The sequence below is a fragment of the Nycticebus coucang genome, chromosome X (assembly GCF_027406575.1).
Source record: "Nycticebus coucang isolate mNycCou1 chromosome X, mNycCou1.pri, whole genome shotgun sequence".
NCBI lineage: Eukaryota > Metazoa > Chordata > Mammalia > Primates > Lorisidae > Nycticebus > Nycticebus coucang.
The window spans coordinates 2,301,145-2,373,233 of NC_069804.1; the positions used below are offsets into that span (position 1 = coordinate 2,301,145).

The 72,089-nt window shown below is 43.4% G+C and overlaps 1 protein-coding gene across 1 annotated transcript; it reads left to right on the forward strand.

The window, feature by feature from the left end:
- Nucleotides 1-5,857: 5,857 nt before the first annotated feature.
- Nucleotides 5,858-31,484, forward strand: ARSF (arylsulfatase F). The gene is made up of 9 exons (XM_053580337.1): nt 5,858-5,988; nt 9,230-9,351; nt 11,426-11,548; nt 12,529-12,952; nt 17,764-17,900; nt 21,760-21,894; nt 24,427-24,589; nt 25,897-26,021; nt 31,047-31,484. Exons 1-9 carry the CDS (start codon nt 5,858-5,860, stop codon nt 31,409-31,411), a joined length of 1,725 nt encoding a protein of 574 aa, XP_053436312.1. The 3' UTR covers nt 31,412-31,484.
- The last annotated feature ends 40,605 nt before the right edge of the window (nt 31,485-72,089 follow it).

The window sequence follows — 72,089 nt, forward strand, 5'->3', positions numbered from 1 at the left end:
AACTTTGTGTGAGTGACAGGTGCGATGGCTCAGCCTCAGCAAGGAAGGTGCAGGTGTTTTCTTGTTTTGCTATTGTTGTTGCTGCCGGACTTCAAATAATGAATGCAAAGCCACAGCAAAGATTGCCTCATTTGTACATTATTAACAAGAGCCGTCCAGGTGACCAAGACACGGACCCGCTGCCCCACCTCACACAGACGAGGGCGCACACGGGCAGCTGAATGTTTTGGCAGTGATTCCGGAATAGCCAAAAGTGTTTCCAAACTCCCTTTGTTTCTGCCTTTGATACGAGAGAAATTATATAACTGACAGGTGAGTTGGAGAAGGCTCATTACTGACGACTCCTTTAGCTTGTTTTTCTTGCCCTGTCTGATGGCGCTGGGCACAGCTGATGTGTCGCTGGAATATTGAAAGCTCTTTTGTCTGGCAACATTTTACAACTCAACGGGTTGACGACGTGCACATTGAGAAATTGATTCCAAACTGATTTTGATTTGGGTGAGTCTCTCTTCTTTCTATTTCTTTCTCTCCCTTCTTTCTTTTTTTACTTTCTCCCTCCCTCTGTCTTCTTTTGACTGAGAACTCTGGCAGGTGAATCGCCAGAGCTCAGGAGTTGGAGACCAGCCTGTGTGTGTGTGTGTGTGTGTGTGTGGTGTCCATGGTCTGCCGGCTTTGGAGCAGAATGGATTTAAGGATAAATGCCTTGGTATTTGGTTCTTGGTATTATAATTACTGTTATTTTTGTCAGGATTGGGGTTAGAGTGAGGGTGAGGATGAGGGTCTTGGGGAGGCTTAGGGTTAAGGTTAGAGCGAAGGATTGGGCTTGGAGTCCCTCTTAGGGTGTTAGGGTCAGGGAGGATGTTAGGGTTAAGGTCAGGGATTAGTTTTATTCTTGTTATTATCGTAAGATGAAAAGAGGGGTGCTAGCTGCAGGAATGAAGATGGACTTTTCTTTGATTTCATTACAATGAGTTTTCTTGTCATATCACTCTATCCTCCCACCCTCTGTTGATTACACAGGGTGGGTGTAAAGTCTGTGTCTTATTTACTCTGTTAAATGATTTTTAATTGCACAGGAAACTTAGGACCTGTATACCACCTTTATGAGTCCAAAATCATCTTTGAGTGGTTGGTCAGAGGTCAAAAAATGCATAGATCAGTTCAAGTAATTGCCTCTTTAGAGGTGATTCAAATTCACGGATCACAGAATTGTTCAGGGTAGTTTTTGCCAGAAGGCATAATATCACAGTAGTTCCCTAAAAAATAAAAAGGAGACTGGGTGCCCATAGCACAGTAGTTATGGCACCAGCCACATACACTGAGGCTGGCGGGTTGGAGGCCAGGCCGGGCCAGCTAAACAAAAATGACAACTATAACAAGAAAACAGCCAGGCATTGTGGTGGGCACCTGTAGTCCCAGCTCCTTGGGAGGCTGAGGCAAGAGAATTGCTTAAGCCTAAGAGTTTGAGGTTACTGTGAGCTGTGATGCCATGGCACTCTGCCCAGGGCGACATAATGAGACTCTGTCTCAAAAAAAAAAAAAAAAGAAAAAATGAACTCATTCAGCCAACAAAATGAACGCATTAAGATTTCAGAATTTTGTGCACTGACGGCATTGGGAAATACGTTTTCAAATGGTAGTCGAGATATGATTCCCAAATCCCGTGGGAATTTCACGATGGTAAACTAATTCAAAAAAATACCAAGATAACATTGAGATAACACTTTTTTTTTTTTGTCTTTTCAAACCTGTGTGTGTCTTTTGCCAAAGGAAAAAAGGAAGCTACTCGGAGCTGCATGATGAATCCCAGGTAAGGGAGTTCACACACTCTATTGTGAGAACATTGCATGGAATATATAATTTAGTGCCAATTGTGAATTCAGTCTTAGAGATAGAGGTGTTTCATGTCCATTTTTTTTAAATAAATTTTTTTTATTGTTAAATCATAGCTGTGTACATTAGTGCAATCAAGGGGTACAATGTGCTGGTTTCATATACAATCTGAGATAGTTTCATCAAACTGTTCAACGTAGCCTTCACAGCATTTTCTTAGTTATCATATGTAGACATTTGCATTCTGCATTTAGTAAGTTTCACCTGTACCCATTCTAAGATGCACCGTGGGTGTGGCCCCACCTATTACCCTCCCTCCACCCTAACCTCCCCCCTCCCTTCCCCTTCCTTGGCCCTTTCCCCATAGTCATGTCCATTGTTTTTATATGGCTGGTCTTCAGACATCTAAATTGTTAATCTGGACTCAGTACATGTATGTTTTTTTTTTCCCCCCCCGAGACAGAGTCACTCTCTGTCTCCCTGCGTAGAGCAATGTGGCATCATCACAGCTCACAGCAACCTCAGACTCCTGGGCACTAGGGATTCTCTTGCCTCAGCCTCCTAAGTAGCTGGGACTACAGGTGCACACCGCCAGGCCGGGCTAGTTTTTCTATTTTTAGTAGAGACCCCATCTCACTCTTGCTTAGACTGGTCTCCAACTCCTGAGCTCAGGCAATCCCCCTCCCAGAGTGCTAGAATGACAGGTGTAAGCTGCCCACCCAGCTAGTACATGTATGGTTAAAAAAAAAAAAATGTGGAGGAGATTTAGGCAACAAATACAAAGAAAAAATGCACATTTCCAACATATACAGAGCATGCGAAAAAATGTATACACGTTTTAAGAAAGGAAAAGAAAACTGTATTAAAATTGTAGTACTCGGGCAGTGCCTGTGGCTCAAAGGAGTAGGGCGCCAGCCCCATATGCCGGAGGTGGCAGGTTCAACCCAACCCCGGCCAAAAACTGCAATAAATAAATAAATAAATAAAATTGTAATACTCAATGTATACCAATAACATTCGTTATCTTTTATATTGTATATAGTATCTGTTGTGATTGCAAAAGTCAAATATGACTTGAGTATTACAATTTTAATACAGCTTTTTTTTTTTTTTTGCTTTCTTAAAGCAGGTGTACATTTTGGGGACACCCTGCATGTGTACATTATTTTACAGTATTATGAAATCAGGGGAACGATGAAAGAAATTCTACTGAGTTTGGGCAGATAAAAAGCGTCTCTGTGGGCGGTGCCTGTGGCTCAGTCGGTAAGGCACCGGCCCCATATACCAAGGGTGGCGGGTTCAAACCCGGCCCTGGCCAAAATGCAAAACAACCAGAAAATAGCCGGGCGTTGTGGTGGGCGCCTGTAGTCCCAGCTACTCGGGAGGCTGAGGCAAGAGAATCGCTTAAGCCCATGAGTTGGAGGTTACTGTGAGCTGTGGGAGGCTGAGGCAAGAGAATCGCTTAAGCCCAGGAGTTGGAGGTTGCTGTGAGCTGTGTGAGGCCACGGCACTCTACCGAGGGTCATAAAGTAAGACTCTGTCTCTACAAAAAAAAAAAAAAAAAAAAAAAGCGTCTCTGCAACCACTGTGATTTGGCAGGTGGGAAAGTCCCAAGTGTATAGCGCTTGGTTGTGAGATGTTTGCAGGAAATAACAGAGCAGAAAACGGTTAACAGAGCAAAAAAACTGCAGTGTCATGTGGCTAGCGATGTTTTGACACATTTTAGAAAACACTCTGGCGGCAGATGGGGGTGAGCAGCTATTCTGTTCTTCCCAGGGGAAATATTTGAGGTGGGTTTTGAAATATGAACAAGGATGAGGTGGAGAAGGAATCGGTAATTGAAATGTCCAACATCCATTACCTGATGTTGAAGCAGAATTGTGACCTTATGTCCACAAACAAGGGAGAGGAAGGTCATGTATTTCTCGGAGGCAATGGGACCTTATCTGAGACTGAGCAAAATTAGGACATCTTTGGTGTTCAGACTCCAGGCTGCCACTGTTCCCGAATTCATTTATGTCCCCCAATCAGTTATCCGTGATGTGACGAACGGTCCCTTCGGCTCTCGGGAGTGTGGGCAAAGTGGATACCATGTCCCTGAGATTTATTAGGAAGCCCTCCCCATCTGATGATTTCCGAAGAACCAGGATGATAGCACCGATTTAGAGAGGGCTCGGTTGTCTTTACGGCAAAATTATGTGTTGATTAAACACCAGCTATCCTCTCCACCACGAGGAAATGAATTCGGAGAGTTGAAGGCGCACATCTGTAAAAAGCAGAGCATTAGTTATGATCTCATCTTTCATATCTGAAGACGAGGAACACCCCATTTCTTTTTTTTTTTTTTTTTTTTTTTGTAGAGACAGAGTCTCACTTTATGGCCCTCGGTAGAGTGCCGTGGTGTCACACAGCTCACAGCAACCTCCAACTCCTGGGCTTAAGCGATTCTCTTGCCTCAGCCTTCCGAGTAGCTGGGACTACAGGCTCCCGCCACAACACCCGGCTATTTTTTGGTTGCAGTTTGGCCGGGGCTGGGTTTGAACCCACCACCCTCGGCATATGGGGCCGGCGCCTTACCAACTGAGCCACAGGTGCCGCCCAAGGAACACCCCATTTCATACAAAGAGACAACATTAGCAAAGAAATGTGATAATTTGATACAGTAGGCCCTCCTGCCAAGGGATGCACAGAGCTTTATCTCGTCCAAGTGCAACATCCCCACAGAAGTTTGTGTGTAATCACAGCCCTACGAAGACTTTGGTCTCCAGATTCCAGGCTGCGGCTCTTCCCAAATCCATTGATGTCCTCCCAATGCTCCTTTCCTCAACTTGGCAATTCCCTGCCCGTTTTTCTTCTCCCTAACCAAATCTTCCTTTAGCAAAATTGCTATCCGTACACATTTTCCTTGAGTAATTACAAATCGTGTGATTGTAATTTAAGATTGCTGTGTCAGAGTTGTATATATTGATGGTGACCATCAAGTCTTGAAAGAATGCAGCCATCCAGAGATGGTTCAGCTGAGCTAGTTCACAGATGGATCGCCTCATACCCTTATTTCATTTTTTGAGGTTAGAATATTTAAAATGTAGTCTCTTGGCATTTTTTTTCCTTCCATCCTCCCTCCCACCTTCCCTTCCTTCCTTCCTTCCTTCCCTCTTTCCCTCCTTCCTTCCTTTTTTTGTGACAGAGTCTCTTGCTCTGCAGCCACAGCTGGAGTGCCATGGTGCAATCACAGCTCACTGCAGCCTGAAACTCCTGGGCTTAAGGGGTCCTTCTGCCTCAACCTCCCAAGCAGCTGAGACTACAGGTGCCCACCACCATGCCCACTATTTTTATTTTTTCTATTTTGTTCTGTAGACATGGGGTCTGGCTTTTGTGGAGGCTGGACTTGAACTCCTGGCCTCAAGCAATCCTTCCACCTCGGCCAGCATTCTCCTTTGTGTGTCTGGCATTGGCCCTGTGAAGTCTTATGCTTACATGAGCTGCGGCTGAGACCTTTGTCTTTCTGAGACTGCCCTGACATCCTCCAGGCTGACCACTGTTGTCCTAAACCACAGGATTTTGGATTTTATTCTTTTTTTTAAAGGCTGAGTAATAGTCTCCCACTGTGTGCAGGCCTCGAGTTTTCTTAGCCACTGATGGGCATGTCCGTTGGTTGATTCCCTGTCCTGGGTGACGCCTGTAAAAAACACACATTCAGATGCAAATCACACTCAAGGCTATGAACTCTCTGTCTTCTGGTGACTATCTCAGGAGCTGATTGCTTCCCACTTGTGCAATGATTGGCCTCTGAGTGTGTGTTTTAATTCCTGGAGAAGCACGCGTTTTTTTGGTGAGCTGAGATTCAGTGGAGCATTAGCAGCCCCAGACACTTGGGAAGGGGATGTCATGGGCTTTGCCTGGTGCTCGGGGGTTCTCTTGGTCTCCACCGACCCTGTTGGGAAGTAGGTCCTGAATGCATTTGTGGTGACAGGAGTGATTCCTTCCCAGTAAAACCCTTATTTTCTTTCTCTAAAGCAGCTTTATGTTCCTGTGCTTACTCCTGACCACGTGCTGGTCACACGGGGCGAATGAACACAAGCCGAACATCGTCCTCATAATGGTTGACGATTTGGGGATTGGAGATCTGGGCTGCTATGGCAACGACACCATCCAGTAAGGCTTCTCCGGGGGTTCACCATTTCCAGGCTCGGGAGGCTGGCGAATCTTATGATTGCATCTCCATGTAAAACGAAACTTATTTATAGGGATTTTTTTGTTTTTTAGATTTAAAAATGTACATAATAGGTTTTCTTTTTCACTTTTTTAATTGACAGATAATAACTGCGTTGGCATTGCTGCACAGCTTCCCCAGGGGAGCCCCTACCAAACTGACCATGGTGATATCCAGCAGGGAGGCCTGGAATACCTTTTCTAGGATGAGCCAGTGAAGTTAACTGTCTAATCTTACATACAAATACAAATACACACACACACACACACACATATTTACTCACCAGAATTAATCATTTTTTGCTTCCTAATTTGGGCATCCAGCAGATTCTTTAAGGTGGAGACCAAATTCTTAAGGTGATATGCTTCTATTTTTGCCAACGGACATTGTGAAAAAAAAAAAAAAAAGAAAAACAAATATGAAACAGAAACTCAGAGGCCCCTGGATTATGAAATCTGTGTATTTGAGCCAGCCCTCAATGAAGCTTGAAGTTCATGTTATGCACTTTTAGAATCATTTTCTTGTGTTATTTTTAATAGATGCTAAGGCTAGCATCGTGTATATGTGTGTGTGTGTTTTCTTTTTCTTTAGATGGAGTCTCGTTTTGTCAACCTTGGTAGAGTACCATAGCGTAATCACAGCTCACAGCAACCTCAAACTCTTGGGCTTAAGCCATCCTCCTGCCTCAGCCTCCCAGGTAGCTGGGACTACAGGTGCCCGCCACAACGCCTGACTAGTTCTCTATTTTTAGTAGAGACGGGGGTCTCACTCTTGCTTGGGCAGGTCTCGAACTCCTCACTTCAAGCAATCCACCCTCCTTAGCCTCCCAGAGTGCTAGGATTACAAGTATGAACAACCACACCCAGCCATAACTTTTAATTTTTTTTTTTTTTAAGAAAGAGTGTCAGTAGGCGATTTCCATATTTAAAACAGGGTTGTTGGTATCTAGGTGAGATTGTTGTGGAATCATACCTCACAGCAACCTCCAACTCCTGGCTCAAGCCATCCTCCTGCCTCAGCCTCCCAAGTAGCTGGGAAAAGAAGCACCTGCTACAATACTGGTTCATTTTTAGTAGAAATGGGGCCTCTCTTGCTCAGGCTGGTCCTGAACTCCTGCACTTCAGCGATCCTCCCACCTCAGCCTCCCACCGTGCTGGGATTATAGGTATGAACTACCACTGCTGGCCTGCAATTGTTGTTTTTGATAAAAGTATTAGGAATCGTGCAAAAGTAGTAACCCCTACAATCAAGTGTGGCTTACGGTAAAAGAAGATAGACTCAAACAAAATAACAGAGACACACACCAGCAAATAGCAGACATTTCCAGAGAGTGTATCACGGCGGGCTGTCAATGTTGGAGAAACGTGATGGTAACATGAAATCTGTAAGCAGGTGCATGTTTCCCAGAAGTGCAGTTCATAAACCATGCCTTTTCTTTGCAAAATAAAGCTTATTTTGAAAGACGGTAGGTAATTTCCACATTTAAACAAAGAATGAGATAAATGCCTTGGTAATGCTGGAAATTCTTCATGCGCCTGGGTATTCTTCACAAGTCCTCTCAAGAGGACTCACTAAATTTTATTCTCATTAAAGAGGTATTTGATTCTAGACGGGCATAGTGGCTCACGCCTGTAATCCCACAACTCTGGGAGGCCAAGGCAGATGGATCCGTTCAGCTCAGGAATTTGAGAACAGCCTGAGCAACAGTGAGACCTCCATCTCTAAAAACTAGCTGGGTGTTGTGGCAGGTGTCTGTGGTCTCAGCTACTTGGGAGGTTGAGGCAGGAGAATCGTCAAACTCAGGAGTTTGCCGTTGCTGTGAGCTGTGACATCACAGCACTCTAGCCTGGGTGACAGAGTCTGAGTCTGTCTCAAAAAAAAAAAAAAAAAGGGTTCAGCACCTGTGGCTCAAGTGGCTAAGGTGCCAGCCACATACATCTGAACTGGCGGGTTCAAATCCAGCCCAGGCCGGCCAAACAACAATGATGGCTGCAACCAAAAAAATAAATAAATAGCCAGGTGTTGTGGCGGGCATCTGTAGTCCCAGCTACTTGGGAGGTGGAGGCAGGAGACTCATTTAAGCCCAGGAGTTGGGAGGTTGCTGTGATGCTACGGCACTCTACCCAGGCCCACAGCTTGAGGCTCTGTCACAAAACAAACAAACAAAAAAAGGCAACCTGTTCCATTCCCTAGAAGTCTCCCTTTGATTCTCCTTGAGCTCCAGATACCTCGTTTTAAATAGTTTTTTAATAGACACACAAAAATTACACGTGTTTCTGATCTATGCACCCATTGTGGAAAGGTCGAATGAAGGAGATTCATCTATGCATGGCCTTCTGTATTTATTATTTATTGGTGGTGAGAAGACTTAAAACCTACTCCTGGCAATTTCAAGAACACAACACGCTGTGATTAACCGTTGCTCATTTGCTGTGCAGCCGATCCCTTGAGATTACGTCTGTTTGACGTTTGATGTTCCTGAACTGATCTCTGTCCGGTCCCTTGCTAACCTCCGTTCCGCTCTCTGCTTCTGCAATTTCCACCTGTTTAGATTCTACACGCAAGTGAGATCACTGGTATTTGTTCGCACTTGCTTTATTTCATGTAGAGTAGCAGGTTCACCTGTGTCGTCAAAAGTGCCAGAATTTTCTTTTTTGTATGTAATCAGGTGACAGTTTTGGGGCCGGCCTAAAGTGCACAGACGTTTATCTGTGAAAGGGGAAGATGATCTCACGCCCGGTTGTGTCCGGTGTTGGGCATGAGTGCTGTCTGTGTGCGATAGCGTTTAGTGAATCAGGCTTGGGACCCTTCAATATTTTATTTCATTTTACCGTGTTTCGTTTCATGTTTGCGAGGTAGCAGTCCGCTCGGTGGATACCATGAAGTCCTGCCCAGTTACGTCTGAGTGTCATAAACAGCAGCTGTGTGACATCTCTGCTGCAGGTCACCTTGACAGGGGGAAAGAAATGTCTCTGTCTGCAGGCACCTGCTCTGGACACCTCGGAACTCTAATAAACTGATGCTCTTTTCCTTCACCTCTCTCTCTCTCCAACTCTTTTATTTCTCCATCTCTCCCTGTCTCTCTGCCTCTGTCTCCATCTCTGCTCTGTCTCTCTGACTCTGACCCTGTCTCCATCCCTTTCTCCCTCTCCCACCTCCAGCACACACTGTCTGTCTTTGCAGGACCCCAAACATCGACCGCTTAGCCCGGGATGGCGTCCGTCTCACCCAGCACATCTCTGCTGCACCCTTGTGCAGCCCCAGCCGAGCTGCTTTCCTGACGGGGAGGTACCCCATCCGTTCAGGTGCGTAGATGGCTGTCTCTGCTACGCCCTGCGAGCAACACGCAAGAGATCACTGCGTTCCACATAGAGAGAGGTTAAATCAGTCTGACGACACAGAAGTGGCAGAACCACACTTATCAAAACACGTCTGTCCGCACCCAGGCTGCCCTGGGAAGCATCTGTCAGAACTCTGAAAACTTGGATCAAAACATTTTAGCAGGAGGGGCAAGGGCATTGTCCTTTGGGTCAATTCAGTTCAATTTTAAAGAAAATAACAGAAGAGAAGAAAAATATTACCATACACTCGAGTTGTATGTTGGTCATTTATTTATTTATTTGTGGCCGGGGCCGGGCTTGAACCCACTACCTCTGATGTATGGGGCTGGTGCCCTACTCCTTTGAGCCACAGGTGCCGCCCAGTTATTATTATTTTTTTAAATTAAGGTAGAATTCACAGGTCCTAAAATTAACCATTTTAAGGTATGTGATTCAGTGGCGTTTAACAAATTCACTCTGTTGTATAAACATTTCCTTTACTTAATTCCGGAATATTCTCATCACCTCCCCCCAAAGGACTCCATTCCCTCTCTCTCCCTGAGCCCCTGCAAAGCACAAATCTGCCTTTCTATTTTTATGGACTATGTCTATTTTGCACTTTTTTTTTTTTTAAATAAATGGTATCATAAAATATGTGACCTTTCATGACCAACTTGGTTCACTGACAGTAATGTTTTACATGTCCATGTTCTGGCATGTATCACTGCTTTATTCCTTTTTTTATGCTTGTACAATACTAGAACATACAGATATATTACATTTAATTTATCCATTCATCCATGGATGGAAGGTTGAGTTGTGTATACCCTGTAGCTATCATGAATGATATAGCTATGAACATGTGTGTATTAATACAAGTTTTTCTCCAAATACTTCTTTTCAGCTCTTTGGGGTGTATTCCAAAGAAGGGAACTCACTGGTTATAGGGTTATATTTTTTAAAAGTGAGCAGAGTGAGCCTGAGCAAGAGCCAGATTCTGTCTCTAAAAAATAGCCAGCTGATGTGACAGACGCCTGTAGTCCCAGCTAGCAGGGAGGCTAAGGCAGGAGGATGGCTTGAACCCAGGAGTTTGAGGTTGCTGTGAGCTATGACGCCACAGCACTCTACCCAGGACATTAGAGTGAGACTCTGTCTCAAAATAAAATAAAGTAAAATAACCTGTATGAAACAGTGAGCGGAGTGGTTTTTGATTTGTGGGCAGATTCTGCAGTGTAACCATAAACAGTGCCTACAATATGGACGAGTATTCAAGTTTTGTTTGCAGTCAATAGTGGGGAATACCTTGGGCCCCTAAGGGTCTCCTGTAAACTTTTCTGCTTCGTGTGGTTTGTAATATCTGGCGTACCTTAGGTGAAGGGAAATAAGGTCCAGAAGATGCTAAATTATATGCATTCTAGATGTTGGTTCTGGAAAGCAAGCCTTGGAGCAACGAATCTCATGATGCTGACTTAGAGGAAAGAAAAGGTCTTACCTTAATCCATTCAGGGGCTGCTGTAACAAAAATACCGCAGACTGTGTAGCTTAAACAAGAGACATTCAATGCTCACAGTTCTAGAGAAGGGACGTTCGAGATCCTGGCGTGGCAGGTGCTGTGAGTGGTGGGGACTCAGCTCCTGGTTCATAGATGGAGCCTTCCCACTGTGTCCTCACATGGTGGAAGGGGCGAGGGAGCTCTCTGGGGTCCCTTTATAAGGACATGGAGGCTTACAAATAACAGCCATTACTTGGTCACAGGTATGGAGGCTGCAGATCCCAGCGTGGCAGATGCTGTTAGTCGTGGGGACTCAGCTCCTGATTCACAGATGGCGCCTTCCCACTGTGTCCTCACGTGGTGGAAGGGGTGAGGGGGCTCTCTGGGGTCCCTTTTATAAGGACACTGATCCTACCCCTGAGGCTGCACCCTCATGACCTCATCACCTCCCAAAGGACCCACCCCCTAACACCGTCACCTCGGAGGTGAATTTTAGAGGGACATAAACCTTCTTCTATGTACGGCAGCGCCCATTCACTATGTTTCTTTGTTTCCCGTGACATTTAGGTATGGTTTCTAATAACAGTGACCGGGTCATCCAAACCCTTGGGGTCCCCGGCGGACTCCCTCTTAATGAAACAACATTTGCAGCCTTACTCAAGAGACAAGGCTACAGCACAGCAGTCATAGGTAAGAGACTACCACTTAGTTATAATTATGAGTCATCCATGGTAAGGGAATAATATCCTTTGCTCTAGTTTTGCCTTATCATTTTCTTGGAAACGCTTTATTTTGAAAGGTTGTGTTGTCTTTCCCAAGGACAGGCAAGACTCTGAAAGATCTGGGCTCCACAAATGTCCCTTCAGTTGTCACCTGCCACCTTATCCCTTCACTCTCCAAGGTTATGTAGATTGTACATATGGTTTCTGTATTGCAAAAGTGTGCACCTGTCCTCTCCAGATCTTGTCCTCACTGCAGTTTTTGCCTCACTTGGGAGTCTCTTCTGAACTTACTCACACACACAAACACATGCACACGCACAGAGAGTCCTTCCTAAAGTGCATTTGTTCATTTTTTCCAGAGATAATTCAGACACCACTGAAGAGCTCCATTCATCTTATTTTCACCTGCCCAGGTGTTCCTATCAGGCACACCCATATCACTCTGGGCTTCTCATGTTTCCACAGATCCCCCTGTGCTATGACAATTCACTTCTATCTATATCAATACACGGGTCATTATGAAAATTTGGGGGTACACAACAATCAAGAAAAGTAAAATCCATGAGGGCAGAAGCAAATGAAGCCCTTTTCTAGTGTCCCCGATAAGCCAAACAAGTTGGAATGTGCGTGGGTGAATCCGATAGGACGTTGCCAGCTGTGTTCCTTGGACGTGAAATAAAGTTCCCGAATGCAGTCCGATCACAACCAGTTCTGAACGCAAACGTCTTCTCTGACTTCTGCGACAAAATGTGGCGCTGCTGAACTTGAATTTTTTAAGCAAAGGAAATGAATATTTGCTACTTTATTATTATTATTGTTGTTGTTGTTATTTAGATGAGATGATAGTTTCGTGTGAAGAATGAACGGCCGCACATTCCTTGTTAACAGTCAAGCAGATTAGACGGATCGGTGTATGAATCGTATCTGTGCTTTTCTGTTGAACTCCAGGCAAATGGCATCAAGGTCTCAACTGCCAATCTCGAGGTGACCACTGCCACCATCCGTACAACTATGGGTTTGATTACTTCTACGGCATGCCGTTCACTCTTACTAACCCTTGCTGGCCGGACCCCTCCCGTGACACAGAATTAGCCATTGGGCACTGGGTGTGGCTCTGTGTGCAGCTGGTCATCATCACCATGCTCACTCTCACCCTGGGGAAGCTGACCGGCTGGGTCTCCGTTCCCTGGTCCCTCATCATCGCCCTAATGCTGTTTGTGCTGCTGCTGGCGTGGGGGTGGCTCTCCAGCTACCAATCTGCTTTGTACTGGGACTGCCTTCTCATGAGGGAACATGACATCACGGAGCAGCCCATGGAGGCAGTGAGAGCTGGATCCATCATGGTAAAGGAGGCCATCTCATTTTTAGAAAGGTAAAGGTTAGTAACTAAAAATACATGCAATCATAGCAAGGTCAGTTTTTCTGGCCAGGGCTGGGTTTGCACCCGTCACCTCCGGCATATGGGTTGTTTTTTAATTCCTCCATCCCCCATTTATTTGACTTTTTTTTTGTTTTTTTTGCAGTTTTTTGGCCAGGGCTGGGTTTGAACCTGCCACCTCCGGCATGTGGGGCTGGCGCCTTACTCCTTTGAGCCACAGGCACCACCCATTTGACTTTTAAGTTCTGTAGAGTTTTGCATTTCCCTCCATTAAGTATCGCCCACATTTTATTAGATTTCCTTCTGGGGACATTTTTGTTTGTTTTTAAAGTTTTGTATTTAATGGGAGTAAGCATCTTATTTTCAGAATAATTCAACATTTGCAGGAAAAACTGCAAAAACAATACTGGGCGTTCCTGCATGCGTTATTATTCAGGTTCTCCTTTTGTTGTTGTTTTTTAATTCCTCCATCGCCCCCCCCACCCACCCATTTATTTGACTTTTTTTTTTTTGCAGTTTTTGGCCGGGGCTGGGTTTGAACCTGCCACCTTTGGCATATGGGGTCAGCGCCCTACTCCTTTGAGCCACAGGTTTATTTTTTTGAGACAGAGTCTTACTCCGTCACCCAGGGTAGAGTGCCGTGACATTGTCTCAGCTCACAGTTCCTTCCTCTTCTTGCGGTCAAGTAATCCTCTTACCTCAGCCTCCCAAGTACCTGGGACTACTGGTGTTCACCTTGAGGCCCAGCCTGTTTTTCTGTTTTTTAGTAGATGTGGGGTCTTGCTCTTGCTCAGGCTGGTCTCCAACTACTGACCTCAAGCAACCCACCCGCCTTGATCTTCCAGAGTGCTGGGATTATAGGTGTGAGCCACCGTGCCCGGCCAAGACAATTTTTAAAACAGGGGATGACGATATTTAAAAATATTGAGTTAAAAAATGAAATATCATCCTAGCACTCTGGAAGGCCAAGGCAGAGGGATTGCCTGAGCTCAAAGGTTTGAGACCAGCCGGAGCAAGAGCGGGGCCCCGTCTCTAAAACTAGCCGGGCGTTGTGGCAGGCAGCTGTAGTCCCAGCCACTTGGGGAGCTGAGGCCAGAGAATCACTTGAGTCCAAGAGCGTGAGGTTGCTGTGAGCCTATGACACCACAGCACTCTACCCAGGGTGACATAGTGAGACTCTGTCTCAAAATAAATAAATAAACAAACAAAACAAAAAAATTATCGGCAGTGTAATAGGTTTTGATAAATCTTTGATGTGTATTTTACTGCAATTGGGCTCTTTCCAGGGGTGTCAAACATGTTTTTCTTTTCTACCATGTGTTGGAAGAATAACAATTATTTCGAGTCACACAGCAAATACACAAACAATAGAAAGCTGATTAGCAAAAAGAAAAAAAAAAGAAACATGCACACTTTTTGTGACAACTGACACCACAGATAAGCAAAAAGAGTCCTCACAAAAACAGCATGTTCTACCCTGCTAAAAAGGCAGTATGTTTTTTGAGTTTCGGTTATTCAAATCAAGGTCTCTCTGTTAGCTCCGAAATTTATATTTTCTTAGACCAAGGAGGCAGGCACACAATAGACTCAAAATCACAAATCTGGTGGGTTAATTTATGTTACATATTGTCCGCGTACTAGTTTACAAAGGAAAATATATTTCTCTGGGAATGAGACAATAGCATAAACCAAGGATTCTTTCTGTTAGGAAGAGAGACACCTGGGAAATTAAAATCAGAAAGTTTCTGTTTGAGCAGGTGGCATAAAAGAATATAAATTAAGTGACATTAGTGCTTGAGGGTGATTATTATAAGGCTTGATGCTACCAGAAGCCAGTGGCTGACAGCTCTCCCAGGGAACCACATTTATAATCTCCCTGTTGGACCTTTGAGGAAAAGGCTGTGAACACATTTCTCCCTTTCTCTTTCAACACAGATTAAAGCTTCATCTTTACTGATGGCCATGCTGGGATCTGGGATTCCGAGAATGAGTTCACATTTACTGCTAGAAAAAAGATACACAGGCACAGAATTCATTCAGAAATAGTCCAACATCCTTGGTGGTGTGTGCCACACCTTTTGGGGGCAAGACATGATTGCAAGAGGGACTTTGCCTAACAAATGCAATCAGTGTAACCTGGTTTCTTGTACCCTCAATGAATCCCCAACAATAAAAAGAAAGAAAGAAAGAAAAAGAAAGAAAGAAAGAAAGAAAGAAAGAAAGAAAGAAAGAAAGAAAGAAAGAAAGAAAGAAAGAAAGAAAGAAAGAAAGAAAGAAAGAAAGAAAGAAAGAAAGAAAGAAAGAAAGTCAAATAGATATAAGTCCAGGATAAAAGAGTTCAGTAGGGAAGGACCCTGCCAAGATGTCAGGAATACCACACTTGAGTGTGTAATATCTAAAGTGAGTCTTCAAAGTTGAGTAAGATGGCCAAAGAATTCTCAGGTATTATAGTCATAGGTGCAAGTGTGTGGAAAATGGGGTTTCCAAGGAACGTGAGCAGTTTGTTCTTGTTGACTTGGAAAGACCCAAGCCAGTGAGGGTCAGAGGAAAAGTTGACACGGTATGGAGTGATATACAATCACTTGAGGTTGGAAGGCATCTTTGTCCTGCTATAGGCCAAGCAAAGACAATACAAATATAAAAATGCAGTAAAGGAGTGATAAAAAAAATCATATTTGCCTTGTAGATGCTAACTGAACACCTTGTCTCATTTTTAGGGCACATCCTTTTGTGCCCTGGTACCTTTCCAAATGTGCAGAGTGCTGTGAGGTTTTACAAAGATAACATCGGCACGTGGAGAGTTAGCATCAATCACTCTGAAATTGCAAGCTAAACAAATAATCCTGATCCGTTCTGTCAGCCAGTGCAAATCTTCAAACATCCCACGCGCATTGTTCCTTAAAAGATTACATTAGTCCCACAGAGATAAACCCGGATAATCTCAGGTCAAGAGCCTTACTGATTCTCATCTGCAAAGCACCATCTAAAGTCACGTATCTACAGGTTGTGGGAATTACAACAAGGCCATCTCTGGGGTGGGGTGTCATTCAACTGACCACATTGAAAATCATTCTTTGTTTTGGCAGTTTAGTTTGGAATGCTAAGTGAGTTTAAATTTTTAAAGGGCCAGGCTCTTTATGGAGGCCCCAGGGGAGGCTCCTTCCTGCCTCTCCCAGCTCCTGGGGGCTCCAGGCATCCCTGGGCTTGTGGCCACATCACTCCAGTCTCTGCCTCCGTCTCCACGTGGCTTCTCCTCTGTGTCTGTGTCTCCTCTGCTGCCTCTTAGGAGGACACTTGTCATCAGATTTAGACCCCTCCCTAATCCAGGATGGTCTCATCTCAAGATAGCTCGCTACATCTGCAGAGACCCTATTTCCAATTACATTCTATTCATAGGTAATGGATGAAAGCTTATGGACATATATTTTGGGGTCCCCATTCAACTCATTAACTTATAGTATCCAGTTCCCTCTGAAGGCCCCAGGGGAGGCTCCTTCCTGCCTCTTCCAGCTCCCAAGGGCTCCAGGCATCGCTGAGCTTGTGGCCACATCACTCCAGTCTCTGCCTCCATCTCCACATGGCTTCTCCTCTGTGTCTGTGTCTCCCCTGCTGTCTCTTAGGACACCTGCCATTGGATTTTGGTCCCTTCCTAATCCAGGATGGTCTCATCTCAAGATCCCTCACTTACCACATCTGCAGAGACCCTATTGCCAAATTATGTTCTAGTCATACATTCTGGGTGATAAGACTTTCACATATATTTTGGGGTCGCCATTCAACCCATTGTATCCAGTTCCTTCTGGAGGCCCCAGGGGAGGCTCCTTCCTGCCTCTCCCAGCTCCTGGGGGCTCCAGGCGTCCCTGGGCTTGTGGCCACATCACTCCAGTCTCTGCCTCCGTCTTCACGTGGCTTCTCATTTGTGTATCTCTCCTCTTCTTTGTCTTATAAGGACACCAGCCCTTGGATTTAGGGTTCACCATATGAAGAATGACCTCAGTGTAATAATTAAAGACACCAATTCCAAATAAGGTTATATTTTCAGGTTTCAAACCAATATGAATTTTGTGGGGACATGATTCTACCTGGTAAAGTATGACAAAACTCTCATTCTTATAACTCTTTTCTTCTCCTCTTTCTTCTTCTTTTTCTTCTTTTCATTTTTTACACATTGATGTCTCACCACAGCAGAAATGTCATAAAGAGTGGCATTTGAGCTATGTACTGCCATGGTTAGCTGGGGACTTATTCTCTTGCATATAATTGTTAGAATTCAAGGTAGGTCAGCTTTCTTCCACATATCCTCCTGGGAGAACCAGTGGCGTGCCAGTGGCTTGCCATGGGACTTCTGTCCCTTCTGGCACACCAGTTGAGGATGTGTAGAGATTGCTAAAAACCCACTTCTCTGCCACCAGACTTTCATGTCCCTTGGGGTGCAGCTGTAGTTTGTGATGTCATGAGCCATGAAGAATATACACCACGCAGAATTGGATTTTGTTTGTATCATGCTTATGATAGGAGGTCTATGTTAGCTTGCAGTCTCACCCTCCAGGGGTCCTGGTATCTGAGAATAAACAGAACAATGGTTGCCTTCACCCCAAAGGGTTGACAGATTTGTTAAGATGCTGGGGGATCCTGGAATCCCCTCCAGCCTGGGTGGGCCTCTTGTGTGAACCCCATCTATTCATGAGGGCATGGAGGAGAAAGAAGGTGATTATGTCCATTTGGGAGCTAGGAGCCAAAGAACAATGCTATTCACCTTCAAACACTTTGCAAACTTGAGAGTCATGTCATTTTTGTCTTCTCAGGAACAAGGAAGGCCCTTTCCTGCTTTTCTTCTCTTTTCTTCACGTGCATGTACCGCTTCCCACCACAGATGAGTTCATTGGCACCAGCAAGCATGGCTTGTATGGAGACAATGTGCAGGAGATGGACTCCATGGTGGGTAAGTCAAAGAGATGGAGTCCATGGTGAGTGAGTCACAGAGATATGGATTCCATAGTGTGTGAGCCTTACCCATGGTGGGTAACTCACAGAGATGGACTCCATGGTGGGTGAGTCACAGAGAGATGAACTCCATGATGGGTGAGCCATACCCATGGTAGTAACTCACAGAGATGGACTCCATGGTGGGTGAGTCACAGAGAGATGGATTCCATGGTGGATGAGTCTTACCCATGGTGGGTAACTCACAGTAGATGGACTCCATGGTGGGTAAGTCACAGTAATGGACTTCATTGTGGATGAGTCACAGAGAGAAGAATTCCATGGTGGATGAGTCTTACCCATGGTGGTTCACTCACAGAGATGGACTCCATGGTGGTTAAGTCACAGAGAGATGAACTCCATGGTAGGTGAGTCACAGAGTGATGAACTCCATAGTGAGTAAATCAGAGAGATGGACTCCATGGTGGGTAACTCACAGAGATGGACTCCATAGTGGGTGAGTCACAGAGAGATGGACTCCATGGTGGGTGAGTCACAAAGAGATGGACCTCATGGTGGTTGAGTCTTACCCATGGTGGGTGAGTCACAGAGAGATGGACCCCATGGTGGATAAACCACAGAGAGATGAAATCCTTGGTGGGTGAGTCACATAGAGGTGGATTCCATGGTGGATGAGTCACAGAGAGATAAACCCCATGGTGGGTAAACCACAGAGAGATGGATTCCATGGTGGGTGAGTTACAGAGAGATGGACTCTGTGGTGGGTGGGTGAGTCTTATCCATGGTGGGTGAGTCACAGAAAGATGGACCCCATGGTGGGAGAGTCACGGGACCTAAGTAGAGGGAAGTAAACATGTTTGAATGGTATGTAACACCCAGAAATGGCCCTTGGCCAATATATAGAGTGAAGAGAATTATCTCCAAGAGTCAAAGTTGCTCTGAGACATAAATGGAGTAATAGATGAAAGTGATTGATAAAGTCAGCACAAAACCATACTCAATTCCTGTTCCTTTTTTTTTTTTTTTAATTTTATTTCAGGTTAATTTGAGAGTACATAGAATTAGGTTACAATGTTTGCATTTGTTAGGTATAGTCCCTGTTGTAGTTGTGTCCCAACCACAGGAGGTGTGCCATATAACCCCACATTGTTTTCATTAAGTGGGAGCACACCAATCCCCCTCCCTCTTCCCCTCTCCTCAGCTCCCACCTTCCACCTTCATCACACTACTATTTAACATAGTGCTGGAAGTTGTCACCAACGCAATTAGACAAGAAAAGGATATAAACGGTCATCCAAATGAGGGCAGAGGGGTCCAAGTTCTTGCTCTTTGTTGATGATATAATCTTCTATAAAGAAAACCCATGAAACTCAACCATAAGACTCCCTGAAGTGATAAAAAAAAAAACACAGTAATGTCTCAGGGTATAAAATCAATGTCCACATATTTGTACACACCAGTAACAGCCAAGTTGAGAAGCAAATCAAGGACACATCTCTCCTCATAGTCAGTTATTTTTCTTTCTTTGCATGTTACCCACTTCTCACCTGGGATGTCCTGTCTCTTTAGTTGTGTCTCCTGTCCTGGACAGACCCACAAATCAGATCTTGATGCTGTTTGATTAAACTTCAAACCTTCACATCAAAGTCTGTTGTGTACAAAGATCTCTGGTTGAAATTGTGGATTCGGGAATGCGTTAGGGTCCAAATCTGTGATGAACTCATACTGCAGAGAGACAAAACGATACAAATGTGCATTCCTAGGATTCGCACAGTAAATAAATCAATCTGCAATGTGGATTCAGTTCTCCACATTAATGATAGGAAGGCATGATAATATCATTAATGATATTAATGATAGGAAGGCATGAATGAAATGCACATATTTGAAGGACACGGAAGTACAGAGATGTCATGATATATGTGTCACTATGCCAAAAAAAAAACCTTGGAAATTAAGCTAACAGAATTGAAGCCAATAAGAAGATTTTTTTTTTGCAGTCATAAAATGTGGTTTGATGTTTCCTTTGACAGAATAGGATATGATGACGTCTCCTCACTTGGGTAGCCCACAAGTTCAATTGGCACCAGCAATGGCAGTGAAAATTTTTGTCACTTGGTTAAGTGGTATCTTCCAGTTATTTCCATTGTAAAGTCATGTGCTTTGTCACAATTCAAAATTAATACGTATTTCATGGAAGATACTTTTAGATTAATCCAGTATCTTGGCCCCTCATGCCAGTTTTAGTATCCATTGATCACTTTCTCTTGAATCAATTTTCATTGTGATGTTTGCTAAGAGTTGCACTGTGTTAAATTTTCTTTTTTAGGACTTTAAAAGATAAATTACTTTCTTAGACTTGACCTTACCTGTATGCTTTGTGTGTAGAATGAAATTTCTAGCAAACTTAAAGAATTTTAATTTAACGTTGTTCAAGATGAACAACAGTAGAATGTATAGAATCAACACAATTGTGAAAATGTTTGATGAATAATGAATTTAATAATTATTCATACCGGACACAGTGGCTTACACTCTGTAATCCTTGCACTCTGAGAGGCCAAGGTGAGTAAATTGCCTGAGCTCAGGAGTTCAAGACTAGCTGGAACTAGAACAAGACCCCATCTGTAAAAATAGATGGATGTTGTGGCAGATGTCTGTAGTCCCAGCTACTTGGGATGCTGAGGCAAGAGAATCATTTGAGCCCGAGGGTTTGAGGTTGCTGTGAGCTATGAAAGCATGGCACTCTACCAAGGGTGGCAAGGTGAGACTCTGTCTCAAAAAACAAACAAACAAACAAAAAAATAAAAAACTATTCATGATACTAATCATGGATTTTGGACTTGAAGAAATTTGATTGTTTGCTTTTCTTTCTTTCTTTCTTTCTTTCTTTCTTTCTTTCTTTCTTTCTTTCTTTCTTTCTTTCTTTCTTTCTTTCTTTCTTTCTTTCTTTCTTTCTTTTTCTTTCGTGAGAGAGTCTCACTCTGTCACCCTGGCTTCAGTGCTGTGGGATCATAGCTCACAGCAACGTGAAACTCTTGGGCTGAAGTAATCCTCTTACCTCAGCCTGAGCTCAGGCAATCCATCTGCCTTGGCCTCACAGACAGCTGTGATAATAGGTGTGAGCCACCATACTTGGCCTGGTTGCTTTCTTATAAAGAATGACAGGGAATGTATTATTTTGAAAGCGTCTTTCCTGTTTTAACCTGCTCATTGAATCTAACTTTTTCCCCTTTTAAATTTCTCACTCTCTATTTTAAATGCCAAATAAGAAAGGAATAGGAAATGGTTAGAAAAATAATTGCTTACCTAAACCACCATCAAGAATATATCAAATGGATTGTGTTAACCCAATGATAAGAGTATCTTAATCCTACCTCTGTTCCCTGAAATTCTATGATAATGTACTGCTTCTGTGAGAAAAGTTGTTTTATTCTGTAAATTGTTACTACCGTTCCATGAGACATTAAAGTCAGAGAAGAAACAACATTCTTCCTTTCGTATCTAAAGGGAAAAACTAGGTTTTGTCAGTTTTATTCTGGAAAAAGGAAATGATAAAGGAGAGTTTGCATTTTGAATGGTAGTAGTACCAATCCAATTCAATTCATGTGAATTGTCATAATAAGTTTTCTGAAAGTATGTCATCTTTTTTGTTTCTTAAATGTTAGGCTCTAAATTCACTTCTTTTCCCAGCGTTTGGCAATTTAAACCATTAACATGTATTTCTTCTGTAGCTTTTGAAATAGTGAGGGTCACACCATCCTTGCCTTCCTTATGTATCTCATACCCAGTTGATGTAAGGGTATGAGAGCTCACGATGTCATTATTTTTACTTATGCCTTTGATTATTATTTCAGGCAAGATCCTTGGTGCTATTGATGATTTTGGTCTGAGGAACCACACTCTTGTTTACTTTACATCAGACCATGGTGGCCATCTGGAGGCTAGGCGAGGTCACGCCCAATTTGGAGGATGGAATGGAATTTACAAAGGTGAGGAGAGGTGATCTTTCATGGAGTGGGGTGGTGAGTAATCTCTTTTATGGTCATGATAATTAATTAGTATACAAAACTACACAAGTTTGGGCTGGATGTGGTGGCTCATACCTGTAGTCCTAGCACTCTGGCTAGGAGACCCCTGACTAGGGCGCCTGCAGCTCAGAAGCTAGGGCGCCAGCCATATACACCAGAACTGAGCGGGTTCAAATGCAGCCCGGGCCTGCCAAATAACAATGACAACTATAAAACAACAACAACAACAACAACAAAAAATAGCCAGGTGGTATGATGAGCACCTGTAGTCCCAGCTACTTAGGAGGCTGAGGCAAGAGAATTGCTTAAGCCCAAGTGTTTGAAGTTGCTATGAGCTGTGACACCATGGCACTCTACCAAGGGTGACATAGTGAGATTGTGTCTCAATTAAAAAAAAAAAAAAAGCATGACCCCGTTGCTACTAAAAATAGAAAAACTGAGGCAAGAGGATTGCTTGAGCCTAAGGGTTGGAGGTTGCTGTGAGTGATGATGCCATAGCACTCTAGCCAGTGTGACAGCTTGAGACTGTGTCTCAAAAACAAAACAAAACAAAACAAATAAAAAACTGCACAAGTTTGTTTCATTTGGCTCCTGGGAGAAGGAAGTGCAGGAGCAAAATCAAAGAAATTGGTCTTGGAGTTGGAAAAATTTCCATGGACCGGGTATCTAGAAATGTGGTCTCTATCTAGTCAGTACCAGGAGATTATGACATGCTGGCAAGCAGATGACGTCTAAAGAAATCTTCTAAGAGATTTATAAATGAGCTGAATATCCATTCATTGATAACATTTGCAAGATGCTTGAGAGAAGATTAAGGAGAAATCTGCTTGCCAGGCAGCAGAGGTCAGAACCAGGGATACCCGGGCATGAATTTAATTTAACTAAATTTTACAATTAAATTCATGTGTACTGATTCTATACCTCGACGCAACATTTAGCCCACAAAAACATGCCCATTAGTTGCCACGTTGGCGTGATCTGGAACACGTCATCCTGATGTTACGAGAAAATTATCTCGAAAATGTTAAGTACATTTTATCATATGTCTTGAGAGAGATTTGTGCAAGGTCAGATAGTTAAGTTTGTGAACTCACGCTAGAAAAAGTATTACATATCTCATTTCTGAGTATCAGTACGGTCACCTTCAAGGTACTCCCTTTGGGAAGCTGTACACTGATGCCAGTGCCTAGTGCAGACTTCAAAACAATTTTGGAACTCTTTTTCTGGAATGGCCATCAGAGCTGTTATCCTATAAGGTTGACAATTATGTTCTTGAACCTGTGCTATAAAAAGTGCTACGTACCTCATGGATGAATATCATTATGGCCATTTTTGAGGTGCTCCCCTCGGGAAGCCATACCCTGAGGCCAGCACCTAGTCCACCCTTCAAAGCAATTTTTCTAGGATGAGTTCACTTAATTGTTTGACTTCATACTTGAGATGAGAGCATTCTAGATAGGGAGAAAAGCTATGTATGTAGGATGAACATGCCCCATAGTAAATATAATTAGTGTGCTCCACGCCCGTTGCACACTAGTTATGGCGTCGGCCACATGCACCGAGGCTGGCGGGTTTGAACCTGACCCAGGCCAGCAAAACAACGATGACAACTGCAACAACGACAAAAATAGCTGGGCGTGTGGCGGGCGCCTGTAGTCCCAGCTACTTGGGAGGCTGAGGCAAGAGAATCACTTAAGCCCAAGAATTTGAGGTTGCTGTGAGCTGTGACATCACAGCATTCTACTGAGGGTGACATAGTGAGACTCTGTCTAAAATAAATAAATATAATTTGTGATTTAGTAAAAAACTCTTCAGCAACAGAAGTAAATATAATTCTGTGGGCGTGTTCTACTGATGCCATTAGAGCTCTACACATTATAGGCACTAAACAAATGTCTCTGTTGGTGTTAATTTACATTTTATTTTTTCTTTATTAAGTCATAAACATGTAGATCATGTATACATTAATGCATTTATGGGGTACAATGTGCTGATTTTATATACAATTAGGAGCGCTTACATCAAACTGGTTAACATAGCCTTCACCTCATTTACTTAATTATTGTGTTAAGACATTTATACGCTACTCTTAATAGATTTGACATGTACCCTTGCAATATGCTCCATAGGTGAGGTCCCAGCTTTTATCCTCCTTCCATCAAACCCCCGCTCCCCTCCCATCCCCCTCCTCGTCCCTTCTTCATCCTGGGCTATAGTTGTGATTTATCTTTCATATGAAAGTGTGAGTGATTATAAATTGGTTTTATATTAGTACTGAGTACATTGGATACTTTTACTTCCATTCTTGAGATACTTTACTAAGTAGAATATGTTCTAGCTCCATCCATGTAAACACAAAAAAGGTAAAGTCTCCATCTTTTTTAAGGCTGCATAATATTCAGTGGTATACATATACCACAATTTATTTTAATTTACAATTTAAACACACTGTAACTGGGCACAATAATGGAACTGGATTTCCTTACCTTCTAGGTGGAAAAGGCATGGGGGGCTGGGAAGGTGGAATCCGAGTCCCAGGAATTATTCGATGGCCGGAAAAGATACCAGGTGGACGTTCCATTGACGAACCCACAAGTCTGATGGACATTTTCCCAACACTAGCCTCGGTGTCTGGAGGAACACTTCCCCAGGACAGGTGACGTAGTTATTAACTCTCAACAAAGCTTCTTCTCACTCTTTTTTCCTGATTCTGGAGAATCCCTTGAGCTTGACACCAGCCTGAACAAGAGCAAGACCCCATCTCTACAAAAAATAGAAATATTAGCTAGGCATGGTGACAGGTGCTTGAGAGGCTGAGGCAAGAGGACTGCCAAGCACAGGAGTTTGAGGTTGCTGTGAGCTATGATGACACCACTGCACTCTAGCCTGGGGCCAGAGTGAGATTCTATCTCAAAATTAATAAAAAGTATCTCTCAAGAAATGAAAATAACAGTAGGTGAAATGTTGTCCAGAGCAACCAGATTCCAGAAAACAACAGGAAGTGGAGGGTCAAACCCTGGGAGGGTTTGATCGGCCAAGGTGGGAGGTTCCCTTGAGCTTAGGAGTTTGAGACCAGCCTGAGCAAGGGCGAGACCCCATCTCTACTGAAAATAGAAAAACTAGCAGGTATTGTGGCAGGTGCCTGTAATCCTAGCTACTTAGGAGGCTGAGGCAGGAGGATAGTTTGAGCTCAGGAGTTCGAGACCAATTTGAGCAGGAGTGAGACTTCCATCTCTACTGAAAATACAAAAAGTAGCCCAGCATTGTGGCAGGTGCTTATAATCCAAGCTACTTGGGGTGGGCTACTTGGGCTGAGGCGGGAGGATTGATTGAGTTCAGGAGTTCAAGACCAGCCTGAGCAAGCGTGAGACCCTGTCTCTTCTAAAAACAGAAAAATTACCTGAGCATTGTGGTGGGCACCTGTAGTCCTACCTACTTGGGAGGCTGAGGCAGGATCACTTGAGCCCAGGAGTGTGAGGTTGCTGTGAGCTATGACACCACAGCACTCTACCCAGAGTGATGTGTGTCTCAAAAAAAAAAAATAATAATTGCATTTTGATTACTTTCCCCCTCCTTATCTCCCGAAATCACCTTTTCCTCAGAACATCTCGTGGTTGAGTTATAGTGAGATATGAAAGATAAAAAGAGCCATGATTATACATTTTTATGGTGGCCATTGTGGGTCATCGGAAGCTTCGATGTATTTATTGAGAAATAATTCACATGCTGGCCATGTCCACAACTGGGGCGTGTCCTTGGCACACACAGTGACACATGCTTCTGTCTGTCTGTCTGCTAATTTCTGCGTAAAAGCTGAGGTTTCTTCTCTCTCCCCCTGGAGCATCATCTCTGTGACAGTGTGCCCAAGTTTCCCCAACTTCTGAGCACGCTGCCCCACGGCTGGAAATGCACTTGGCGCCAGCCTGGTGTGTGACCTCTCTCCTTATTTTCACGTGTCCACAGAGTGATTGATGGCCGAGACCTCATGCCCTTGCTGCAGGGAGACGTCCAGCACTCAGAGCATGAGTTCCTGTTTCACTACTGTGGCTCATATCTGCATGCTGTGAGGTGGCACCCAAGGGATAATGGTGAGTGTGCACCCAGCCCTTCTCCCCACGGCCCGCAGGGAACGGCAGCTCTCAGGTCTGCTCCGAAGTCTCCCTTCCTCCCCCCCCCAGACCATTCTAGGGATGTCAGTGAAAATATCTTTCTGGAAAAAGTTCCTGAGAATTGCTCTTTTGTAGAAAAGCAGGCAGAGGTGATTGCAGATGCTAATTCTCTCAACTGAATTTATTCACAAGGTATTTATGTATTGTGCCTGTGCAGACATCATGTTGTGTACCATGTACGGACGAACTGCCCTAGCTGACCCCCTCCCTACACTGACCACCTCCCTGCACTGACCACTCCTTACTTTGACCTGATTTTCATAGATTGGACATGTACCACCTGTGCGTACCAGTACAGTGGGGCTCATTCCTTATGGTGACCAGTTTGTTGCAATCCTGTGGGTGGTCAACTTAACAGAGGTTCTGCTGTATTTAATTTTTACTTGCCAATGTTTGTTTGTTTTCTTTCTTCCTTCCTTCCTTCCTTCCTTCCTTCCTTCCTTCCTTCCTTCCTTCCTTCCTTCCTTCCTCCCTCCCTCCCTCCCTTCCTCCCCATTTCTTTCTTTTTTCTTATTTCATGTTAATGTGAGGGTACAAGCAACCTGATCACAATATTTGCATTTGTTACACAAAGTCCCTCTTGTAGATGTGTCCTGTACCCCAAACGTGTCTGATACGCCCCCACATTGTGCCCATTCAGTGAATCACCCCCAACCCCCCGCATGCCCTGTTCCTTATACCCGGTTCCCCCATCTTGAATTGAATTGAGTTTTTCTCTTATGTTGTCTTGAGTTAGATCATCTGCTGGCTTCATATCAGTATTAAGTACGTTGCATTCCTGTTTTTCCATTCTTGGGATACTTTACTGGGAAGAATATGGTTTCAACTCCATCAGGTTAATACAAAAGATGTAAAGTTGCCATCTTTGCAGTTTAATAAATAAAACAGATATATAGAATAAAAAAAGACACAAAACTTACTCAAAAAGTCTGGGTGGGATCACTTTTTAGAAATAAGCATTTTTAGAAACACATATGATGGCTGCTGTGATGATGTGTAACACGATATGTGGAGATTCTGACGTACTCATCCCGACACGTGGAGATTCTGACTACTCATCCCAACACGTGGAGATTCTGACATACTCATCCTGACACGTGGAGATTCTGACATACTCATCCTGACATGTGGAGATTCTGACGTACTCATCCCGACACATGGACATTCTGACTACTCATCCCAACACGTGGAGATTCTGACGTACTCATCCTGACACGTGGACATTCTGACTACTCATCCTGACACATGGAGATTCTAACATACTCATCCTGACATGTGGACATTCTGACGTACTCATCCCGACACATGGACATTCTGACTACTCATCCCAACACATGGAGATTCTGACATACTCATCCTGACAAGTGGAGATTCTGACGTACTCATCCCGACACATGGACATTCTGACTACTCATCCCAACACGTGGAGATTCTGACATACTCATCCTGACATGTGGAGATTCTGACGTACTCATCCCGACACATGGACATTCTGACTACTCATCCCAACACGTGGAGATTCTGACATACTCATCCTGACACTTGGACATTCTAACATACTCATCCTGACACGTGGAGATTCTGACTACTCATCCCAACACATGGAGATTCTGACATACTCATCCTGACACTTGAACATTCTGACGTACTCATCCCGACACATGGACATTCTGACTACTCATCCTGATACATGGAGATTCTAACATACTCATCCTGACATGTGGACATTCTGATGTACTCATCCCGACACCTGGACATTCTGACTACTCATCCCAACACGTGGAGATTCTGACATACTCATCCTGACACTTGGACATTCTGACGTACTCATCCCGACACATGGACATTCTGACTACTCATCCTGATACATGGAGATTCTAACATACTCATCCTGACACGTGGACATTCTGATGTACTCATCCCGACACCTGGACATTCTGACTACTCATCCTGATACATGGAGATTCTAACATACTCATCCTGACATGTGGACATTCTGATGTACTCATCCCGACACCTGGACATTCTGACTACTCATCCCAACACGTGGAGATTCTGACATACTCATCCTGACACTTGGACATTCTGACGTACTCATCCCGACACATGGACATTCTGACTACTCATCCTGATACATGGAGATTCTAACATACTCATCCTGACACGTGGACATTCTGATGTACTCATCCCGACACCTGGACATTCTGACTACTCATCCCAACACGTGAAGATTCTGACTACTCATCCTGACACTTGGACATTCTGACGTACTCATCCTGACACGTGGAGATTCTGACGTACTCATCCCGACACGTGGAGATTCTGACATACTCATCCCAACACGTGGACATTCTGACGTACTCATCCCGAACGTGGAGATTCTGACGTACTCGTCCTGACACGTGGACATTCTGACTACTCATCCCAACACGTGAAGATTCTGACTACTCATCCTGACACTTGGACATTCTGACGTACTCATCCTGACACGTGGAGATTCTGACGTACTCATCCTGACATGTGGAGATTCTGACGTACTCATCCTGACACTTGGACATTCTGACATACTCATCCCAACACGTGGAGATTCTGACATACTCATCCCGACACGTGGACATTCTGACTACTCATCCCGACACATGAACATTCTGACTACTCATCCCAACACGTGAAGATTCTGACTACTCATCCTGACACTTGGACATTCTGACGTACTCATCCTGACACGTGGAGATTCTGACGTACTCATCCCGACACGTGGAGATTCTGACATACTCGTCCTGACACTTGGACATTCTGACTACTCCTCCTGACACGTGAAGATTCTAGCATACTCATCCTGACACGTGGACATTCTGACGTACTCATCCCGACACGTGGACATTCTGACTACTCATCCCAACATGTGAAGATTCTGACTACTCATCCTGACACTTGGACATTCTGACGTACTCATCCTGACACGTGGAGATTCTGACATACTCATCCTGACACGTGGAGATTCTGACGTACTCATCCCGACACGTGGAGATTCTGACATACTCGTCCTGACACTTGGACATTCTGACTACTCCTCCTGACACGTGAAGATTCTAACATACTCATCCTGACACGTGGAGATTCTGACGTACTCATCCTGACACTTGGACATTCTGACGTACTCATCCTGACACGTGGAGATTCTGACGTACTCATCCCGACATGTGGAGATTCTGACATACTCATCCTGACACTTGGACATTCTGACATACTCATCCCGACACGTGGAGATTCTGACATACTCATCCTGACACTTGGACATTCTGACTACTACTCCTGACACGTGAAGATTCTAACATACTCATCCTGACACGTGGACATTCTGACTACTCATCCTGACACATGGAGATTCTAACATACTCATCCCGACACGTGGACATTCTGACGTACTCATCCTGATACATGGAGATTCTGACGTACTCATCCTGATCTTAGGAAGAAATAACATTTAGCATTGACCTGTGAGGAAAGAGACAGAAGAGAAAGAGCCTGGACAAAATAGAAAGACACAAGGAAATTGGCACATTAATGCATGCCTTTAATTTGCTTTTTTTTTTATATATGAAAATATGTTTACCTTCATTTTTTTATTATCAAATCATAGCTGTGTACATTAATGCAATCATGGGGCACCATGCACCGGTTTTATATATCATTTGACACATTTTCATCACACTGGTTAATGTAGCCTTCTGGCATTTTCTTAATTATTGTGTTAAGACATTTATATTCTGCATTTAGTAAGTTTTGCATGTACCCTTGTAAGATGCACCATAGGTGTGGTCCCACCAATCACCCTCCCTCCACCCATCCTCCCCCCTCCCCTTCCTCTCCCCCTTCCCTGCATTCTTAGGTTATAACTGGGACAGAGTCTCACCCTGTCACCCTTGGTAGAGTGCTGTGGCATCACAGCTCACAACAACCTCAAACTCTTGGGCTTAAGATTTTCTTGCCTCAGCCTCCCAAGTAGCTAGGACTACAGGTGCTTGACACAATGCCTGGCTCTTTTTTTGTTGCAGTTGTCATTGTTGTTTATCTGAGCTGGGCTGGGTTCAAACCCACCAGCCTTGGTACATGTGGCCAGCTCCATAACTACTGTGCTACAGGTGCCGAGCCTCTAATTTGCTCTTTATTTGTGTCTTCTGACATGGAAGAATATTTACTGAACATCTTCTATGGGTTAATGCTTCTTGTAGGTATTCATGGCCACATGGTAACAATTTCATTTATTAACAAGTCAACTGTAGTCAAAGACTTCAATATAAAATGTAAAAAAAATTCATGTTTCTTATTGTTTTGAAAGGCAGAGCCTCACTTTGTGGCCCGGGCTGGAGTGCCGTGGCCCAAGCAAAGCTCATTGTGGCCTGGACTCAGGAAATCCTCCTGCCTCAGCGTCTACAGTAGCTGGGCATACAGGTGCACACCACTGTGTCCGGCTCACTAAATGAAAATATTTTTTTTCTGTAAGGAAATAATATAGGAAGAAAAGTATTATTATTATTTTTTTTTTGTATATTGCCTGCATTGATTTCCCAAAGTGCTGAGATTATAGGCATGAGCCACCGTGCCTGGCATAAAATTCAAAATTTTAGAAGAAAATGGAATGGGAAGGGTTTCTTTTTTAAATTATTATTTTTTAATTTTTTTAAAGTGATTGTTCATGGGGTATAGAGTCATGTTTCGTTATATGGATATAACGTATAGGGGTCAGAGAGGAATGATTGGTATTTCCATCATCTCAAACAATTATCATTTATTTGTTTGGGGGAATATTTAGTACTTACCTTCCACACGTTTGAAACCATGTAATGTTCACAATGCTGAGAACGTGGCTAGCAACTATTCCTCCCACCTGGCTGCAGCTTTCTATCCTGTCACAAATAACTGCCCCTTTGTCTTCTCCAGCTAGGGCAGTTTGGAAGGTGCATTACGTCACACCGATCTTTCAGCCACCAGGAGCTGGGGCTTGCTACGAGAGCCACTTTTGTGGGTGTTCCGGAGAAGAAGTTACCATCCATGATCCCCCTCTGCTGTTTGATCTGTCCAGAGACCCATCTGAGTCCAAACCCCTGACACCTGACACGGAGCCCCTGTTCAAGTCAGTGATTAAAGCGGCAGCTGCTGCCCTCAGACAACACCAGGCCAGCATCATTCCCGTCCAGCAACAGCTGTCGCAGTTGAACAAGGACCAGATATGGCTGAGGCCTTGCTGTGGGGTGTTTCCATTTTGTCTGTGTGACAAGGAGGAGGAAGCCCCCATCCCTCACTAATAATGAAAAGAAAAAATCAAAACCGAAGGCCACCCATTCTGGCACTTTCAAATTTGCAAGGTGTATGCTTGAGTGATAATAAAGTCCACTGCTCTTCCAGATCATTAAATATCCATTGGTTGGGCCACTTCTTTGTAACTTCTATTTGCATTCCTGTGGATAAATGTTTCTCGAATTTTCTTTATCTTTCTTTTTTGTTTTTCTTTTCTTTGCTCTTCTATTTTTTTTTTTTTTTTGAGACAGACACTGTTGCCCTTGGTAGAGTGCTATGGTGTCGTAGCTCACAGCAACCTCAAACTCTTGGGCTCAAGCAATCAAGCCTCAACCTCCCGAGTAGCTGGGAGTACAGGTGCCTGCCATAATGTCAGGCTAATTTTTCTATTTTTAGTAGAGATGGGGTCTTGCTCTTGCTCAGGCTGGTGTCAAACTCCTGACCTCAAGCAATTCACCTGCGTTAGCCTCCCAGAGTGCTAGGATTGCAGGTACAAGTCACCATGCCCAGCCCTAATTTTTATTTTTTAACCATCTCTTTCAGCACCAGTTTAGAAGCATGTACAGCTGGTGGTTTCACCTACCCTGTTGCTTTCCCCAGAAAACTCTAAATATAACATAAGGTCCTCTGTGCACCAAACCCATCGATCCAAGTGTGAATTGATAGCCTTTTAAATGACAGTGCAGTTGAAGAAACTAATGTAAAGGTGACCACTGAAATAACCACAAGGACTCATGTTTGTCAACAACAAACAGAAGCTGAATCAAAGGGGGACAGATTCAGCACAAACATAGCAGGTGGTCTCCTGGCACTCTGGAAGGCTCAGGGCAATCGATGAAGTGTTGTCCAGAGAAGCCAGATTCCAGAATACAACAGGAAGCGGGGGGTCAAAGCTGGGAAGGTTTGGTAGACCAAGGCAAGAGGATGACTTGAGGCCAGGAGTTTGAGACCAGCCTGAAAAAGAGAATCTCATCTCTACAAAACAATCAAAACAAAACAAAACACCCAGAAAATCAGCTGGGATTGATGGCTCATGCCTGTAATCCCAGCACTCTGGGAGGCTGAGGTAGATAGATTGCTTGAGCTCGGGAGTTCAACACCAGTTTGAACAAGAGCGAGACTTCATCTCTACTAAAAATAGAAAAGTTAACCGCATGTTGTGGTGGGCGTCTGTGGTCCCAGAGGCTGACGAAGGAGGATCTCTTCAGCCTAGGAGCTAGGCTGAGGCCACAGCACTCTAGCACAGGTGACAGAGACCAAACCAACCAACTAACCAAAAAAAGCTAGATGTGGTGGCTCATGCCTGTAATCCTAACTCTCTAGGAGGCAGAGGTGGGTGGATTGCTTGAGCTCAGGAGATGAAGACCAGCCTAAGCAAGGGCAAGACCCCATCTCTAAAATTAGCCAGGCGTTGTGGCAGGTGCCTGTGGTCCCACCTGCCTGGGAGGCTGAGGAAGGAGGATCTCTTCAGCCTAGGAGCTAGGCTGAGGCCACAGCACTCTAGCACAGGTGACAGAGACCAAACCAACCAACTAACCAAAAAAAGCTAGATGTGGTGGCTCATGCCTGTAATCCTAACACTCCAGGAGACAGAGGTGGGTGGATTGCTTGAGCTCAGGAGATGAAGACCAGCCTAAGCAAGGGCAAGACCCCATCTCTAAAATTAGCCAGGCGTTGTGGCAGGTGCCTGCACTCCCAGCTACTTGGGAGGCTGATGCAGGAGGATGGTTTGAACCCAAGAGTTTGAGGTAGCTGTGAGCTATGACTCCATGGCTCTCTTTTGAGGGTAACAAAATGGGACTCAAAAAAAAGGAAGGAAGGAAGGAGAAAGAAGGAGGGAGGGACAAAGAGGGAACGAAGGGAGGGAGGGAGGGAGAGAAAAGACAGTTGGACGAGTGAATCAGAAAGGACACTGCCAACCGTGTTTCTTGGAAGTGAAATAATGCACAGTAACAATCTGTCTGAAAATCTTCCTGACAAGCTACATATAGGATTTAGAACCTACTCTGTAACTTCACATAACCTCATCTTCTGTTGATTACAAATGCAAAGACTCTATTTCCAAATAAAGTCTCATTCACATGTCTCAGGAATCCTTTATTTTATTTTTTTGACATGGTCATAATTTAACCCAGTGCACCCCTGTATAATAATTTTTTAAAAAAAGCATCTGGTCTTTGAGGATGGTCTGTAATTTGCTCAGGAGCACCCAGCTTGTAAGTTACTGAACTGGGCCTGGGCCCAAATCCCAGAAACTGTGCCAACCTCAAATTTTCATGCATATGGACACCAGGGTGTCTTTCAAGATGTAACTCTATAGGTAACATCGTTATGTTTGCCTGATTGATTTTGGGTGCAACTATTCTCGTTACGTTGATAAAAGAAGAACAGATAACCATAAAGTCAAATACAAATAATGCTTTTAACATTAGCTATTGAACAAGGGTTTCTCTTAATCCCATGTGACCTGAGAAAACTATATCAGACCTTATTACCCCAAACAAGGAATTTTTTTTTACAGAACTTGAGCAAATTTCTGTGCCGTTTCCTGTGCGGATGTTTCCAAAACATCATTATTTTATTATCAACTTGTTTATGAAGGGAGCCGTGAATTGAGGAATGTCGTGCAAGAGAATTTTAGAATTTTCACCCAAGAGAGATCTTCTAGGATCATCTCATCAAATCCTCTTTATTTTTTTGTGGATGAAGAAAACAGAATGTAGAGATTGTCAAAGGCTTTAACCACAAAGGGAGCAGGATGATGAGGTCTAGCGTCCAGGTTTTTGACCCCATATCTGGGGCTTTCTAAAGTGCTGGATAGAAAGAAAGTACACTGGGTTTCATGCCCTTGGTTCTACCTGCCTCTTAAATGTCTTTGGTGAAATTTATCAGCCTGTCTACACTCCACCTGCTCCATCTGCCAAGTGCAAATAAGAATGGTACCTCCCTCACAGCACTGCAGCGAAGATTAATGGAGATAATTTCTACAAAATGATTCTAGCACACGGCCTAATACGTACCAGATGATAAAATGTTGAGTTTTGTAGTATCTGTTTGGAAAATGTCTTAAAATTAGAGTCAAAAGTTTTGTCACATGTCAAAATGATGCAAACATTTCCCCTTCCTTTGAACACTCCAAATTGCATACTTAAACATTTCCCCTAAGGGAAGGTATAAATGATATATACTTACTTTTTTAAAAAGCATAGTAGGCCAGGGGCTATGTCCCTAGCTTGTAATTCCAGCACTTTTGGAGTCTCAGGCAGGTGGATTGCTTGACCTAAAGAGTTGAAGACCAGCGTGAGCAAGAGGATGTTACATTTCTACTAAAAAATAGGAAAACTAGCCGGGTGTGGTGGCAGATGCTTGTAGACCCAGCTATACAGGAGGCTGAGGCAGGAGGATCGCTTGAGCCCAGGAGTTTGAGGTTGCTGTGAGCTAGGATGCCACAGCACTCTACCCAGAGCACAGAGTGAAACTCTGTCTCAAAAAAAAAAAAAAAAAGGATAATTTCTGTTGCTTTACCTACAGTTAGGTTACATAGTTTTTGTAGGTTTAAAGCCCGAGTTGTAGTTGTGTCTCTCACCCAGGATATGTGCGTATACCTGCTGGATAGAAACTCACCCAACCCCTTCCCCCTCACCCCCGACTTTGATTTCATTGAGATTTTCTGCCAGGTGAGAATGTAGGAAAATGCATTTCTTAATCATTACCCGAATTTAACCGCTAGGAGGCGTGTTAATCTAGCCAAGTGCACAGCTGACTCAAAATCCCTGATAGGATGCAATTTTTTAAACGTGCATAGTTGGATCATTTTCATAAGGGTAGCATAAGCTCAAAATCCATTCTTGGAAAACAAATTGGCCGAGGAAAGAGACCCCTTTCAGTCTATTGTAGCTAATGGCATCAAAAAATTCGTATCCACCCGCCCTATGCTCCTGAGGTGTTGAGGACTTTGCACGCCGCTCTCAAACCCTTAAGAGTTCTGGTGGGGTAGGATTGTGTATCGCCCAAAGTTTCTGATAATAGCAACAGAACGCAAATGTTAGAAAGGGAGAGAGAGAGAAATCAAAGTGCATAATATAATAATATACCATCTGGATTGTTCTAAACAATGATGCTTTGATTGGAACCAGTATTGGTGATCTGAGTTGCTTTTGCAACCCTCATGTGGTGAATATTAGTTGGCTGCCTAGAACAATCCAGGCACTGCTACACAGGTGGAAAAATACATATATGTATATATAATATGTGTTAGATATATGTGTATATATCTTATATGTGTGTATAATGTATATAATATGTATATAATGTATATAATGTGTATATTATATATTATATAATATGATGTATATTATATGATGTATGTTATATGATATTATATAATATGATGTATATGATATTATATAATATGATGTATATTATATAATATGATGTGTATTATATAATATTATATAATATGATGTATATAATATGTATGCACATGCATATATAATGTACCTATAACAGTATGCGAAACAGTCTAATGTATACACATTATCATGTATATATTTTCACATACTGTTGAAAACACAGGTTACAAATTCTAGTTGTAATAATTAAAATAGCATTGGTTAGAACAATACAGATGATGTGTGTGTACATATTATATTATATATGTGATAATATATTGTATATAATATGTACACACACATCATCATCGTATATTATTATAATATACATAATATACAAGATTATATAATATGTACACACATATCATCATTATATATTGTAATGTACATAATATATAAGATTATATAATATGAACACACATATCATCATTATATATGATTATAATGTACATAATATATAAGATTATATAATATGTACACACACATCATCTTTATATATTATTATAATATACATAATATATAAGATTATATAATATGAACACACATATCATCATTATATATTATTATAATGTACATAATATATAAGATTATATAATAAGTACACACATATCATCATCATATATTATAATGTACATAATATATAAGATTGTATAATATGCACACATATATCATCTTTATATATTATTACAATGTATATAATATATATGATTATATAATAAGTACACACATATCATCATATATTATAATGTACATAATATATAAGATTATATAATATGCACACACATATCATCTATATAATATGTACACACATATCATCTTTATATATTATTATAATGTACATAATATATAAGATTATATCATATGCACACACATATCATCTTTATATATTATTATAATGTACATTGTATATAAGATTATATCATATGTACACACATATCATCATATATTATTATAATGTACATAATATATAAGATTATATAATAAATACACACATATCATCATTATATATTATCATGTACACATTATGTAAGATTATATAATATATACACACACATCATCTGGATTGTTCTAACCAAAGCTACTGTAATTACAACTAGTACTTCTGATCTGTGTTTTCAAGGATATATGGTGAACATTAGTTGGTTGCCTAGAATAACCCAGACACTGTTCCAAAGGTGGAAAAATAAATATATGTATATATATGTTTACACATTATATATATAATATGTGTATATTATATAATATATAATGTGTATAATATACAGGTATACATTATATAATATATAAATATTATTAATACATGTATTATATGATATTATATATAATAATATAATAATTATGCATATGTTAATATAAATAATATAATATAATAATATGTATATTATATATACATTATATTGTAATATATCGTATTAACATTATCTATTTATATATCATATATATGAATGTATGTTATATAATATACATTATATAATGTATGCATATTACATTCATTATAGACATAATGTGTACATATTAATATAAAATATAATATTGTAATATTATAATATATTATCATATTTTAATATATATTATATAATATTATACATTATATATCATGATATATTATATAATATACATTATTATTATATAATGTATATAATATACAAGGTTATATACTATATAATCTATATTATATAAGATTATATAATATACGCACACATGTATTTTACAATATATAGTGTCGTATTTTATATATAAACAGTTTCTTTTGTCCCAAGACCCTTTCTAGAACTGGGAAAACCCATGAGAAATGGGAAAAGCCATGAGAATTAGAAAAATAAGCATATAACAAATAATCCCAACACAGCGTGAGCTGCAGTAAACTCCCAACCTCAGCTCTTGGATTAATTTATCTATGAAAGTAGTGTAGCTAGAAGCGTACCTGGAAGGGCACTTGGAAATCCAAATCTTTTATACAATTTGGCTTTGAATGTCTCCAGGATTCAGGGTCTACTGACTGACAGGTGACAAAGACTCCTGGGGTTACGGTTATGTGACTTTTGATTTTTTCCAGTCTGCCAATGGCTTCAGGGGTTCTCCCTCTCTGAATAGAGCTTGTTTCCTCTTCAGATGTGGGGGATACACCAGGCAGGGTGCACATTCTGTGTGGGTCACCTGGATACCTTTAGGGTGGCAGTTATGGGGTGATAGTTAGTCGCCTGGACACCTCTGGGTGATGGAAATTGTGCAACCACATTTTCCAGGTTGCAGAGCAAGTGGTGGCTTCCTCCAAAGGGAAAGGACAGCTTCTGACTCACAAAAATCCTGCCTCCCCAAGTGCACCCCACTTAACTTTCCACCACATTCAGATGACAGGTCAGTGAAACTCCCGCTACGAAGATGCCAAACACCCACCCACATCTCTAACTTGTGTCTTTCCTTTAAAGAGTAGAGAAATTCTCACTCCTTCCAAACCTCAATTTGTTTTTCTTTCAAGAATTATCATTCTGACTTTAACCCTGGGAGCCCAATTTAGGTCCCCGCTTGAAGGCATGTGTTTCAAAAGTGAGGATGCAAGAAATATACAGGTTTAAGAGCAAACTTTTGCACAAACCCATGCTCGCTCTCAGTCTGAATAATAATGACTTCAAAAACCTCAGTTCTTGGCATCTGCCTCCTGTGGTTCAGAGAAGATACACTGTCTACAGGGGCAAGGGCAGAAGGACAGAGGTCAGCCCCCATTCCAAAATTCTTAAGAATTTCATGATGGTGACAGCGGAGAATAAGAAACAAAAACAACAGTAACAAGAAAGCAACTACTGCCCCTTTTCCCCTCTGTCCTTGAAAGCTCTGTAGCTACAGTCTCCTGGAAATGAAACTGAGAAAAAACAGATGAACAACAGAAAAACTATCCATTTATTAAGACATCAGTACACGGCCACATGAAGACTGTGACCAGTTGAAAGAGCCGGTTAGAATTTGGGACTTACCTAGCAAATTAGCCAAGTGTGATAAATTTGTAAAAAAATAAAAAAGACAAAGGGGAAAAAAAAATAAGCCCTCAAAGGTTCTAGGAGCTGCGAACAGTGGGAAGATAAATAAGTAAGGGAAACTAGCAAAATGTAAGAAATCATAGAGTAAGTTTTGTTATATGTACATTTTTGGAGGGGAGCTGTCTCTGGGTGGAGGTGTGTCCTACGATGAAAGGTCAAGCCCGTGTTTAAGGGGATGGGAGAGCACAGAGAGGGTCTTATTTAGCTGTTACATTTGCTGTTTCTCAACTGCCTTTGGCTCAAAATAACCCTTCTGTCAAACTGGCATATTTAGGGGAGGCACATTCTGTTCTTTTATAAGAGGATTTAGTTGAGTTTTGAACTGTCGTGGAAAAAGCCTCCAGCATAGCTGAAAAGGAGAAGGGGCAGCTTTCTTGGGGATGTCAGTCTGCAGACTGGGAAGACACAGTCCCAGGCATGGATGAAACGTGCTGTCTTCCAAATGGGAAGGCGCAGGTGGGGTTTTGTACCTCACAGGCTCTGTACCACACAAGGCAGTGTTATGTGCATTTGGGGGAGAATTTATACTCAATCATGAAGGCAGCTGAGTGCATGCACAATGGTGAACACATCAATGGAAAAGAAGCAAAACTTTGTAAAATAATTTAAAGAGCTGTGTTTGGCAGCCAAAGTTGAAGATCATGATTCAGAGCCACACCCAAGAAGCCTTGAGCAAGTGGATTCACGGTGGTGGGTTATACTTTTTGTTTTTTGAAATGGAGTCTTACTCTTCCCCCTAGGTACAGCCCCGTGGCATCCTCATAGCTCACAGCAACCTCAAATTCTTGGGCTCAAGAGATGCTCTTGCCTCAGCCTCCTGAGTAGCTAACACTACAGGTGTCTGCCAGGACACGTGGCTGAGTTTTCTATTTTCAGTAGAGACAGAGTCTCAGTCTTGCTCAGGCTGATCTCGAACTCCTGAGCTCAAGTGGTGCACCTGCCTTGGCCTCCCAGAGTGCTGGGATTCCAGGTGTGATCCACCATGCCCCGCCCATTGTTTGTTTTTTATACATTTCAGGGAGACAGGAATTTGGGACTCAAAATCATAAGTTAATACGTGGAAGGTGAACCCTGGCTTGGCCCCCAAAAGTGAGACATCTCAAAGTGGCAGCCCACGGGGTCTAGGTGGGTTTGAAGTTTCTTTAGCTGACAATTGTCTGTAAGAGTGAGACTCTGTCTAACAGGCCAGGAGTCAGGGAAAAGGAATGCTGAGTTAAGATGAGGGTCTGTTAATCTGACACAAACTGCAGGTTTGCCGTGTATGTTGGGGACCTGCAGGTGGGTCTTGCAGAGCCTTAGGCCTGTTAGTGAGGGGGCAGGATGAGGCAGGCCTGGTCTCCTTTCTCAGGGCTAACAACTCAGTTTTAGGGATCCCCTTGGCCAAGACAGGGGTCGAGTCAGTCAGCCAGCAGAAAGGTTCAAGATTTTACCTTAGTTCCCAGACATATATGTAACAGACACCCACTGTGCATGTTGCAGCTTGGTTTTATCATGAAAACAGGTGGAATACAGGTCTTTCCCTCCAGAGGTGAACGATCACAAACACAGCTTGCACACAGCGTTGACAAGGTGACTGGGACTGACTTAAAGCTCTGAGATTACTTATTCGAAAAGAATGTTGGTAAGGTTGAGCCTGGGTCACACCAGACTTGTCGTGCGTGGTCTGGGTCGTAAATCAGACTTGGGAGGGCTCTAACCATTCATGGGAGAGCTCATTTTCTTAGAGAGCTTAAGAAAGAGTGTTTTTTTGTTGTTGTTGTTGTCATTGTTGTTTGTTTGTTTGTTTTGTAGCCACAGGAATTTAGACTCAGCTGATCCCTGAGTCTTTGGCTTATATGTAACTTTTGCTGCCTTAACCGTCAAGCCTGTCTTAGTTGATGAAGGGATGTTTACTTTGGTTTATCCAATCACAGGGCCCTGCATAGCAATACACACTGCGTGTGGCTGGCCCTGAACTTGGATGGTTTTCATATTGTATTTCTTGTAGGATCTGGACAGAAACACAGGGCTTAATGTCACTCCTTTCCCAAAGCATCTCTGAAATTTCAGGGGGAATGTCTAGGCATGAACCTATTGCCAAGTTCCTCACATTAAGGAAAGAACTCTATTTAAGCTACCCACCAAAAGATGAGTTAAATTTAGTTTAACCTAACGCGGCCTCCTTTCAGATATTAAATAAGCCCTATTGAGTGCGGTGGCTCAAGCCTGTGGTTCCAGCACACTGAGAGGCCAAAGAGGGAAGATTGAATGAGCTCAGGGGTTTGAGACCACCATGACCCAGAGCAAGATGCTATCTATACTAAAAAGAGAAAAACTAGCTGTGTGGGGCAGCACCTGTGGCTCAGTGAGCAGGGCGTCGGCCCTATATACTGAGGGTGGTGGGTTCAAACCCAGCCCTGGCCAAACTGCAACAAAAAAATAGCTGGGTGTTGTGGCAGGTGCCTGTAGTCCCAACTACTCGGGAGGCTGAGGCAAGAGAATCGCCTAAGCCCAGGAGTTGGAGGTTGCTGCGAGCTGTGATGCCACAGTACTCTACAGAGGGTGATAAAGTGAGACTCTGTCTCTAGAAAAAAAAAAAAAAAAAGAAAGAAACTAGCTGTGTGTTGTGGTGGGTGCCTATAGTTGTGGGGCTAAGGCAGGAGGATCACTTGATCCCAAGAATTTGAGGTTGCCGTGAGCTGTGTTGATGGCACAGCACTTTAGCCTTGGTGACAGAATAAGACTGTCTCACAAAGGGGAAAAAAGGCTCAGCGCTTGGTAGCTCAGTAGTTAGGGTGCTGGCCACGTACACAGAGGCTGAAGGGTTCGAACCGGCCTGGGCCAGCTAAACAACGACAGCTGCATCAAAAGAATAGCCAGGCATTGTGGCGGGCGCCTGTAGTCCCAGCCACTTGGGAGGCTGAGGCAAGAGAATGACTTAAGCCCAAGAGTTGGAGGTTGCTGTGAGCTGTGATGCCACGGCGCTCTACCAAGAGTGACATGGTGAGACTCTGTCTCAAAAAAAAAAAAAAAGAAAAAAGGAAATTTGGCTTAACATGTCTCTGTGAAGAGTGAATTGTGACCTCTGGAGGTGTAAGCAGCCTGTAACCTTCTCTTGTAACTATCAAAGAATCTAGATACCATTATTACCCACAGAGCCTGCCGGGAGGAAGGGGAGCTGATATATATCATTGGATGTAATCCTTTCATGTCATGAATTAACATCCGCTTTAAGGTAGATTTCCAGATGAATCCTATACTCATTCAACCAACATGCAGTGAGTGGGCAGTGTCCCTCAGGGATAATGTCAGAGGCGTGGGCACCAACTTTGCCTTCATCCCCCCAGGTTTGGAGATCGAGGCAAGATTCTCTGAGAAGGTGGCGTCTGAACACACACCTGGCAGGTGAGTGGGGTGAGGGATGGTGATATGGAAGACCAAGTTCCTTCCTGAGAAAGACTGGCAAAGCCTAGGGTTCAGAGATGGGCAAAGCAACCTTACCAAACAGACAGGACCCCTGCCTGGCTGGGCAGACACAGAATGAAGCAAATCAGAGTGAACATGGAGGGTAGAGGGCGGTCAGAGAAGGGAGGAAAACTACAGGTGGCTCAGACCCATGGATCACGATGAGGAGCTTGTTGGATATTCCAGGAACAGCAGGAGGCCACGGAATGGGTCTGCTCACAACGTAGCACATTGAGTCATAACAGCACCTTGTCCACCAGGTCAAGAGCCTTTTGGGCTGAAGAGGACCGAGGCTGGAAATGGGAAAGGTGACAGCTGGGAGGGTGTCAAGACACAGAAAGGGGGACACAGTGAAAATTCTGTGGTGGAAGGAGGTAAGCTGGCCCAGAGATGTTTAGTTTCAAGAAATAAGACAGGGCGCTCAATTGGTGAGCACAGTCTTTCAAGGACTGAGTTGGATGTGATTTGTTATTGCTTTCATATTCTGGACCATCTTTGAGGAAGACATGTTATCGGGAGAGGTTTTCTCGGAGTTTATTTTAATTTATTTTGTTTTACTTTACTTTATCTTATTTTATTTGACAGCATCTGGTCTTGCTCTGTTACCCTGAATAGATCACAGATACATCATCAAAGCTTATGGCAGCCTCCAACTCCTGGGCTCAAACAATCCTCCTGTCTCAGCCTCCTGAATATCTGGGGCTACAGGTGTGCACCACTACAACCAGTTGTTTTTTTAATTTTTTTTCTTTTTTGTATAAACAGGGGTCTGGTCTTAAACTCTTGGCCTCAAATGATTCTCCTTTTGAATCATTTATTCAAATCTTGGCCTCAAATGATTCTTCCTGCCTCATCCTCTCAAGTACCTGGGACTACAGGTATGCACCCCCTGTAGTTACATGTTATACATACTACAGATATGTAACCCCCAGTTACAGCTGGATAATTTTTTTTTTTTTTTAAATAGACAGAGTCTCACTTTATCGCCCTTGGTAGAGTGCTGTGGCATCACAGCTCACAGCAACCTCCAACTCCTGGGCTTAGGTAATTCTCTTGCCTCAGCCTCCCGAGTAGCTGGGACAGCAGGCACATGCCACAATGCCCAGCTGTTTTTTGTTGAGGTTTGGCTGGGGCCAGGTTTGAACCTGTCACCTGCGGTATATGGGGCCAGTGCCTTACTCACTGAGCCACAGGTGCTGCCTACCTGGCTAACTTTTTTAAAAAAGTTTTTGCACACATGGGGGTCTTGCTATATTGTCCAGGCCGGTCTCAAACTGGCCTCGAATGTTTCTCTTGTCTCAGCCTCTCAAAGAGTAGCTGGGACGACATGTGTGCACCACCAGGCCTGGATAATCTTTTGAAAAAAATTTCGTACAAATGGGGGTCTTGCTGTGTTGTCCAGGCCCGTCACAAACTCCTGGCTGCAAATGATCTTGCTGGCTCAGCCTCCCAAAATGCTCAGATTAGAAGTGCCAGTACTAGGCCCAGCTAAAAGGGCATTAGAATGAAATAGCTAAGATCGCAGCAGGAAGATAGCACACTGTTTCATTCTTGATGGGCGATAATAGAGCTCACTGTGAGGGTACAAGAGCAAATGCCACAGCTCACCTTGGAGTCACTGGGAATTGTGTGAGGCTGCTGCAGGAAAGTGGTTTGATGAAATAAAGACGCTGGTGGGATCACACCTGTGGTGCATCTTACAGGGGTATTTGTGAAACTTGGTAAATGTAGAATGTAAATGTTTTGGCCCAGTAACTGAGATAACGCCAGAAAGGCTATGTTAACCACTGTGATAAAAATGTGTCAAATGGTTTATGAAGCGAGTGTATGATACCCCATGATCATATCAATGTATACAATTATGATTTAATTAAAAAAAAACAACAAACAAACAAAAAAAAGAAATAAAGACGCTGGGCTGGGCGCCTGTGGCTCAAGTGGCTAAGGCGCCAGCCACATACACCTGAGCTGGCGGGTTCGAATCCAGCCCGGGCCCGCCAAACAACAATAACGGCTGCAACCGAAAAATAGCCGGGTGTTGTGGCGGGTACCTATAGTCCCAGCTACTTGGGAGGCTGAGGCAGGAGAATCGCTTGAGCCCAGGAGTTGGAGGTTGCTGTGAGCTGTGATGCCACTGTACTCTACCCAGGGTGACAGCTTGAGGCTCTGTCTCAAAAAAAAAAAAAAGAGAAAGAAAGAAAAAAGAGAAATAAAGACAGTGGCCTCCCTGTCAATAGCAGAGGGGTGGCTTCCCCCTGTGAAGCTGCCTTTTCTCCCGGGCTTTACTGTAAAGGTGAAACGGGTAGGACTTCTGGCTGGGAGAGGTAGTTAGTATAATTAGGAGCATATATGTCTTTCTATTATAGAGTCAGGGACTGCTCTTGTTTTCCGTAATGCAGGGGAACAGGGCCCTGGGGCATGGGGAACACCAGTGTTGGCTCTGTTCGTAACTGATTTCAGAACTTGGGGCAAGCTGGTGGAAATGTGCCCTTGGAAGGGCAGCTGGACAGGTCTCTACGGATCCTCCGGATTACAAGACAGGCTGTATCCCCTCTGTCCAGCTTTGAACATCTGTAGACGCACAAATTGTGACCACTTTGTTGTCTTTTTATGACCTTCTCATGAAACTCATGGCTCCATCCTAAGTCTTGACAACACTCTTATCAAGCTACGTTAAACATTCAGCACTTTTTCTTCCCAATAGCATTTTCCAAATCCTTTTTATTTTTTGGGTGTTCCCTGCACACACGCATTTATTGAAATTAACCTTCCACACCTGAGCAGGTTGGTACACCTGCAGCCAGTTTGTCATGTTTTATCTTGTTAGTAACTTTCACATCCCCAAAGCTGCTTTGTAAAGACGTCCCACGAAGGGGGTCATATCGTTGCAAAGTGTTTGCATGACACCTGCAGTCTTCCCCCCCTCCCCCCCGAAAAGCAGAGAGGAAAGACTGGTTTCATTGTCATCTCTGTGAGGCTTTGGGTTTGGGACAGGTGACTTTTGTCCCCTGACAGACAAACAAGGAAGGGAGAGGTAGAGAGAGGCAGGTTTACATTATATGTTGCCGAGGGTAGCGAAATTCGACAGCTTGCCTGAGTAGTAATGCTGACAGATGCCCAGAGAGAGATGAAGGCAAATAGCGACTGTGTCCCTGGAGTTTTTTTTTTTTTTTTTTAATTAAATCATAGCTGTGTACATTGATATGATCATGGGGCATCAGTCACTAGCTTCACAGACTGTTTGGCACACTTTCATCACACTGGTTAACATCGCCTTCCTGGCATTCTCTCAGTTACCGTGCCAAGACACTTACATTCCACATTTACCAAGTTTCACATATACCCTTGTAAGATGCACCGCTGCTGTAATCCCACCCTGGAGCTTTTGATTCCAGGCTGCAGAAGTTAGTTCCTCAGAGAAAAAGAAGGTGGTGTTGCTCTCCAAGTACAAAGCGTCTGCTTTGCATATGACCCGGAGAGAGAGAGACCACCCCGGTCTCTTTGAAAACTGGGAGAAGAATTTCCAGAGAGCTCAAAGTTTCCCCGAGTAACAAGACCTAAAAATCAAACAGAGAGAGAGAGAGAGAGAGAGAGAGAGAGAGAGAATGCCTGTGGCAAAGATTTGAAAGTTATATTTCATCCCGCTTGAAAGCCATTTTTTCCCTTTTTGACTGTATGTTTTTCATTACGACTCAGATCTATAGGTACTGAGTTTTGCTCACATTGCAACAACTCTCATGCTGTGTCTAACCTTTTATGTATTTGTACCCGCTTTTCCTACTTTCTTTTTTTTTAACTTTTTTTTTATTTTTACGTATACATGTGTTTATTAGGTTTCCATTTTTTGGCCTTCACGAAATTAAAAAGGCTTAAATTTTAATAACAATAACAATGTTTAAAATAAGGACTAGAAACAAAAACCTGGTAAAGAACAAACAAACATACATACATTCAGAAAAGGAATCAGACAATGGCTACATTGAAATATTAAGTAATAATACTAATAATAATGCAAAGAAAGTCACAGTATTAACTTCTCAATTCAGGAGATAAGCACTCCTGCTGTTTTGTATGTTATTGACTGGGCTCAGTTTATTTTCCTACTTTCTGACAGAGAGAAGGCAATCTACTTTGTTTATTTACCTTTTTTTGTTCTTGTTTTTACTTGAAGGATGTCTGATTCTTAGTGTACCAACTCTTTTCAGTGTTCGATTTCATAGGTTCCCCCAGGGCGAGCCATGTCACAGGAGTCACGTGGAACAATTTCGTTTTGCTGTGAAATTGAGCATGGGTTTTACGTGAAGGAGCTATTTTCCAAAGGTGCTGTCCAGAAGCGGATGAGGCCTCTGCCACGCAGAACTACATTGGCAAACATACATATGGTACTCCAGACCTTCTTTTTCCCCAAAACGGTTCCTGCCCTAAGGGACCAAGAAAACAGATGTTGCTGCAAATTTACCATCTAGGGTTTGCAGGAAAACTTCTGTATGCATGTCCAGGGGCTGATGTTAACATGTTACCACAAACCAGGTAGCTAAAAACAATAGCAGTTTATTCTCCTCAGCCCTGGAGCCCAGGAGTCTGAGGTGCAGGTGTCTCAGGGCCGCTCCCTCCGCAGGCCCCAGGGGAGGCTCCTTCCTGCCTCTCCCAGCTCCTGGGGGCTCCAGGCATCCCTGGGCTTGTGGCCACATCACTCCAGTCTCTGCCTCCGTCTCCACGTGGCTTCTCCTCTGTGTCTGTGTCTGTGTCTCCTCTGCTGTCTCTTAGGAGGACATCTGTCACTGGGTTTGAGGCCTTTCCTCATCTAGGATGGTCTCATCTGAAGATCCTTCACTAATTACATCTGCAGAGACCCTATTGCCAACTGACATTTAATTCGTAGGTTCTGGGTGATAGGACATGGACAGATATTTTGGGGTCACCATTCACCCCCTTATACTGTATCCAGTTCCTTCTGGAGGCCCCTTCCTGCCTCTCCCAGCTCCTGGGGGCTCCAGGCATCCCTGGGCTCGTAGCCACATCACTCCAGTCTCTGCCTCCGTCTCCACGTGGCTTCTCCTCTGTGTCTGTGTCTCCTCTGCTGTCTCTTAGAAGGATGGTGGGTATTGTATTTAGGACGCAGCCCACCTCTCTAATGCCAGACAATCTCATCTCAAGAGACCTCATCTCATCTGCAAAAAATCCTTCCAACCTGTGGGTCGAGACCCTTTGGGAGTTGAATCACCCTTTCACAGGGGTCACCTAAGACCATCCTGCATATCCGATATTTATATTACGATTCATAACCGTAGTAAAATTATAGTTATGAAGTAGCAGCGAAAATAACTTTATGGTGGGGGGGGGTCACCACAACATGAGGAACTGTATTAAAGGGTCGCGGCATTAGGAAGGTTGAGAACCACTGTTCTAAATAAGGTCCTGGTCACAGGTTCTGTGTTTAGGGTAAACACACATCTCTTGGATAGACGTCTTCATTCAACTCACCACGGCTTCCACGTTAAATATTTGGCCAGCAGCCCCTGGAGTAAAGTGGGTTTCTGTGTTTTTACAGATTGAAACAGGGGCAATAATTATTGTTCATAAAACATCCTTCAGACTTGTGTGATGAGTTTATAAAAAGTAGCAGGGATATATGGTGCCCCATGATCACATTAATGTACACAGCTATGATTTAATGTTAATAAAATATATATATTTTTTATATAGTAGCAGGGATAGCCAGGTGTTGTGGCAGGTGCCTGTAGTCCCAGCTCCTTGGGAGGCTGAGGCAAGAGAATCGCCTACGCCCAAGAGCTGGAGGTTGCTGTGAGCTGTGATGCCGCAGCACTTTACCAAGGGCAATAAAGTGAGACTCTGTCTCTACAAAAAAAAAAAAAAAAAAGTACCAGGGAATCACTGCTACTTTTGAGAATTGAACGAATTGGTGGGGGGAGCGGGGAGCTAAAAGTGATTAAAATCTCACACCTCCCGCCTGCTCACCAGACAGCTTTAATGTTCCAGAAGCAGCAAAAGAAATAGAATTTCTGAGAGAGCAGAATCCCTTGTGCAGGTCTGCATCAGTGGAAAAAGGTGCCGGGTGGAAAAGTCTGGGGGAATGAATAGTGAGTAATTTTCAAGTCTTTGTTCATCAGAAACAGAGTGTGATGAATCAGAGATAAGGAAAAGAGAAGTGTTTTTCTTTTTAAGGAAAGAATCCTAAGGTTCGGAGTGGAGCAATTACTATTGGCCAGAAGGTGGTATCTCAGTAGAAAGAGACTGTGAAATTATTCTTTCAACCTTCCCTTTTTATATGTCATGCTAATCTGGTTGAACACAGGAATTGCACTGGGACCTGTGGTTTACATAAATATGCGGGATTCTATGGATAAACAAATATGCCTGCCTATACGGGTTTAGAGTTATTGGTAAAATTAAATGAATGCTATTAAATGAACACTGGGCCTTCCTGGGTTTTCAAATGCTTCATAGACACCCAGCTTCATTTGTAGGAGAAGTACAGTATTTTATACTTCATGCTTTTGAAGCGGTGGAATCCACTAAGAGGCTAAATTCTCCAGCTCTCTGATCATTGGTTTTAGAGTTGAAATATTAAGGGGAATTGTTAAAACATTGAAAAAAATTCCAAACAGATGGATATCTCATAAGCCATAAGGAATCAATGACTCGTTTCAAATGCATGAGAGAGTCATTTAAAAAAACTGATGATGAAACTATAATTGGAACACACACACAAAATGACCTATGGCAAATTTTATTTATACCAGGCAAATGTTAACTTCATCATGGCCTCTGGTTAATGCATATTCCAGATTGTGTGACACTGTGGATAAAATTTAGACCCAGTGTTGTTTTTGCAGACTTACATGGAGACGTTGATGGAGTTCAAATGGAATCACAGCTCAGCTGACTTTGGGGCCAAATGGCTCTGATCACTTCCTGGAGGGAGAGAGGGAGAACTCTTTGCAAATGCATCCTACCCAGCACATTCTGCTGAAAATGTGGGAGATGCTTGGCCTCACATGGATCACACTGGTGCTTTAGCCCAGTAACATCATGGAAACTTACAGAGAGAGCTATGTGATAGATAGATAGATGGATAGATAGATAGATAGATAGATGGAAGAGCTGGATGGATGGATAGGTAGATGGAAGAGATGGATGGATGGATAGATGGATAGATGAAAGAGATGGATGGATGGATGGATAGATAGATGGAAGAGATGGATGGATGGATGGATAGATGGAAGAGATGGATGGATGGATAGATAGATGGAAGAGATGGATGGATGGATAGATAGATACATAGAAGAGATGAATGAATGGATAGATGGAAGAGATGGATGGATGGATAGATAGATGGAAGAGATGGATGGATGGATAGATAGAGAGATAGATGAGATGGATGGATGGATAGATAGATGGATAGATGAAAGAGATGGATGGATGGATGGATAGATAGATGGAAGAGATGGATGGATGGATAGAGAGATAGATGAGATGGATGGATGGATAGATAGATAGATGAAAGAGATGGATGGATGGATGGATAGATGGATGGAAGAGATGGATGGATGGATAGATAGATGGAAGAGATGGATGGATGGATAGATAGATAGATAGAAGAGATGAATGGATGGATAGATGGAAGAGATGGATGGATGGATGGATAGATAGATGGAAGAGATGGATGGATGGATAGATAGATAGATAGAAGAGATGAATGGATGGATAGATGGAAGAGATGGATGGATGGATGGATAGATAGATGGAAGAGATGGATGGATAGATAGATAGATAGATGAGAAGGATGGATAGATAGATGGATGGAAGAGATGGATGGATGGATAGATGGAAGAGATGGATGGATGGATAGATAGATGGAAGAGATGGATGGATGGATAGATAGATGGATGGATGGATGGATGGATAGATAGATGGAAAGATAGGTGGATGGAATAGATGGATAGTTAAGTAGAACAGAGGGGTGGATGTAGAGACAGCAGACACATACATGCATGCATAGAATAAAATGTGTGGGCAGTGGACTAAAGAACAGAATATACTGACCCTAAATTCTCCACATGCCTCTGAAACCATGCTCTCCACAGTCCTTCTTGGACAGGAGAGGAGTTCCCATGATTTCCACTCCCCATCTCTCACACAAACCCTGATCATTCTCTGCACACAGGTGCATATTTAGCACCGGGAACACTAGTCCCGGGCAAGAGACTTCTGCCGGTTAGCGCAGGAGCGTGACTGTAAGGACAGACCATGAAAGAGAAAAACCGATGGCAACAGGGATGGGGTGGGAGGGCATTGTCAGAGCCACAGGTGCAACTTCCCTGGCTGGTAGGAGTTTCTGTGTGACCTCAGTGCTGACCAGGCAGCCCTGGCCACGGGCTCTACACAGCCTGCTGTTCTGAGCAGCTCACAGCACACAGGTGTAGCCACACAGGGTTAGCCCTCTTGAATTCCTCCATCCAACCTTGAGCAGAAGACACTAGGTTGGTGCCTGAGAGCATACCAACAGCAGGACTTGGAAACCACCTTTTAATGTCACTTCTGCTGCTTGACCGAGGTGCCACCTTGAAACAAACAAAAAAATTCCCACCTCCCCCCAAACCCAGCGAAGTCTTCTTAAATGACAGGCATTTCACTTAGGGAACATCATTTAGACATCAATCACACCAAAATGCACACATTCAATTATCAGCCTATAGTCCCCACGCTGTCGGAGGCCACGGCAGGTGGATTGCCTGAGCTCAGAGGTTGGCCACCAGTATGAGCAGCAGGGAGCCAGAGTAAGACCCCGTCTCTATAACATCAAAACCAGCCGGACGTTGTGGTGGGCGTCCGTAATCCCAGCTACCGGGGAGGCCACAGGACAGAGCATCGCCAGAGGAAGAAGAAAATGAACAAAAAACAAAAAGAGAACTTCAAACGAAGAAGAATAAACAAGCAAGCAGAAATTAAAAATAAAAAAACAAATATATGGTGTCTGTCACACTTTATGGGGCCAAGACATGACTGTAAGAGGGACTTTACCTAACAATTGCAATCAGTGTAATCTGACTTATTGTACCCTCGATGAATACCCAACAATAAAAAAATTAATTAATTAATTAATTAAGGCCACTTAAAAAAAAATATGGAAAGGCTTCATTTTACAAAAAGAAAAAACTTTGGCTGAGCCCGGACCCAGCCTCCTGACCAGTTACTTTGAGGGAAAGAATAGCAGTGTTCTTGGGCGGTGCCTGTGGCTCAAAGGAGTAGGGCGTTGGCCCCATATGCTGGAGGTGGTGGGTTCAAACCAGGCCCTGGCCAAAAACTGCAAAAAAAAAAGAGTAGCAATGTTCTCCAAGAGCTAAACAATTATTATTATTATTTTTGCACTCCTCCCGACCCTCTAAGCCAGGGGTCCTCAAACTGCAGCCCACAGGCCACAGGAGGCGGTGTGATTGTATTTGTTCCCGTTTTATTTTTTTTACTTCAAAATAAGATATGTGCGGTGTGCATAGGAATGTGTTCATAGTTTTGTTTTTGTTTTTTTTTTAAACTATAGTCCGGCCTTCCAATGGTCTGAGGGACAGTGAATTGGCCCCCTGTTTAAAAAGTTTGAGGACGCCTGCTTATTTTCATATGTGGTTTGCTTTATTGCGAGCTCTTGTTTTTCAGAGATGTAAAAATATTGAGTTTGTTTTTTTCTTCTATCCTTGGCACTTAGACTGTTATCTATCAGTTAATGGACATTCGAGTAGAGTTTGTTGAATGAATAAATAATCTAAAAATTAATGATTTTATTCCCTGATGTTGCCTGCCATATAGTGTGAAGGTCACCATTAATGTTTTGAGACAGGCTGTGTTTTTTTACTTATTTTATTTATTTATTTATTTATTTGTTTATTTATTTTTGAGACAGAGCCTCAAGCTGTCGCCCTGGGTAGAGTGCCGTGGCATCACAGTCACAGCAACCTCCAACTCCTTGGCTCAAGTGAATCTCCTGCCTCCGCCTCCCAAGTAGCTGGGACTACAGGCACCCGCCACAAAGCCCGGGTATTTTTTGGTTGCAGCCATCATTTTTGTTTGACAGGCCCAGGCTGGATTCGAACCACCAGTTCAGGTGTATGTGGCTGGTGCCTTAGCCACTTGAGCCACAGGCACCAAGCCAAGAGACAGACTCTGCTAATGGTCTGTTATTTCACTTCCAAAAAACACGGCTGACAGAGTCCTTTCTGATTCATCTGTGCAAAAATCCCTAATTCATGCCGGGTTTATGGGTGTTGCTGGGGGGACTTCATTTGTTTCCACCTGCACAAATTTCACACTGTTTGATTTTTGTATATCTCAAAACATCTATGAAAGCCTACGTGTAATGCAAGAGTTTTTAATGCACATCAAAAGTTGTGTAGCTTGTTTGTATTTATTTATTTTGATAGGCTTTATTTTGGAACAGTTTTTTTTCCCTTGCTTATTTTTTATTTTTATTTCCTTGCTTTGTTGTTGTTATTGTTGTTGAGACAGAGTCCCACCCTATGCCCTGAGCAGAGTGCAACAACGTCATAGCTCACTGCAACCTCAGATTCAGCTTATGGGCATCCCACTGCCTCAGCCTCTGGGACTATAGGTGTTCGCCACAGCACCTGGCTGGGTTTTTCCATTTTTTTAGGAGTCAGGGTTTCATTCTCGCTCAGGCAAGTCTCTGACTCCTGAGCTGAAGCAATTCTCCCTCCTCAGCCTCCCACAGTGCTGGAATTACAGGCATGAGTCACTGTGCCCAGCTATTTTGGAACAGTTTTAAGCCAACAGCAATATTGAGGGGCAGGCGCAGAGATTTTCCATATGCCCCAGCCCGTTATCAACACCCTACCTTGGGGGTACATTTTTTACAATTGATGAACTTACGTGGACACATCAACATTTGCACAGAGTCCACAGTTTACGTGAGGGTTCTCTCTTGGTGTAAATTCAATGGGTTGATAAAGTTTGTGTGCCATTTACTACATTAAATGATTTTAAATCGCACACAAACTTTACATGCACCCTGTGCTTATAGTGTCACATAAAACTTTTTGCCGTTTCCCTGAAACCCTCTCTGCCTTCCTCAGCAGTCACCGATCATTTTATTTTCCCCATATTTTGCCTTTTCCAGAAGGCCACAGAATCGAAATCACCCAGCCGATAACATTCTGAGTTACTTTCTTGGAAAGAAAACTCCGTTTTTTTTTTTTGCCAAAACGATGTTGAAATAATCACCACATGCCAGTGCCAGACATTTTATTTATATTACCTCACTTAATTCTTCTAACATCCTGGAGGATAAAATCTTAACAGCCTCATTTTACAGTGTGGTTCCAAGAATCTAGACTCAGGAAGGTTAATACATGGGCCTCTTCAATGAGGAGGTTTTTTTTTTTTTTTAAGAGACAGAGTCTCACTTTATTGCCTTCAGTAGAGCACTGTGGCGTCACAGCTCACAGCAACCTCCAGCTCTGGGACTTAGGCAGTTATCTTGCCTCAGTCTCCTGAGTATCTGGGACTATAGGCACATGCCACAACACCTGGCTATTTTTTGTTGTTGTTGCAGTTTGGCCGGGGCTGGGTTTGAACCTGCCACCCTTGGTATATGGGGCCAGCACCCTACCTACTGAGTCACAGGTGCCACTTATCAGGAGGTTTTTGATATTAGGGTTAGAGCTGGGACTTAGTGGCTTCTGTGTAACAACAAAACTGCTTAATTGCTGAACTGTGTTTTGTGGGCAGTGAAATGCCTTTGTATGGAATGATAAATTTTCATTTACTAGCTTAGGGTTAGGGGTTAAGGTTAGTGTTGGGTTAGGGTTAGGAAGCTCCAGTGTCTGGTCTTCACCATCAGGATATCTTCACATGGTGTACCCTCTATTCCTGTCCAACCAGGTATCATGAAACAGGTCAAAGCTTTCATAAAACATTTATATTTCCTACAGGTTAAATATATGGGTCCCTATGAAAATTTCAAGACAGGCTGTTATGCTCTGTTATTTCACTTCCAAGAAACACAGCCCACGGCATCCTTTCTGATTCCCCCATGCAAGTTATATTTTTACTTATTTATTTTTTCTTCTGAGAGTTTTACTTGTTCACTGTCATAGAGTGCTATGGCATCTTAGCTCACAGCAACCTCAAACTCTTGGGCTCAAGCGATTCTCTTGCTTCAGCCTCCCGAGTAGCTGGGACTACAGATGCCCGCCACAGCACCCGGCTATGTTTTAGAGACAGGGGTCTTGCTCTTGCTCAGGTTGGTCTTGAACTTATGAGGTCAGGCGATCCACCTGCCTCAGCCTCCCAGGTGCTGGGATTACAGGCGTGCGCCGCTGCTCCCGGCCACTGGTGCAAGTTTCAACTTGACTAAGCGGTGTTGCTGGGAGGGCTTCATTTATTTCTGTCTCCATGGAGCCTATCTTGGTTATTTTTCTGTGTTTCAAAACTTTCATAATGACCCCCTTATCCTTATGATCTATTTGGGCAATAACGAAAAGGTCCATCCTTGACATAATTCATGGTTTCCTATGACTGTTTTATTTTATTTCATATCCTATGATAGATAAGTGGAAAAGAAGGAGACCAGGAAAATTTCAGACAAATGCCTGGTGAAGACAGAATTGGTATGGAGAAATGAAATGAGACGGAATGTAACACCATAAATATCCTATCTGGTTACACGGACACATGACAGAAGCCCTGATTTTTTTTTATTTGGTAGAATAACAACAGCCCTTATCTTCTCCCATTGACATCTTATGTGGATTTTTCTGGCAACTTTACAGTGTTGGGCAAATTAAAAGAAATAAAGTACAAAAGGTTGTGGGTCTTGTCCGATCTTTCCAATTGTGAAACGTAAAATATTGCAATGACCCTGTGGGCTCTGGGTGACTCGCTGGGGCTCTCTCATCCTTGTTGATTCTGAATGCATAAACTCCCTCGGGAATCTCAGGGAAAGCACCTTCTCTCTTCTCTTCCTTCAGATGCTCTTCAGAATGGCTGGCTGGGGCCCCTTCCCAGACTTCATGACTTAGAACTTTACCTTCTTACCCTAAACTTAAATTCCAGCTCCATGTAACTTCCTTGAATGGAAATAAACCAAGAATAAAATGCAAAATTCCAGCTCCATGTAACTTCCTTGAATGGAAATAAACCAAGAATAAAATGCAACATCTAACTTCAACATAAAGGTGAATTAAACCATTTGTGTTTCCATGTAAATGCTTGGCTGCAGTTTTACCTAATTCATATTAAAATAACCAAGGGCCGGCAGCTCCTGTAGGTCACGTCTGTAATCCCAGCACTCTGGGGGGCTGAGACGGGAAGATCCCTGGAGCTCTGGCAGTTGAGAGCAGCCTGAGCAAGAGCAAGACCCTGTTTTTACTAAAAATAGAAAAGTTGGGCAAGCTTGGTGACAGGTGCCTGGAGTCCCCAAACCTCCTGCCATTGGGGAGGCTGAGGCAGGAGGTTTGCTTGAGCCCATGCGTTTGAGGTTGTTGTGAACTGTGATGACATCACAGCACTGTAGCCTGGGCAACAGGGTGAGATTTTGTCTCAAAAAATAAAAGAGAGAGGCCGGACTCAATGGCTCATGCCTGTAATCCTAAAACTTTGGGAGGCTGTGGCAGGTGGACCTTCTGAGTTCAGGAGTTTGAGACCAGACTGAGCAAAATCGAGACCCTATCTCTAAAAGATAGCCCGTGTTGTGGCAGGTGCCTGTAGTTCCAGCTACTCGGGAGGCTCAGGCAAGAGGATCACTTGAGCCTAGGAGTTTGAGGTTGCTGTGAGCTGTGATGCCCCAGCGCTCAACCCCAGGACACAAAGTGAGACTATCTCCAAAAAATTAAAAAAGAGAAAAAAGAGAAGGAAGGAAGGAAGGAAGGGGAAAAAAAGGAAAGGAAAGGAAAAGAAAGAGAGAGAAAGAAAGAAAAAGAAGGAAAGAAGGAAGAAAGGAAGAAACGGGAAAGGAAAGGAAAGGAAAAGAATGAGAGAGAGAGAAAGAAAAAGAAGGGAAGGAAGGAAGGAAGGAAGGAAGGAAGGAAGGGAAAAGAGAGAGAGGAAGGAAGGAAGGAAGGAAGGAAGGAAGGGAGGAAAGGAAAAGAGAGAGAGGAAGGAAGGAAGGAAGGAAGGAAGGAAGGAAGGAAGGAAGGAAGGAAGGAAGGAAGGAAGGAAAGGAAAAGAGAGGAAGGAAGGAAGGAAGGAAGGAAGGAAGGAAGGAAGGAAGGAAGGAAGGAAGGAAGGAAGGAAGGAAGGAAGGAAAGAAAGAAAGAAAGAAAGAAAGAAAGAAAGAAAGAAAGAAAGAAAGAAAGAAAGAAAGAAAGAAAGAAAGAAAGAAAGAAAGAAAGAAAGAAAGAAAGAAAGAAAGAAAGAAAGAAAGAAAGAGAGAAAGGGCCTGGGTCAGCTCCTACAGGGGTCATTTGTACTTAATGAACCTATAAATGTTTCACAGGAAGAGAAGACTCCCTTCATGTACGAATTACAAGAACTAACACACATGTGCACACTCAGGGCAGTTGGGTGAACACGGATAAAAACAAGGGCTAGAGTGAGTAAATATGGAAGAAAAGTATTTGTAGGGGATGGCAAAATGGAGCTTCTGTTTTATTGAAATAGCCACAGCAAGTCCAAAAAAAAAAAAAATACAGATGCCAAGGAAAGATAAAATAAAACAGAGCATGTTGTAAACTTGGAGGGAGTCTTTCCTGCATATGGGGAGTTGAGGTTAGACGTCGTGGGAGAACCATGGAAGCAGGATGCAAAAATCACCAGAACCCAGCCGCATCCTCTGTCCCGAACTTTTCCCCACCTCTGGAGTTTGGTGCTTACAAGATCTCGGGCATCAAATCCTTCCAGGGACAACAGAGTATTGAGGAGGGGAAAAATGAAACTCAACAGGAAGAAAACATGCGAGGCTATGGGGGTGACCTCGAGGTATTGCTTAGAAAGGGAGAAAGAAAGAGTTTAGGAAATGCATCCTAGTGTTTTCACTGTGATTTCCCAGCACAAGTTATGATTTTTATTTTCAAATTCTGTTAGCCAACGTGCTCTCGGATTCCGACATTCCTGCCCTCCTGATCCCCTGCACAACCAAACATTTATGTGGGGAAGCTACATGCACAATTCCGTGAGCCTCCCATCAGTGGAAATATAAGTCTTAATTTGTTCCAAAACTTTTCTGATGAGATGGATCGAATTGTGATTTGGCCTCAAGCCATTTTTCCCCCCAGCTCATCCTCAAAATATTAGAACTGATACCCCCACATTCATCGCTAATAGATTAATTACCTGGACTTTACCGAGTACGGGACTTTGGTTCCAAATGTTTTGCATCAAATCCCCATGAAGATTATGTTTTAAATCACTTCCACAAGAGAGAAATGTATTTCTGTCAGTTTCTCTGAGTCTATCCACACCCAACTGCTGAAAAGACTAAAAAAAAAAAAAAAGAGAGAGAGAAAGAAAGAAAGAAAAATGCCAGAATAATGCTTTATAAATAGTGTAAATATGTCAGTAAATCCTACAGTAATCCCCTCCGCTTTTATTAGTTAATAATTCAACTTTGTCACATAATCAAATCAAGATTTCTGCAAAACATGTCAAATAGTGAACCGCAAGTCTTAAAATGATTTCTTATGAAGTATTCTGTTGCTCCAGAGGGTGTAAAAGTCTATCACTCAAGGAAACTTTCTTGACATTATTAATAACTGTGACAACAGCATTTATACATTTGTTGAATCCCTTACTAGAATTTTTTTTTCTTGAGACAGTCTCTCTATGTCACCCTGGGTACAGTGCCGCAGTGTCACAGCTCACAGCAACCTCAAACTCTTGGGCTCAAGTGATTCTCTTGCCTCAGCCTCCTGAGTAACTGGGATTACAGGTGCCCACCACAACACCTGGCTATTTTTAGAGATGGGGGTCTCACTCTTGTTCAGGGTGGTCTCAAACCTGTGAGCTCAGGCCATCCACCCTCCTTGGCCTCCCAGGGTGCTAGGATTACAGGAAGGAGCCACTAACACCAGACTTATTTTGAGACAGAGTCTTACTCTGTTACCATGGGCAGAATGCTGTGGCGTCATAGCTCACAGCAACCTCAAACTCTTGGGCTTAAGTGATCTTCTTGCCTCAACCTCCTGAGTAACTGGGATTACAGGTGCCTGCCACAATGTCTGGCTATTTTTAGAGATGGGGGTCTCACTCTTGCTCAGGCTGGTCTCCAACTCCTGAGCTCAAGCCATCCACCTGCCTTGGCGTCCCAGAGTGCTGATATTACAGGCATGAGCCACCTTGCCTGGGCTGCTGACTAAGATTTTAGACACCAAGTAATGCTGGTTTGTATCAGACCATCTGTTCACTGCAGAAATGTCCATGTAACAAAATTTAAACTTTCTTTTTTCTTATCTTTCTTTTCTTTCTTTCTTTGTTTTTGAGACTAAGTCTCACTATGTCACCCTTGGTAGAGTGCTGTGGTGTCATAGCTCACAGCAACCTCCAACTCTTGGGCTTAAGCGATTATCTTGCCTCACCCTCCCAAGTAGCTGGGACTACAGGCACCCATCACAATGCCCGGCTACTTTTTATTGCCGTTGTCATTATTGTTTAGCTGTCCCAGGCTGGTTTCGAACCCGCCACCCTTGGTGTATGTGACTGGCCCAGTAACCACTGTGCTATGGGCGCTGAGCCAAGGAAGTTCAAACTTCCCTCGGAAGGTTTGATATTTGACATGGCTGAAATAAACGGATATCAACCTCAGTTACATAGAGAGATGCTATCTAAAAGAAATATCTTGGAAAACTGCATATGTATCAAGGTGGCAATACCACAAATTAGAATAAATTAAAAAAAATATTACATAAGCAGCTAACAGCAAATTTGGGGGGCATAGGTAAAATTAAGACTCGGGTATTGAAAAAACATTTTTTTCCACAGCTTGTCAAGGAATTCAACAGTTGTGCTGTAAATGGTATAAGTGTGCATGATGTAATGATATTTCTAATTATAAGAATTATGTGCATATTCAGACGGATACAATTTACATAACTGTTTTGAAATAATTGTCCTTGGCTACAAAGACAGACAACGAATGCAAAGCCACTTCCGAGGCTGGACAGGCCCATCATTGCTGGGGCAAATTTCCTTGCAGAAGTAATTTTTAAGCTTGCAAGGTTGTGCATGTTCTTTGCAGAGTGTTTTTTCTGGTCAAATGATAGTAAGTGTCCTGCTTTTCTTCCTCCCTGGGCTGTATTTGTTAGAGTTGTCTTAACTTTGCTAACTCCATCTCAATTCTGAAGACTGTCACACCAGCCACTGACAGGTTAATAGGAGGAAATCAGTAAAGAAAGTTATTTGATAGTAGTTTTGCATAACTCAGGTGCCTATAGAATGGAGACGGCAAGATGCAGGGGAAGATGTTTTTATGCGTAGGTGCAACAAGTTACAGACAGGTGTGTTGAAATATAATCAGACAATGCCGCGGACCACCCTGTCGGTGGGCTTCAGTCCGAGGGAAAGCAGGGAGAAGGAACGAGGAAGGTTGAGAGATCGGCGAAGGAATGACAGTCTGACACACTATGGGTTAAAGTATGCAGCTGCAAATTTTACTGAGAGCATATGTTGGTATTTATACATTTTCTTTCCAAGGTTCAAACAATGCAATCTTCATTCTGCTTATGTTTGTAAATTATCTTTGTGTCTGCATATGCGGTTTATCATGCATTACATGTTTTCAAGGTTTTGCTCTCTGGAGGGAGGTGATTATCAGTAACACCTGCTTACTCCCTCTTTAGGAATGTCAAGGCTTACAAGTCCTCTCAGTCCTGCAACTCTTTTCAGTTTCTTATGATCTTATTTTTTTTTAAAACAGCTGGACATATTCTTTTATGTATAATGTTTGACTTCTTCTATATATATTTTCTATATATTTTTACTCCTATTAGTAACTATACTTTGATTCATAATTGATTGTTTGACAAACATTAAAATACTCTATTGATTTGTATTACATATGAAAATTAGTGAAGCAAGATGTTTGAACAAATCCTTATTGTGGGAGGTTATGTCTTGTAAAAGTCCTGCTCTAGTTCACTGATATTTATGGTGGGAAAAACCTCTTTGTGTGCTCATTAGTGGTGCCACTGAGTCTAGCAAGCTCATGAGGTTGTGTTATATTTGGATCAACAGTGTATTGTGTTCATTCTTAAGAAAGTACATATTGATAGTTTATCAGAACAAACAGACTTCTGGTACAGAATGACAAACACATGAATAGATGCCACAATCTTTAAACTTAAGCGGGTAACTGAGCATGCTAGGCAACATTTCTGATGCTGTGCATACTGGGGGCGCTGGGGGCTAAGCTCCGTGGAGCACAATCCACCTTCCCGTCGTTCTAGAACGCGGACAGCGCCGCCTCACTACGGCTGTGGTGCCGTGGGCGCGGCAAGACAAAAAGACGGGGATCTGATGTTAACAGACTCAGTGGGGACCCCAGCAAAGGTGACTGTCTGGACTCTTCTCGGCCCCTCTGGGCAGCGTCTGTGCTCCTGGGTATGGGGCAGGACCCTTCCCGGAATGGGGGGGTCTCATGACCTGCCATCCAACAGGGCTGGTCAGAGAATTTTCCTTATGGCCAGTTCTTACACAAGAAGTCAGGGAAAAGTTTGAGTTCTATTTTTAAGTGTTTATTGCTGGATTTGAGGGAAAGGGATTTTGCTTTCTGCCACCCAAGTTGGGGTAGAGAGATTTTAGTTTCTACAGCTAGCCATGGGGGAAAACTAGATAGAGACAAGAGGGCCAGAGGAGAGAGAAATGCTTACTGCTGAAATTTTTTTGAGACAAAGTCTCACTATGTTGCCCTCTGTAGAGTGCTGTTGCATCACAGCTCACAGCAGCCTCCAACTCTTGGGCTTAAGCGATTCTCTTGCCTCAGCCTCCCAAGTAGCTGGAACTACAGGCGCCCACCACAATGCCCGGCTATTTGTTGTTGTTGTTGCAGTTGTCATTGTTGTTTAGCAGGCCTGGGCTGGGCTCGGACCTGACAGCATTGGTGTACGTGGCTGGCACCCTACTCACTGAGCTATGGGCGCCCAGACACTTCTGAAGTTTTCATTTTGGGAGGGGAGTTCATTTTCTGAGTCCCAACCCCCTGACTGAAGTGTTTTCAACTTGTGTTCCACCATTTTCACAGATGACAACATGGGGAAAAGAAATTTTGTTATTGCCACTAAGAAATTTCAAGAGTTGTAAGTTGTCAAACCTTTGTATCCATTGCTGATGAACTTCAAGATTGCGGTTTCCCCTGTGAGCTTTGAATGTCAGTCCTGAGGTTCATGTGTGTTAGCAGGACACTTCCACTGTTGGTAAGGAATTGCTCATGTTGTAGGAGTTCTCCAAATTCTCCTCCAGAATTTCCATTCTTAAAAACAGTGTCCTTTACTGTTCGGTGAATTTTACGGTTCGATTTGTTTCATATCAATAACTTCTCGGGAAGCTGCACGGATCACTTTTCCCTGCAGACTGTTTTTATTCTTGCTGTGATGTAAAGAGAGAGGAGAATGTTACTCATCTGATGAAGAAGGTTTTAAAACTTTTGGGGAGAAGTTTTGTAGTTTCCTCATTTTTTATTCTTATTTTTCCTTCAAACCAAATACTTCAAACCTTAGAAATATTTCTATTTTAGCCAACTTGTCAGCCTGTCTTTTGGGAAAATGTTCACAATTTCTTGATCTTTTTCATTTTTAATTGGAAAAACACTGCTAGCAGAATAGCCACATTGGTATTGTAGGGGTCTAGGGGGGACTGCTCGTTCCCCCTGAAGGTTGGCTGAAAGATCAACTTCATGATGAAAGCAGATTAATCAGGGAAAGGATTTATTTCTCACTTGCATAGTGAGCAATTCCAGAGCGATAAACCCAATGTTTCAAAAGAGTTTAGGTATCTTTATACAGGCCTTTTTGAGGAGAGGGGGAAATTCAGCAGTATAGGGGTAAGTGGTTGCTAGGGAGGTTGCTAAGGAGATTGCTAGGGTGACTGTTAGAGTGGTTGCTAAGGAGGTTGCTAGGGTGGTTGCTAGGGAGGTTGCTAGGGTGGTTGCTAAGGAGGTTGCTAGGGCGGTGGCTAGGGTGGTTGCTGAAGAAGTTGCTAGGGCCATGGCTAGGGAGGTTGCTAGGGTGGTTGCTAGGGAGGTTGCTAAGGAGGTTGCTAGGGTGGTTGCTAAAGAAGTTGCTAGGGCAGTGGCTAGGGAGGTTGCTAGGTTGGTTGCTAAGGAGGTTGCTAGGGTGGTTGCTAGGGAGGACCAATAGATGGGGGAGAAATAGATTGACTGGGAGACAGGTGTTTACGACCCAAATAATTTGGGCCTAGTCCACCTACATTCTGGACTCTCAGTCCTGAAATATTTGGGGATGGCAGAAAGGAGGAAGAGAAGCCAATGGTCCCCTTTCATCCTCTGATCAGGCCAGTCCAGTTTTTGCAGAGGGAGGGAAGACTTCATCCAGGGTGTGTTGAACTTGAATGGCCTTCAAGTCAAAATATCCTTCTTTGCCAGGGAGTCATATTGTGGGGTGAAATTTCCTAGGCTCCTTCAGTATCTGCTTGCAATGGTGCAGTAAACCCAGTTGCAAATTCCCAGCAGAGCGCTTTGGACATTTGTTCCTCAGAGATGACATTACAAAAGGATTCACCTGCATATCTGTATGTTTGTAGGGCTTGTATGGATGGGGCCTGCTGTGAGCCCAGGCTGGACCTGCTGTCATGAGCAAGTCTGACTTCAGTCCTGGGGTTTTCTGAAATGAGGACAACTTCTGGAAAATTCCAAACAGTCTCCAGTGCATTCCATAGCTTCAGCTGAAGACAGTTGTGAACTTCAAGGAAAAGTGGCAGTGTATTAAGATTGCAATACCAGAAGTTAGAATTACCTTTTTTAAAGATTATTTACACAGCAAACTTTTTGCTCACCTATGTGATTGAGTATATTTCGGCTGGGAGCAGAGGCTCACAACTGTAATCCCAGGACTATGGATGGCTGAGGAGGGTGGACTGCTTGAGCTCAGGAGTTGGCGACCAGCCCGAGCAAGAGTAAGATTCCATCTCTACTTAAAAAAAAAAAAAAAAATAGAAAAAATTGCCAAGCTTGTGGCAGGCACCTGTAGTCCAAGTTACTTGGGAGGCTGAGGTAGGAGCATCATTTGAGCCCAGGAGTTTGAGGTTGCCGTGAGCTACGACACCAGGACAGTACCCAGGGTGACAGAGTGAGACTCTGTCTCCAAAAAAAGTTAAGTTTTAGCCTGGGATCATTTTTTTAAAGTTTTTATTTTATTTTTTCATGTTGTGAGCATCTGATGAGAAATTAAGCAGCTGTTGTATAAGTGCGATGAACCTTTACCATGTATAATGGAGTCATTGCATCCAGTGTAAAGTTATTTTTTTATCCTCCAAAGCAAAGGGCAAGTGCTACTTGTTTTAAAAAGGACAAAGGACATTTTGGAAAGTCCTATTAAATTCCCTGATCACTTTCTGGGGGTCCTGCTGCCCTTTTGAGAATTCCTACAGTGAATTCTGCGGAAAAAGAGGTAAGGAGGGTTCTTTTTCGGCCTGTGAGTGTATAAAATAAGCAAAAATTAAAGGGAAGAGAATGAACAATGCAGCCCGGACCTAGAAGGTGACACTGTGACCCCACCCTTGTGTGACTTCAAGACTTCTTCTTTTTTTTTTTTTTTGAGACAGAGTCTCAAGCTGTCACCCTGGGTAGAGTGCCATGGTGCCACAGCTCACAGCAACCTCTAACTCTCAGGCTTAAACCATTCTCTTGCCTCAGCCTCCCAAGTAGCTGGGACTACAAGCACCTGCCACAACACTTGGCTATTTCTTTGTTGTTGTTGTTGCAGTTGTCATTGTTGTTAAGCTGGCCCAGGGTGGGTTCAAACCCACCACCCTTCATGTATGTGGCTGGTGCCCTACCCACTTGAGCTACGGGCACCTCCCGAGACTGCTTCAGTACATTCCCCATTACAGAGTGTTTCGCCAGCTGTTTCCGGGTCACCCTAATGCCACAGAATCAAATAAAAAAAGATCTGAGTTTCCCACAGACCCAACATTAGGGCCCATACACCTGTTACCGCCAGAATTTATGAGTCCCATGAGTTGGGAAGGAGAGAAATAACGAGAGGTTTTTATTGCTGTGCTTAAGAAGGGTGGGGGGAAACCTCTTCTCCCCTCCTCTCCCCTCCCCTCCCCTCCTCTCCTCTCCCCTCATCTTCCCTCCTCTCCTCTCCCCTCCTCTCCTCTCCCCTCAACTTCCCTCCTCTCCCCTCCCCTCTTCGCCTCTCCTCCCCTCCTCTCTCCTCCTCTCCTCTCCCCTCCCCTTCTCTCTCCTCCCCTCCTCTCCCCTCCCCTCCTCCCCTCCCCTCCTCTCTTCTTCTCCCCTCCTCTCTCCTCCTCTCCCCTCCCCTCCTCTCTTCTTCTCCTCCTCTCCCCTCCTCTCCTCTCTCCTCCCCTCCCTTCCTCTCTTCTTCTCCTCTCCCCTCGCCTCCTCTCCCCTCCCCTCCTCTCTTCTTCTCCCCTCCTCTCCCCTCCTCTCCTCTCCCCTCCCCTCCCCTCCTCTCTTCTTCTCCTCTCCTCTCTCATCCTCTCCCCTCCTCTCCTCTCCCCTCCCCTCCTCTCTTTTTCTCCCCTCCTCTCTCCTCCTCTCCCCTCCGCTCCCCTCCCCTCCTCTCCCCTCCTCTCTTCTTCTCCCCTCCTCTCTCCTCCTCTCCCCTCTCCTCCTCTCTTTTTCTCCCCTCCTCTCTCCTCCTCTCCCCTCCCCTCCTCTCTCCTCCCCTCCTCTCCCGTCCCCTCCCCTCCCCTCCCCTCCCCTCCTCTCTCCTTCTCCCCTCCTCTCTTCTTCTCCCCTCCTCTCTCCTCCTCTCCCCTCGCCTCCTCTCTTCTTCTCCCCTCCTCTCTCCTCCTCTCCTCTCCCCTCCCCTCCGTTCCTCTCTTCTTCTCCTCTCCTCTCTCCTCCTCTCCCCTCCTCTCCTCTCCCCTCCCCTCCTCTCTTCTTCTCCCCTCCTCTCTCCTCCTCTCCCCTCGCCTCCTCTCCCCTCCCCTCCTCTCCCCTCCCCTCCTCTCTTCTTCTCCCCTCCTCTCTCCTCCTCTCCCCTCTCCCCTCCTCTCTTTTTCTCCCCTCCTCTCTCCTCCTCTCCCCTCCCCTCCTCTCTCCTCCCCTCCTCTCCCGTCCCCTCCCCTCCCCTCCTCTCCCCTCCTCTCTTCTTCTCCTCCTCTCCCCTCCTCTCCTCTCCCCTCCCCTCCCCTCCTCTCTTCTTCTCCTCTCCTCTCTCCTCCTCTCCCCTCCTCTCCTCTCCCCTCCCCTCCTCTCTCCTTCTCCCCTCCTCTCTTCTTCTCCCCTCCTCTCTCCTCCTCTCCCCTCGCCTCCTCTCCCCTCCCCTCCTCTCCCCTCCCCTCCTCTCTTCTTCTCCCCTCCTCTCTCCTCCTCTCCTCTCCCCTCCCCTCCCTTCCTCTCTTCTTCTCCTCTCCTCTCTCCTCCTCTCCCCTCCCCTCCTCTCTTCTTCTCCCCTCCTCTCTCCTCCTCTCCCCTCCCCTCCTCTCCCCTCCCCTCCTCTCTTCTTCTCCCCTCCTCTCCCCTCCTCTCCTCTCCCCTCCCCTCCTCTCCTCTCCCCTCCCCTCCTCTCTTCTTCTCCTCTCCTCTCCTCCTCTCCCCTGCTCTCTTCTCTCACTCTTTCTCTCACACCCACCTCTCCCTTCCTTTTAAATTCTGCACACATACCCTGCTTTCTCTTAAGATCATATAAATCTTTCCCCTTTATTATTAAATTCTGCAGGCTTTCTCTGTCTCTTCCACCTGCAGAGTTTCCCAGCCATCACCAGGATGGCCCACATGTACCTTTGAACCTGACTGACCCATTTGGGCTATTGAAGGAGTGAAGATCGTACCATCCCCAAACAAGCCACATTTGTGTAGTGGCAAGTTGAGGACGCTGGGGAGCTTGTTTGAGAAAGGTCAAGCTGATCTCTCTCTCCTTACATGTAGCAAGCTGTGAAGATTCCTCTGGCAGGGTAACTCCACTGGGGCAAGAAAATAGCCCTTAATGGCAAAGATGAGAAATGGGGGGCCCCCAGGAACCTGTTTCCTTTACCGTCCACTAGTTTTATACCTCACATCTGTATGCTGGTCATTTGTTTAATAATTCTCTCCCTCGGGTGGCACCTGTGGCTCAGTGGGCACGGGCCCCATGGACTGAGGGTGGTGGGTTCAAAGCCAGCCCCAGCCAAACTGCAAAAAAAAAAAAAAAAACAGAAAATAGCCGGGTGTTGTGGTGCTTGCCTGTAGTCCCAGCTACTCAGGAGGCTGAGGCAAGACAATCGCCTAAGCCTAGGAGTTGGAGGTTGCTGTGAGCTGTGACACCATAACACTCTACCAAGGGCGACAAAGTGAGACTCTGTCTCAAAACAAAATTCTCTCTCTCTACCCTGATTTTGTAACTCACTCTCACCTGTCACTGGAAGCCTTGCAGTGTCAAACCACAACTTAATTATTTTTTTTTTTGCATTTTTTGGCTGAGGCTGGGCTTGAACCCACCACCTCCAGCATATGGGGTCAGCACCCTACTCCTTTGAGCCACAAGCGCTGCCCTCCACAACTTGATATTTTTATCACTAAGGCAAAAATAGTAATAATAATAATAATAGCAGATAAGTCTGTTAGTTTACTAGGATGCTTGTCTTTGTATCCTTTTTGATCCAAGTTGTGCAGGCAGCACCTGTAGCTCCGTCAGCCGGGCGCCGGCCACATACACCAAGACTGGTGGGTTCAAACCTGGCCTGGGCCAGCTAAAACAACATTGACAACGGCAAACAAAAAATAGCCGGGGGTTGTGGCAGGCGTCTGTAGTCCCAGCTACTTGGAAGGCTCAGGCAAGAGAATCGCTTAAGCCCAAGAGTTAGAGGTTGCTGTGAGCTGTGATGCTACGGCACTCTATCCAGGGTGACAACTTGAGACTCTGTCTCCAAAAAAAAAAAAAAAAAAAACCAAGTTGTGAGATTGTCATCTGCAGAAAGATGTATACGGGAGGTGTGTTCTCATTGGTGTGTACACAACACAGTCACATAGAGGTGCACACACAGACACACACACAGACACACACAGACACCTCCTTCCCTCTCCTCCCCACCCACATCCACAGTTTGTTCTGCAAGGACCTCTTTACTCCTTTATCTCCTTTCCCTCCTTGATTCTTTATTTTATTTCTATTTCCCCTCCAGAAACTGTGTCTTCAAAGCCATCACACAAACACCTCTTTTATTTTGTTTTCTGAAAAACATATGGGAAGGTGTAAATTCTATTATTTTTTTTCCTTTAAATCCTCTAACGTGGGTATACAAGGACATGAAATAAAACTTGAGGGACCAATGTTTCGGTCAAGACCTCCGGCTTCAAAGTGTTGCTTTTTAGTTTATTTATTCTTTCTGAAAAGAATTACAGGGAATGGATTATTTTTTTCTTTTCTGGAAAAGTTGATGTTTCTTTGATAGTTTTGTGGGATTAGACAGAGAAGAAATAAAGGTGGGAACGAGTATATGTTGTGACTAGCAGGTTTGATTGAACACAGGCAGCTTTGGACTCTAATGGAAGACATTTCACATTAACATTTAAAATTAAAATGTTTAGATTACATTGGTGCTACATGAAATAAAATTAAAGCTGAGAGTAAGCAAAGGGAAAACCCCTAATGGGAAACACTTGTTGGCCAGGGGAGACTATGCTGATGGAGTTGTTGGCACCCAGGAGCCCCAACTGCATTTACATTTATTTAAATTTTCCATTCCACCCAGTGGTGTTTTGCTAAAAAATGGTCTAAAACGTGTGGAACACACACAAAAAGTGACGTTAAGCCATTTTTTGGCTTTCAAATTTGGTGGATATGAGAAGAATTAAAAGTGAAATATATAGGCTGGATCCAGTGGCCCACACCTGTAAGCCCAGCAATTTGGGAGGCTGAGTCAGGATCATCATTTGAGGCCAGGAGTTTGACACCAGCCTGGGCAACACAGGGAGACCCCATCTCTAGGAAAGTTAAAATCAGCCAGGTGTGGTGGTGGGTCCTGAGGCAGGAGGATTGCTTGAGGCTAGGGCTTTGAGAACAGCCTGGGCAATAAGTGAGACCCCATCTCTACTAAAAACAGAAAAAACAATCCAGGTGTGGTGGCAGGTGCCTGTAGTCCAAGCTACTTGGGAGGCTGAGGCTAGAGGATCACTTGAGCTCGGGAGTTTGAGGTTACTGTGAGCTGTGATTCAATGGCACTCTACCAAGGGCAACAAAGTGAGACTCTGTCTCAAAAACAAAGAAAGAAAAACATTTATTTATGTATATGACACAGTCTCCCACTCCCTCCATACGTACCAAAAAGAATTGAGAACAGGTACTCACGCACAAACTTATATGTGAATGTTCACTTCAGCTCAACGCCCAAGAGTCACAAGGTGGAAACCAGCAAGAATTAATTCATCAGCATTCTGATGAATGAAGAAAGTGTAACCCCCACCTGGACTATTACTCAGCCATACAAAGGACGGGATTTCAGACACCTGCTACAGTCTTGAGCCTTGAGAACATTTGCTGCCTGGACGAAGCCACTTGCAACAAACCACGTATGGCATGATTCCATTTATATCAAATGTCCAGGATAAAAAAAAAATAATTGTGTATAGAGAAAAAGCAGATTTGTAGTTTTCAGGGAAGGGAGACAGGGAAGGATTTTTAATTAATGGGTATAGGGTTGCTTTCATTTTTGGTGATGAAAACATTCTGGAAGCGGAGGGAGATGACAGTTGCAGAATTCTGGGACTTTGTAACTGTCACCGAATTATGTACCTTGATACGAGTATTTTCTGTTACATTAATTTCTCCTCCATAAGAAGAAATTAAAAGAAGACACAGTTAGTACTGACTAACGGATCCCCCCTGTCACAGATATGTAAATCTGTAAGATGAACAACCAAAGACGTCTGGAAAAAAATGACTTTTGGAATGTAACCACCCCAATTTAGGTGATGACACTTCTGACAAGGGCTTTTTTCTATCACGTCACCCACTTTTACAAAAATTATAGGCAGAGAAGTGAAAGCATGAAATTCCCAGTTTAAAAAAAAAATCCATTTTTTTTTTTGCCATTTAATCGTTGTTTATTTATTTATTTGTTTGTTTATTTATTTTTTATTAAGTCAAATACACATAGATCATGAATACATTCACGCATATGGGGGGTACAATGTGCCGAATTTTCTTTTTTATACAATCTGAAGTCATTAGATCAAACCAATCAACATAGCTTTCACCTCATTTACTTGATTATTGTGCCAAAACAATAATTGTGTATAGAGAGTTTTCCCTTGTGTATAGAGGTTTTCCCTTTGGTGACTCTCCTTGAGAGTCACCAAAGGGAAAACCTCTAATGGGAAACACTTGTCGGCCAGGGGAGACTATGCTGATGGAGTTGTTGGCACCCAGGAGCCCCAACTGCATTTACGTTTATTTAAATTTTCTGTGTTCTACACTTGACAGATTTGACTTGTACCTTGTCGTATCCTCCATAGGTGTGTTCCCACCTGTAACCCTCCCTCCATCAAACCTTCCCCTCCCCTCCCTTCCCCTCCATTTCTCTCCTTCATCCTGGGCTATAGTTGTGTTCTATCTTTCATAAAAAAGTGTGAGTAAATAAAGGAGGTTTCCTAGAAGTACTGAGCACAGGTTGGCTGAGTGGATCCAAAAAAAATCCATTGTAATAAAATCCTAACTCTCAAACAAAAGTTTATGTTGAGGGCGGCGCCTGTGGCTCAAAGGAGTAGGGCGCTGGCCCCATATACCGGAGGTGGCGGGTTCAAACCCAGCCCCCCCCAAAAAAAAAGTTTACCTTGGAAAGTAACTTTTTATTGTTTTTGTTCTTATTCTAACTTTAGTGAGACTTTATTGTGAATTTAAAAAGAATACAAATTCAAGCAAAAAAAAAAAAATTAACCACCATTGGATTCCATTGTATTCTAACTTTACTGTGAATTAAAAAAGAATAAGAATGCAAGGAAAAAAAACTAATCCCCTTGAATACTATCCTGCCATTTTTTCTAAATGATGAAATGCAGTGTTGTTTCAAAATTTAAAAAATCCTGTGGCCACCCTCGGTGTGAATCAGAGATGTTTCCTTTTGTTCCAGTGTTATTGTGGAGCTTGTTTTAAATCTTTGGGTTGAAGGCTGGGTGGCTGTGTGGGAAAAATTATAGAAGCCTGTCATGTGTAAGACCTCATAGGGACTGCCGGGGATGACCTTTGCTTTATTAACCACCCAGAAGGGGGATGAAACTCTTGGAAAAACAAGCCACCGTTCTTTTTCATTCACGCTTCTGTTTTGTTTGAATATTAATTTTGTTTTACTTAGAGTTTGAAGAAATATGACTCTACCTAAGGAGCCATTTATAATGTGCTAGACACCATCGTTAAACAGGACATCTGTTCTATAGAACCCGGCGGTCGCTGCCCCAAGAGGACCAGTTAATAGGATGTTAGAAATCAGTAGACATCTGGATATCTCCCTCCTCCACAGTTAGGCACAATCATATCCAATCATCTCTTCTTTTTCACACTTAGGGAAAGTCACCTGTGTATCCTAAAACCCTGTAAGTTCACATCTCATGGACACAACACACACTTTGTGGGTGAAGGACGTCCTTGTAACTTTGTCTTAAAACCTGCAAAAGCAAATTATGTAGCCAAAACATGTGCACCCTTGTCATAGTCTGAACATTTTTTTTTCCAAGTACAAAAAGAATAAAAACAAAAAATAAAGCACTGGAATTTGGGTTTCTAAAAGACATTTTTACAGCTCAATAAAAAAATGTTTCAAGGTACAATTGTAAAGCACAAATGTTCACAAAGATCTACGTGTAGAATGAATGGAAGACGCTATGCTGTAAGCCGTGTGGCTGATTTAATTTACAGCCTCAGACGTATATATTTAAGACACACATAGGAGGACAGAAAAGGACAAATTTTGGCTCTTGTAATAGTAACTCACATGAGGCCAAGAATCACCTCTTCCAAGAAACCCTCAAATCTTCCTAGATGTGTTTTCCTAGACGCTTGACAAGGGCATGAAAAATAAGGCATTTTCCGGCACCCAGTACAGCTTGAATTGGGACCTCGAGCAGGACAAAACTAAAACCGATATTCATGCAGACTCTTAGACTAACAAGATTGCCCATTTAGGAACAGAATGGAAGGAAATACTTTAATTTGCGGATGCAAATTATATATATAATTAATATATTATGCAAATACATATACGCATTTTATTGTTTGGAGGTACGTTGAGGGTACAAACAATGAGGTCACACTGATTGCATTTGTTAGGTAAAGTCCCTCTTATAATTGTGCCCCTTATAATTGTGTGTCCCTCTTATAATTGCCCCCACAGAGGTGTGCCATACATTGTGACCCCCCCATCACCTTTCCTCCTCCCCTCTCCCAGCCCCCTTGTTCCCCCACTCCCCACCTTGAATTGATTTCAGTTTTTCACTTATGTGGGTGTGTATTAGATCATCTACTGGCTTCACATTTGAATACAGTACATTGGATTCTTGCTTCTCTATTCTCACCGTGATGTTTTACTAAGAAGAATCTGTTTCAACTCCATCCAGGTTAATACAAAAGATGTAAAGTTTCCCTCTTTTTACTGGCTGAATAGTATTCCATGGTATACATATACCACAGCTTGTTAATCCATTCCTGGGTTGGCGGGCATTTAGGCTGTTTCCA

Excerpts from the sequence above, each read along its gene's own strand:
- ARSF (XM_053580337.1), top strand. The coding sequence starts at position 5,858 with ATGTTCCTGTGCTTACTCCTGACCACGTGCTGGTCACACGGGGCGAAT. Across the intron at positions 11,549-12,528 it reads CTACAGCACAGCAGTCATAG|GCAAATGGCATCAAGGTCTC; the intron begins GTAAGAGACTAC and ends GTTGAACTCCAG. Across the intron at positions 17,901-21,759 it reads GGAGATGGACTCCATGGTGG|GCAAGATCCTTGGTGCTATT; the intron begins GTAAGTCAAAGA and ends TTATTATTTCAG.